General features: G+C 46.7%; 3 long non-coding RNA genes and 1 pseudogene across 3 annotated transcripts; 2 read left to right on the top strand and 2 right to left on the bottom strand.

Annotated features, from left to right (window-relative positions):
- Positions 1 to 13,876: 13,876 nt before the first annotated feature.
- On the bottom strand, positions 13,877 to 16,116 carry LOC123634528. The gene is made up of 3 exons (XR_006733949.1): positions 15,992 to 16,116; positions 14,279 to 14,370; positions 13,877 to 14,091 (listed from the first exon to the last, which is right to left on the bottom strand). It is a non-coding gene; the product is annotated as an uncharacterized LOC123634528 (long non-coding RNA).
- A 3,185-nt stretch (positions 16,117 to 19,301) lies between these two features.
- Positions 19,302 to 28,735, bottom strand: LOC123634527. The gene is made up of 3 exons (XR_006733948.1): positions 28,061 to 28,735; positions 22,868 to 23,006; positions 19,302 to 21,983 (listed from the first exon to the last, which is right to left on the bottom strand). It is a non-coding gene; the product is annotated as an uncharacterized LOC123634527 (long non-coding RNA).
- Positions 28,736 to 42,048: 13,313 nt separating this feature from the next.
- On the top strand, positions 42,049 to 50,752 carry LOC123634896 (annotated as a pseudogene).
- Positions 50,753 to 52,260: 1,508 nt separating this feature from the next.
- On the top strand, positions 52,261 to 57,304 carry LOC123634526. The gene is made up of 2 exons (XR_006733947.1): positions 52,261 to 52,734; positions 55,806 to 57,304. It is a non-coding gene; the product is annotated as an uncharacterized LOC123634526 (long non-coding RNA).
- Positions 57,305 to 71,796: the final 14,492 nt, after the last annotated feature.

Here is a 71,796-nt window from a genome sequence, read left to right as displayed (position 1 = left end):
TATGTGATGTTGTTTTTAAAAGATAGCATTTTTTTGTGCCCTGCTGGTGGTTTCTTCTTGCATCCTTTAGAGCACGCCATGGGGAAAGATAAGGGAGCGTGGCCTTCCCAGTCCAGCACTGGATTAGAAGACCTTATTTCCAGTGTCAGGCCTGACGATGACCTTGTAATATCCTAGGGTGGGTTACTTAATCTTTCTGAGCTTTAGTTTCCGCAGTGGAAAGATTAATTGTTAATTACACTATGGAATTATTATGTCAATTACTAACATGGTAATAACCTGATGGCCATAAAGTACTCTGAGTGTCTTTGAAACAGGCATGACAGAGAAGTGTGGTGGTGACAGCACTAGTATCGCTATTGGAAGAAAACACGTGTCATTTCAGCACCAAAAAAAAAAAAAAAGAGGCATGGACAGGAAAAGCCGTGGGCCACTGGGAGGAGATTGGTGGTGGGAAGTTGGAAAGAGATGAGTGGTGAGGAGAATGACATTTAATTTCAGGGCATTTTGATGGATGGGAACAGGATTTTGTAATGCTGTTTGTAAAAGTATGGACATGCTAGCAGGGTGAGGACAAGAGTGAGTGTGTGTTGGCGTCAGTCACTTGCTGGAGCCAGGATCTGGTGTCAGGACGTGTGTCTTCTTTCTGGCCTACTCGTGCCCAGTTGCCGCAGCCGACTCGAATACCTTATGTTTTTGCTCAAGCAGCTCGTTCAAAAGGCTAGGAAGGTTGACCTCTAACACATATGCCATGTATAATAGCAGGCATACTGAAATATGTGACAATTATTTTCCTTATTACACATTAATTTATCAAACAAAACTGTGAAGTGTCATATAACGGGGCACGACCTTGGATGAATGACAAGGTGAACCGTGACGGATCTTTCTGACGGACATGGGCCGCGCTGCAGGGGGCACTACAGGGCATCGGTCCACGGGGGCAGAGGTGCCTGTTGCTCCGCTAGGGCTTTCACTGCTTTGTTTATTCCTTCAACAGACAGTTTTTGATAATATACTGTGTTGGGTGCTGCAGGGTATGAAAGGATGAGTAAGACACAGTCCCTGTCACCAGGAAGTTTATAATCTAACAGGGAAATAACTATAAAATCAGGCAGTTTGTGATATGTGTCATGAGCAGTAACGAAAGTGTCGCAGAGGTCGGGGGGTGGGGGATCCCTTGCAGCTGGGAGGAGTGGGGTGCTTTGTGTCCGGGTGCTTTGCGGAGGCGCATTCACACTGAGGGAATAAGGACGCCAAGTGGCGGCTGGTGAGGCTCCCAGAGAGGCTGCTCATGCGCTGGGCCTTGGAGGCCAGGTCGTTCCCTGGGCACAGAGGAGGCACGAGCCAGCCCCGAAACCATAATGGGTGTGTACAGGGGCCAGCAGGTGGACCGCAGCACGGGAGTGCGGGAGAGAGTCCTGGGGACGGCGGTTCAGGCAGACGTTGTGCTTGAGTGTCACGCTGTGGAGTTTGTGGGCAGTGGGAAAGTGCTAAACACGTCTGAGCTGAGCCATGACATTTCCCAGGGGCATGTTAGGGACACAGACATGGCAGTGCTGCACAGGATGAACTGAAGGGCGCAGGAAACCAGAAACGCTGAGGCTCCCGAAATGGTGCCAGTGGGATGGCGGCGTGAGGAATAGCGAACACGCACGACTTGGGCTAGGAACTGGGAAAAGATACTCAGATATCAGCGAGTATCGAAGGGAAGGAAGAAGCAAGATTTCCCTCAAGGGTCGGGTCGGCAAAAGGCTGGAAAATGGAGACACCAGGGAGGTTCAGAGGTGCCATCTTGCCCTGGCCAACGGTTGCCGACTGGAACCACCAGCCCGGTGGAGGCCGGCTGGTGCCTGCTGTCTTCTGGGCACCTTGGACTGTTTGGGTGTGTGGCCCATCAATGGCAGCTGGGGTTTCTCAGCGCCTCATCGCTCAGAGCCATCCAGTCTCCACCAACAGCACCAGCTGTCTGGATCCTGCAGCTGGGCTGCGTCCCCACAGGTCGCCCATGTCAGCGTGCATGTGAGCGTCTGTGCAGCTCCGGTGGAGAATAAAGGTCGTGTACATACGTGCTCGTTGCTAAATGAGCTGTAATTATATTCGCAACTCGGAGCTCCATGAGTCACCTCTGCCCTCATTAACTCCACCCGATGATCTGCCTCTTGCCTTCAAACATGAAGTCACTTCATCCACTTTACTTTTTTAAACTCTTGGCAGCGTTTTAATGATGATTTTTTTTCTTTGAACGGGATCCAAAAATTTGGGTACCCAGCTCTCAGAAGAGCCATGAAGGACCCCTAGGGAGACACATCCACTCCCAAGCGCCAGGCGGGTCCGTGTTTCCCGCCGAGTCGCTCGAGCCCCTCCACATCACCACTGCTGGTGACCGGAGGGCAAAGTGTCTGCAGGTAGCAAATGTGTTTGACACATTGAACTTTACCAAAGAGCAAACAGCCCAGTGGAGATTTTGGTTTCTTAATCTCAGTTGATTTAAACACCCGGCTAGAGGGGAAAAGTAAAATAAATACGAACGTAACATCCTGCTTTCAGCTCTGCGCGCCGCGGTTCACAGGAAAAGGCCATAAATCAGAAGAGGCTGGGGCCCGTCCTGTGGTCAGCACAGCGACTTTTCCACAAGGGAAGGAGACAAGCGAAGGAGGCAGGAAAACACCGGAATCCCTTAAAATTCCTTGTTGTAGACACACGTCTCAACAAGTGTCTGTTGAGTATTTGCTATGGGTAGGAGATTGTTTTTAAGTGCAAAGAAGACGCAGTTTTCCTCTTTAGGATTTACATATGATAATTTCTAAGATACCTGGAGGGATTTGCAGGTGAGTAAAATATTTTTTTCCTCTGAATAATTGTAATTTAAAAAATATTTTTAACCATCAAATACTAGAAACATAAAATAATGATTCCCGGTGAATAAAGTCCCACACCAGCTAAACCTTTGTGGGGTCCCTGCAATACACCTTCCCACATTTTCCCTTATCTGGTGGCCACAACGACTTTGTGAGATAGTTTCATCCCCCTCAGTTGACAGAGGAGCAAACTGATACTCAGGGAAGTGGAATAACTGCCCCAACCCTATGTCAGGAACCGGCACAACAGGGATCAAAGCAGCAGGTCTTCTGGGTATAAGTTCTTGTTCCTCCACGCTGCCAAAGCTGCACACGAGGAAAAACCACCCCAAATTGACTCATCTCTGGGCCTGTGGAAAAAGCCTACCTATGCTCTGCAGGGAAGGGAACTGAAAATTCTCTTGCCAAGTAGACTTCAGAGCCGAGGGCCATCGGGTTGCAGCCTTCTTATCTGCGATTCCCATTTTGGGGTTTAATGTTCAACGAGGCTATCACAAGTAAATCTATCAAGCAAATCTTAGGAGATTTTCAGGTCAAATTGTACAATCCATAATGTTTATCTAGTCTAGATAAATTTTTATTGTTTATTTATACTTCAGTTTCCCAAGTCCTGATAGTAAAATTGCCCTTTCGTAAACATTAAAAAAATTCTCAGCACTCCAAATATTATTTTTATCTACCTTTACTATGTCTAAGCTTTCCGATTAAAACATATGTCATCTTTGCTACTACTGTCCTTCTGTTCCTTGTTCCCGGACCTGGACATAAGCCTAAGGTCGTTCTGAAGTTAATGATTGAAATCTTTGAGTGGACATTAGTCACCACTTCTTGGGAACATTCCTGGGTCAGCCACTAGTTGCCAGTTCTTAAACAGCATCACACAGGTGCTGTTCTCCAGCGAATCCCACCTACTGTTGGCGGTTTTTATATGACGAACCACCGTGTGGGACTACCGTTGGGCATCTTCCCCCCTCTGTATTGGCAGGCCCGGTGGTCAAGGCCACTTCGTCCTTTACCGGGTTCTTACTCATCTTCTTACAAGGATTCAAAACCACACAGATTTCTACTAAAAGAAATGTCTATATTTTTATCGAATGCCTGTTTCTAGTACATTTCTCTAAGCATAATTCTTTTTATCATGGAGATTCTGATGACTCATTTGAAAGAAATTTAGAGGCAAATCTGCCTTTTAAACACATTTTTCTAACAAACTGACCTATTTTAGTACCTCCATAAGGTTACTTCAGGCCGGTGAATAAGACCCTGTTAATCAACAGCAGAGGCTACATTGGACAATTCCTAAAAGACAAGCGAGATTTTTCGAGATTTTAAGTTTTTCTTCAGTGATTCATAATGAGTTTTGCAATCTGAGAGCAGTTTGTGAGTCATTCAGTTTATGAATCTGTTGTCACTTCCTTAGAAAAGGGCTCCCTTTCCTTATGGCTTTTAAAGTTTAAATCAGTTACCTGAAAGCTGTCATGTAACCTCATTTTTTCCTATTTCACGAAGAAAGAGGATATTCTATATCAACTTCATTTTTATCATCAGGTAAGAAGGCCTAGGAACTAGTGCTACAGATCGTGGGAGGCGTCACTGTCCTAGGCTTGTAAGTCACAGTAGAAGGGACAGTTGTTTAAAAACCTGCTATGAAGATTCCAGTCCTGTTTCCTGAGTTCTACATACGAATTCTCTGTTTTCAGTTATCTTGTTTCTGCCTCCCAGGGCAAGACGCTCTGGCCACCGGCAGGACTGCTGGTAGCCCGGCCTTTCACCAGGATGAAAGAGCAACTTTAATTGGGATTCGTTAAAACAGCACAAAACAAGACACCCTCAGCTATTCAAGGAGTAAACTTGGTAGACTGACGTTGACAAGGCCTTTGAGAAGAGAAAATAGGCCTCCTTTCAGGTCCAGACAGATCGTTTACAGTGTTTTCGGGTTTCTTTTTTGATCAGGAAATTAGATCAACATCCTTATAGGGGAAGGTTCATTTGGGGCACAGGTGGGGCTCTTTAGTTAAAGTGTCTACTTCTTAGTCCATATTAGGCAACAGGAACTGCCTGAAAGGCATTTATTTTTCATTCTGTGTCATTCAACCATAAATGACTCAGTTCTGATATTATTTACCAAGCTCCGGCTGAACTCATAGGAGAGGCAGCTGCGTGGCACTTGTAATGCTAATCTTCACACAGTCTCGGCAGGGTGCGCAGTGAGTAGTGAGAAGGGTCATTTTTCCTCAAGACTATATTAATTTAATAGCTGACTCATATCCCAGGGACTTGACTGAAGCCTCAAAATCCTTCATTTCTAAAACCATGTAGGCTTAATCTAAGTAATTTTACTGTTACCTGGTAAAGCTCATTAAAGTTTAAGGGGGATTTTAAAAAGACATACTTGAAACCATGTGGGATTAGCGAAACTAAGGTAATCTGGTAGCAGCAACAGACATTTAATTTTTAACATTTAAACGTTAATGAATCATTCTGAATGTCATGAGATCTTATTACTTTTTTTAATAGGCTTTATTTTTTAGAGCAGTTTTCAGTTCACAGCAAAATTGAATGGAGAAGTCCGTACACCCCCTTCCCCTCCACTGGTAGAGCCTCTCCCACAATCAACTTCCCGCACCACTGTGGTGTCTTCGTTACAATCAATGAACTTACACTGACACTTGAACTTACGCTGACACACCATTATCACCCAAAGTCCATAGTTTATATTAGGGTTCACTCTTGGTGTTGTACATTCTATGGGTTTTGACAGATGGATAATGGTAAAGTATCAAACAGAATAGTTTTACCATCCTAAAAATCCTCTGTGCTCTACCTATTCAGATATCTTATTTTTAGTTTCCAGTTTAATGATCTAAATATGAATTGAAATCCATAAGTTAAAAAAAAAGCACAAGAATCCAACTTAAAATTAATAGTTGTTAAAAATCATTAATATTAGTATTTTACTTAAAGTATATAATATTAAATTTCAACATTAAGATTAACATTTAATTAATTGAGACATATATCTGAAATTTACCTTTGCAGTAGCCATGAAAAAGATGCGTTGGCTAAACAAATTCAATAGTTTAAGTATCTGAGAAACTTTTGGCCAAGGGACAGCAGTAACTATTACCAATCCTCTGCTCTCTAGAAATTAGCTAAAATTGAGCAAATAAACAACAACAACAAATGACAGAAAAATATCTAAAAAAAATCCCTCACAATTAAGAAAATAAATAACACATTTCTAAACAACTCATGAGTCAAAGAAGAAAACACAATGGAAATTAGGAAATATTTTGAACTGAATGAAAACAAAACCAAAATTTACCAAAGTTTATCGAAATTTGTGACATGCAGCTAAAGCAGTGCTTAGAGGGAAGTTTATAGCTGCATTAAATACATATATTAGGAAAAAAAGAAGAGTCTAAAACTACCTTCTACCTTAAGAGACTAAAACAAAAGAAAAGCAAATTAAACCAAACCTAGGCAAAGTAAAGATAAGCGTGGAAGCTAATGAAATAGAAAATGGTAAGAAAAAGAAAAAAAGATCAACAGAATCAATAGCTGGTCCTTTGAAGAGATTAATAAAATTGATAACCCTCTAACCAGACCGATCAAGAAAAAAAGGAGAGAAAACACAAATTACCAGTATCAGGAATGAAAGAAGCATCACCATAGATCCTATAAATATTAAAAGAACCATAAAGGAATATTTTGAATAAATTGCTGCCAATAAATGTCACAACTTAAATGAAACGGACACATTCTTTGAAAGATACAAATTATTGAAAGTGACTGAGGAAGGAATAGAAAATCTTGATAGCTTGATACCTGTTAAAGAAATTCAATTTGTAATTTGAAAACTTCTGACAAAGATGACACCAGGCCCGGATGGCCTCATTGGAGAGGACTCAGCATATAGTTACACTCATGGCTAAGATTTATTACAGTGAGAGGATATATAGCAAAATCAGCAGGGTGAAAACACACATGGGGTGAAGTCTGGAGGAGACCAGCCATAAACTTCCCAAATTCCTCTCCCTGTGCCTAATTCCCCCAGCAATGCATTGTGGCAACATGTGTGAAATGGTGTCTACCAGGGAAGCTCGTGAAGACTCAGAGCCCAGGGTTCTTATTTGGGGCTGGTCACATAGGCAATCTCTGCATGGCACATGCCAGAATTCCTGACTCCCACAAAGAAAGCAGGGGTTTGGCGTAAACCACATGGTCTGTCCAAACAGTTTAGGTGCAGTGGGAATGTACTCACCAGATCTGGGAATGGTGGGAATAAAAGGAAAGGCAAGTCACAGACTGGGAGACAGTATTTGTAACACAAACGAGCACATGAAAAGATGCTCCATCTTATTAGACATTGAGGAAATGCAAACTAAAACCACACATACCCACTAGAACGGCTAAAATTTAAGAACATGAGAATATCAAGCGTTGGTTAGAATACGGAGCATCTTGAACTACCCAACATTGCTGGTAGTAATTTAACCCAACCACTCTGGCAAACAGCTTGACCATTGCTTATAAGGTTATACATACGGCTGTATTCCACTCCCAGGCATTTATCCAAAACAAGTGAAAACACAGGTCCACAAAAAGACTTGTGTATGAATGTTCATAGGACCTTTATTCATAGTAATTGTCAAAGAACTAGAAACAACCCGAAAGTCCATCCATAGGTGAATGAATAAATTGTGGCATATCTATGCAATGAAATATTATTTTGCAATACAAAGGAAGAAATTAATGATTTTTATGGATGAATTTTAAAACCTTGCTGAGTGCAAGCAGCCAGGTACCGCAGAGTGGCCACTGTGATTCCACTTGCAGGAAAGTCTGGGAGACAACTTGGATCTAGAAAGCAGCTCTGTGGCTGCCTTGGGCTGGGGTGCTTGGTCCAGAGTTACTGGAAAGGGACACAAGGGAACCTTTTTGGGTGATAGAAATGTTCCATCTTAATAGTGACGATGGTTACTTGGGTGTACATAGACGTTTGTCAAAACATATCAAATCGTACACTTAAAGTTTATAAATTTTATTTTGTGTAAATCTCACCTCAATAAAGTTGAGTTTACATCTCCAGAATTCTTTTCATCTTGCAAAAATGAAACTCTGTGCCTGTTAAACAACTCCCTGTTCTCCCCTCCCCCAGCCACCACTCTGCTATCCGTCTCTGTGGATCTGACTACTCCAGGGACCTCATACAAGTGGGATGTCTTTTTGCGACTGGCCTGTCTCACTTAGCACACTGTCCTCAGGGCTGATCCAGCCAAATGCACTTTCTGAAGGGCTGCGGTAGTGATTTCTGTAACGCAGGCAGCCTGCTCCTGGCCACGTTGCCCGTCTGTCCCTGCGTACCTCCCAGGGTCGGCACATCGCTCCTGCCCTTTCTCAATATCCTTGTCACCCTCAGGACTCTAACCATGCTGTCTGGCAATGAGGACGCCTCCCATTTGCCCAGGGTTTAAAACTGGCTGCAGGGTAGGCTGGGAAGGGCGTGGGGTGTTAGGTAAAGAGAATTCCCACTAGACAGAAAGAGGAAACAGAAGCCTTTCACTGGGGGACAAAAGAAAGACAAAGCTGGTGAGACTGGGATTCAGAAATTGCCTGGGGCCCTCCCGTAGACAGCGAGCCCTGCTTCCTGGGCCCCCTCGAACTACATTTTCAGACACACCTCAGCATGCCCGAAGTCATAGCTTGACAGGCAGCTGAGGCACGTGTTCCCAATCACCTAATTCCATGTTGTTATTCTCAGATGTCACAGCAGCGAGTAATCAGGGTTTGTATTGAACATACAGAGCTCTGTACAAAGGCAACGGCTTCATTAATTTTTTGAAGTCCGTGATTATCACGGATAGAATCTGTTATTATTTCAATGTTTATCAAGGACCTACAATGTGCTAAACACTATTTTGATCACCAAATAAAGGACCAGGCTGGAGAAACGATATGGCCATGGTTACTTGAAATCGTAAGGTCCTGAGGACCAGCTGCAAGGGAAGCGTGAGTGACTGGACCCATTATTAGGTGAGCATCATAGGGATAAGTACAGGGAAATACAAGGACGTTTAAGGAAATGTCATCTAAACTGTATTTAGGAGGAAGATGTGTCCGAGGCATTGATTATAACCCAGAAGGAAGATCTATAAATCATAGAAACCAAGTCAAACAGAGTTGGGGATCTCTGAAGGTACGTTGGAGATAAACAAATTATATTGTCAGAACATTAAGGGTGAGTGAATGAATGAATAAATGAACAAATTTAGCCAATCACTTGTCTTTCTGGCCCTGAAGACAAACACCGAAATGGTCTTTCTATTTAAAATATAAACCTTTTCTTTATTCCTGAACCAAGATTCTCAGGCCATAGAGTCTATCTCCTTAATTTTGGTTTCCTTTGATTGGAAGGACATTGTTGACTGGTAAGTGGTTATGGAGTCCAGGGATGATAACCTATTTTTCATGAGATCAAGTCAGGAAAAAGGAAAATTTTTTTAGGAACTTTTTTTCTCATTTAAAATCAAAACAGATTTGAGATCCGTGGGAAATATATAGACTTTAAAAATTTAACGTTACTCTATGTAATAAAATTATACTTATACCTCATAAATTTATACAAATAAAAAATTAGGTTATCTTCTTGATTCAGTAATAAAATGTCATTGAGAAAAATAGAACTGTATTGCTACTATCTGGGCAATGTTAGTATGTAGTATAATGAAAGATATATCTAATCTTTTATCCAGAAATTAGAGCTTGGCCTGTGTAGTGACAAGAATTGGTCTACACGTTGTACATCACTGATATGGCCCTAAGTGGCTTAAGTTATTGGCTCTGATGATCACAGGTGAGATGTGTCCCCTGTCTGCCCTCTCATGCCTTCTGCCCAAACAGCAGTGTCGCTTAAAATAAGACATTTAATGATTGGTACAAGATGTAATAATACTTTGGCCATATTGTATATAACACATATAACCATAATATATATAACCATAACATACACACAAGAATTGAAAACATGCTATAATCAGGAGGATCATTATACTGTTCATAATTAAATATTTGAGTTCATGCCATGTGCCAAGCGCGATGCAAGATTATGGGCAAAAAGCAGTGAGGACTGTAATAAAAGAGGCATAATAACAAGTGGTACTGGGGATGTGGAGAAACTGGAACCGTTGTGTGCTGCTGGTGGGATCATAAGAGGGTACAGCTGCTTTGCAAAACAGTCTGGCAAGTTCCTCGAAAAGTGAAACATGGTGTTTGTTACCATATGACCCAGCAACTCCACAACTAGGTGTATACTCAAGAGAAGTGAAAACATCTGTCCACAAAAAACTTGTATACAAATGTTCATAGCAGCATTATACCTAATAGCCCAAAGTGGAAACAACCCAAATGTCCATCAACTGATGGATGGATAAGTAAAATGTGCTATATCCATACAATGGAGTGTAATTAGGCAATAGAAAGGAACAAAGTATTGATACATGCTGTGCTATGCTAGGGACTGAATGTTTCTGTCCCTCCCAAAATTCATGTTGAAACCTAATCCCCAAGGCAATAGCAGTAAGAAGTAGGCATTCAGAGGGTGATCAGGTCATGAGGATGGAGCCCTCCTGAGTGGGATCCATGCTCTTATAAGAGACCCCAGAGACTCCCTCACCCCTTCCACCATGGAGGACACAGCAAGAATGAACCATCTATGAAGCAGAGAGAGAGCCCTCACATGACACCAGATCTGCTGCTGCCTTGATCTTGGACTTCCTAGCCTCTAGAATTATGAGAAATAAATTCCTGTTGTTTATAAGTCACCCAGTCTAAGGTATTTTGTTACAGCAGCCTGAATGGACTAGGACATGCTACTACATAGATAAACCTTGAAAGCATGCTAAGTGAAAGAAGCTAATCACAAAGACCACCTAATGTATGATTCCGTTTATAGGAAATATTCAGAGTAGGCAAATCTATAGAGATGGAAAGTAGATTTGTGGTTGCCTAGGGCTGGGGTGGCTGGCGGCACATGGGGAGTGACTGCTAACGGGTATGAGTTTCTTTTTGAGATGATGAAAAAAATGTTCTAAAATTGATTGTGGTGATGGTTGCACAACTCTGAATACACTAAAAGCCTTTGCATGAGACACTTTAAATAGGTGAATTGTGTTGGCATATGGATTATATCTTAACATACTTATGAAAAAAGTAAAAAAATGTTTTTTAAGAAAGAATAAATAAAACAGCCAAGATCCCTGCCCTACCAGAGCTAATTGGGACTAGCAACGGTAAAGCCAGAGAGTAGTGACACATTGTGATGCCTTTGGTATACTGACATGAAATCACTTCCACGTGGAATCGCATCTCTAGCGAAAGTGTCTTTCAGGAATGAGAGTAAAATAAAGGCCTTGGTCCGCAGAGTAGAGCTCAGCAAATTTCAAAGGATTGGTATCATGCAGTGCACTTTTCTGATCACAATATAATTCGTAATTAGTAACAAAATTGTACCTAAAATTCCCCATACTTTTAGAAATTAAAGAGTTTAATATAAAATGAAATATGATCATGGAAATCAAGAAGCATTTGAGAGTGAATGATAAAAAATGTTACATGTTAGACCTGGAGGAATGTTGCTAAAGCAGTAATTAGAGGGAAAATTTTAGCCATTAAGTATTTGCACTAAAGAAGAAATGCTTTTAATTAGTGAGCCACATGCAAAGAAAGTAAGAAGAAGGGCATCCTCAAAGTAAGAACAGAAATTAATGACATAGAGAACAAATAATACAAAGGATTAATGAAGACAAAAATTGGTTCTTTGAAAAGACCAGAAAAACAAGTAAACACACACTCGAGCAAAATTGATCAAGACAAGAGAGGGGGATGAAGTAAACAGTGCTAAGACTGAACGGAGAAGCAGAAATACAGACACAGCAGAGCTCAGGTTGATAAGAGGACGTTATGAACATCTTTACGACTATAAATTGATAAGTTGCTAGAGCAATATAACTATCGACACTGACTCAGGAAGAAATGACGAAACCGACTGGTTCTAAACCCATTAAAGGAATTGAAACAGCAGATAAAAATCTCTCCTCAAGGAAATACCAAGCCCAGACAATCCTACAGGTACGTTTTACCAATTGTTCAAGGAGGAAATAATTCCAATATTGCACAAACTCTTCCAAGGAATAGACAGGAAGGGAACACGCCTTAACCGATTTATGATAACTCAAACCAATTTGTACAAACATGATACCAAAAACAGGCGAGAAAGGTACAAGAAAGGAGAAATCCTGATCAATTTCACTCATGAATATAGCAGTAAAAATCCTAAGCAAAATATTAGCAAACAGAATCGAAGAATGCACAGGCATACCCATTCTTATTCCGTTTCACTTTATTGCGCTTTGCAGATGTGGTTTTACAAATGGAAGGTTTGTGGCAACCCTGAGTTGACCAAGTCTATCGGCACAATTTTTCCAACAGCATTTGCTCACTTTATGTCTCTGTGTCACATTTTAGTAATTCTTAGCAATATTTAAACTTTTCATTGTTATTATATCTGCTATGGTGATCTGTGATCGGTGATCTTTGATGTTACTATCGTAATTATTTTGAGGCAGCTCAAAGTGTGTGTGAGACAATGAACTTAATAGATAAATGCTGTGCGTGTTCTGACTACTCCACCAACTGGAGGGCGGTGAAGGGACTCCGTGTGATCCAGTAACAGAGGACTCGTCATTATACTTTTGTCCAAACCCCTAGAACGTACAGCACCCACAGTGAACCCTAATGCAAACTACGGCCTCTAGTCAATAATGATTATTGGTTCAGAAACTGTAACAAATATGCCACACTTATGTGAAGTGTTCATAAGAGGAGAAATCGGGGGGAGGTATGTGGAAACGCTATACTTTTTGCTCAGTTTTTCTTCTCAGAAAAAATAAAGTCTACTAATTAATTAAAAATTAAAACGGCACAGAACTAACATATCAGTATATATTTGGGGCCACTGCTGGGCACTGAAGATGCTTTGGGCTGCGTTTCTTCAGTCATCAGTGGATACACTGTCGCAGAGCTCGGCTGGGGAGAGTGGCCACCTGCGGGCGGGACGAGGCTGGAGGAACGAGGCTTACGGGAAGCAGAGACAGGGACTTGGGAGGCTGAGTTGGCTGGTGGGGCTGACACAGTCGATGTGTCTTAATTTTTTTCGTGTAACTCCAATGTTCAGAGCTGTGATGTCATACTTTCTCTACTGTTGGTATCACAGTCACCTTAGTGCCCACCTGCCTGACTGCAGGAAGCTTTGTGTGTCACTGGGTTCTTCTCCGCAAGGCCACTTGCCTGTCTGCAAGTCCATTTGAGCCAGCCCTCCTGCTAGGACTCCAGACTTCACCTCCTGGATCCCTGCAGAATGCCTCTGTCATTTTCCAGAACTTTTCTTCCATCCTTTCAGGATTAGCTGAGACCGGGCTGTTCCTTTCAATAAGACGTTGCTGCAAGCTTTGGTCCAGGAGAAGATATGACACCAGGGGTTGTATCCCTGGATGCCAGGGGCTCCTATTTGTACAGCCTCAGGCCCAAGCCCCTTTGGAGAGCTGGTGCCCTCCCGGGGCCTCTGGTCACACCATGGCCAGCCCCGTGAAGGATGACGCAGGTGACACGCGTGTGGTACGGCTAAAGCACAAGCTCTGGAGAGTCTTCAGACGTGAGATTTCAGAATAAGGACTCGAGAAGTCATCACGAGAAGGTCGGAACTTTATCGGTTCAGTGTCAGCTCACAACCTCTTACATTTTGGTTTTTGATATTGAAAACTTAGAGATTTCTGAGTTCTCTTAAAAAATGAGCAGGTGCTGTGCCCCTGGAGCATGGCACCGGTTGTCTGGAGGTGGCCAGGGCTGTCTTTCAGGCAGACGTGTCCTTTTGAGCTCATCATGGCCGCTCCCTGCCCTGTGGCCTTCCTGATGCCAGGCGGTTAATGCCATTTGCCACCAAAGCCTGAGTTTGAGACCCAGGGCCTACATAGCCTCCGTCACAAGCCACGGTCTTTCTAGTTGCATAACTCGAGGTTCTCCAAGGAACATCAGAGGCAAAAGTGAGGCCAAGTTCCCACCTTCTGCAACTGGAAGAACTTCAACTTGGGCTTTCCTTTCCCATAATAGTCAGTTTAACGCTCCTTCTCCAGTGTGGGGTGCAGGGAGGGAGTGGAAGATCTAGGAATCCCTTCTGGAGCAGAGGCCAGGGACAAATTTGGGACTTTAAATATTTTTTATACATAACATTCTGTCCTGATACTACTATCATGTTTTCATTTTTTAAGCACCACGTGAGGGGCATCGGGTATCCCCAGTTTACCAGGTCGCGCTGGTGGCCAGAGTATTCCTCAGTCCTAGGGGTGTTCCTGCGCACTCACCTTTCTCCGGGCCGAGCACAGCAGCCCCTGCCAGCTGATCACTCACTCTTCTTTTTGCCCCAGAGTTGCAGAATGTGAAATTCCTTTAATAGCTATAAAAATAGAAAGTTGAAACTTTTCAATATCCATAAAGTACACACAGCAGTAAAAAAAAAACAGGTGCCTTTTCTGTGTCTGTTTCAGAGTTGACTAAAACATACAAATTCTAATTCCGCGGAGAGCCGGCTGTGTTGAAATATTTACGAAGGTCCGAGGCCTCTCCTCCCGCCCGGAGCGCAGAAGCGAAGCCGTGGGCAGCCTCGGCCGGGCCGGCCTTTCGAGCAGTGTTTATTCTGGAAACAGCTCTGGAAAACGCCTCGTGCGGCTCCCCAGAGACCTGGAGGTGGGCTGCACAGTGCATGACAAACGAAAACAAACCGCTCCTTTGCAACATTTAGCAAAACTTATTAAAAAGGTCTTTTTAGAACTTCCAGACAGACCTGAGGGACTAGGAATCAATTTGAAGGCGTGAGGAAGGCAGAGTACAGTATGAGACCAAAAAAAATTGAACCCAGCTTTATAAGTGATTTAGACAGTGGAGATTTCATAAACGAACCCGGAGGTTAGAAGTGGACGCAAGACCCTGTTTGTGGTCATCAGTCCCCAGTTCGGGAATGAAGTCACTCCCTGGGGACGGGGTTAGCCTCTCCCTTCCCGGCACGGCCCTGACTCTCTAAACCCAGGGTGTGACTTTGCCCAGCACGCCTGGGCCCGGCGAGCCGCAAGCTCTCCTGGTTGCGGGGTGGACAAACATCTACATCTTGAGAGCCTCTCTGTGACTGATAAGAGATGGGTGTTCCAGAAAGGCTCTGTCCCCAGGACACCTAACATATGACATAGGCCATGGCTGTGACTTCAGGTGTTTCGTTCCTGGGCACCTGATCCATGCGAATGCAGGCCTGGTTCCCTCCAGGGGCAGTGGCTGTCACAGTGGACATCTAATGCTTCTCTCTGCCATTGGTCTGATAAATCTCACCCTCTGCCACCCTCCTCTGCCCCACGAACCAGTTCTAAGACCTGGTGTAGGATCTATGTGACCCAAAGTCCACCAATCAGAGTCTGTCCTCAAGATTTTTCAAGCTGGATCTGAGAGTGAAAAAAATCCACCTTTCTCCACACTCTTGGGATTGTAGGTCTGGAAACGTCTGGTAGCCAGGGCTCCCGCCATGCGGACAGAGGGTCTGCAGGAGGGTGACATCTTAGAAGCCTCCAACTCCAGCGGTCTGGCAGATGCTATTGCCCTGCCCATGAGGACACAGAGAGTCCCACGTGCCCCTGATGTGACTCTATCCCTGTCCTCCCTGCAGTGCACTTACCTGGCCCAGAACACAGCAATTCCTGCCTAAGTTGGTTTGAATTTTGAGCTGAAGGCACCTGAAAACAGTAGATGCAGAGGGTTTCTCCAACTGCCCTCACCTGCCTAAAGACAGGGCCTCCAGGGGACCTCGGTTGTTACGAATCCCCTTCCTGGCAGTTCCATCAACCCGGGAAGATCACTCTTACGCCCAGGCACGTGTCATCACCAGCCATCACATCTCCTGCCTGCGCTTCTCTCCCCTGGGTGGCCTACGTCCCCCTTCCTATTAAGAGGCTATTCACTTTTGGGGGAGTATTCATTCTTCCCCCCTATAGTGCCCCGTGCACATAACACTAAAAATTAATAAATTTGCATACCTTTCCTCCTGTCAATGTATTTCATAGACTCAGCTACCGAACCTAGGAGGGTCAAGTCTTTCCTCCCCTACACTATATTTCAAGCCAATGAAAAAAGTGTAAAATGCCCCCAAAGCTATTTTACTCCATGACTTGAATCTACATAGTAGGAGACTCCGACCCAGGGAGGTTCTGCTCTGATTTTCAGCGGCAGAGCTGGTGCTAGAATCCACACCTCTCGTTTCCATTCCAGCCGGACCCTTCCACGGAAGGATCTTCAAGTAAATACCAACTTCTCCTAGAAGCAGAAGCTGGGCTGGGGTCTGGTCCTGAAGAATGAATCTGGCCTCCTTCCCACTGTCACAGCTTGTGTCGCTTCCCTGTCTTGCCCTTGGCTAGTTAGGAATGGACCAACTAGAAAGATGGTCAGAATGCTCAGCCCCTCTCGCTAAGCATCCGTCCTGGAGACGCGGCAGAAGTAGGAGGAAGTCGACAAGGGCTCCTTCCGCTGAAACGTCTCACACGTTGCTGGAGAGCTTGGTTGAAACCCCAGGTTGTGATCTGGAGTCTTTAGCTAAGTACTAATTTCCTACCTGTCACCGTTTCCTTTTCGAGCAACTAGAAGAACAACCCTTCATGTTTAGTGTTGACCAGAGGGGAAGGGGGAATCAAAAATCCTTCCCTCCTCATTTCCTGTTAGATTGTGAAACAGAAAGGTAAACATTTAAGGGAATGTGGCGGCTCAGAACAATCGCCCCCATTGTGGCCTGAATGCTGGTTTCTCTTCCTCTTCACGCAAGCTCTCTCTGGAGGAGACGCTGGACCAGAGAAAAAGGCGGCCCTGCCTTGGGCTGTCCAGGCCGCGCCGCAGACTGGAAGAGGGAAGCACCGCAGAGCTCTGCTCCGGGGCAGTGTGGGGACATTTTTGAAGCCAAGGCTGAAATGTCCTTGGGTCCCTCAGAATCCTTTCATTAAAGGAAGTCATTGTTACAACTTCAGAAGCCCCGGGGTTCTTCTGTAGTTTGAGAAGGGATGAAGGATTTGCATAACTTCATAACCCTGTTTATGAAGCGTCTGGGACTTGGTGATTGGCCTGGTCCTTGACCCTTTGCTCGGCAGCCTTGGCAAGTGCTCTCATTTTCTTCCTTTTTAGGTTTCCCCACTGCGAGCCCTTCAGAGAACAATGTCGAGTTGATCCACGGCGGTGACTCACGCCAGGTCTGCCCAGGCCGCCGTGCAAAGGCTCAAGAGAGTCGTAGCAAAGCCCTGTGACAGTTCCCTGCAGGAGGGCAAAGAGCTCATCCGAATTGAGGGGCAGGCCGATCTGCAGCTGTACCTTGGTCTTGACCTTGTAGTGACTTGATTAGAAATATTCCAGGACTTCAGGAAAAGACTTCTTTGGGGTTAGGATGACCTGCTCTTTCCTTCATTCCGTGAATGCTTGTCCAGAAACCACTGTGTCCCTGGAGGTGTGTCCATCTCCAGGAACACAGCAGTGACCAAGTCAGACGATGTCTCCGATCTCATTGAACTGGTGAGTGAACAGCAGTTACAGTGAGTGTATCACACGTGCTGTGATGGGCAAAGTGGGCTCACGTGACAACACCTGAGAAGGGCTCCTGGCTGGAGCCCAGTGGCAGGACGGGCAGCGGGACAGGCTGTCTGGGCCAGAGGAGGCCTCCCCCCTCCGTCTGTCTCTGCCTGGACTGACTTCTCTGAGGTTGTGAACAAACCCCTCTAAGGCATATGTTTAAAAAAAAATATGATGCCTTATTTATTTAAATGTTTTAAATATTTTTACTCGCAACCACAAACCTGCAGGAAAGTTGCGAGTACAGTACAAACAACCTTTTTTTCCTGAGCCATTTAAGAGTCAGTTGCCAATCTGATGGCCCGTCCAGCCTGATCACAAACAGGGACATTCTCCTACGTCACTGCCACACAACCGCCGACGTCAGGAAGCAAGCAGAGACTCACTGCCGCCGCTGGACCCTCCAACCTTACTCAGGTTTTGCCAGTTGTCCCAGTAATGTCCTTCTAGGAGAAGGGACCCAGCTCATGGGCGCACGATGCGTTGAGTTTAGTCTTTAGTCGTGACTTTTGTGACCTTGCCACTTGGGAAGCTAACAGGACTGCTGCTTTGTCGCGTGTGCCTGGGTTCCCCTGTGTCAGACCTTTCCTCATGGCCAGAGCCCGGCCGTGTGTCCTCAGCGGGAGCAGCTCACGGGTGGCGTGCTGTTCTTGCCGCCACCCTGTGACGCGGGCCCAGGGTTTTGACCCTGTCTGTTCCTGACCACTTGGTAAAGCAGCATCTGCAGGGCCTTTTCGCCGCGAAGTCGCTCTTCCCCCTGGTACAGAACGTGCATCTTGAGGAGGCACTGAAAATGCCCCTTTCCTCCTGAAACATGGATCTTACCCAGTGTGGACTCATCGGTCTCTGTTTTATCCTGCAGGTTATAATCTGCTATCCTTGTTATTCTGAGGCTCGAATGGCCCCATATCTGGTGGACCCTTCAAGCTGACTTCTGCGTCCTTCTGATTCGTCTCAACCATTCTTTGACCTCTGCCTTCTTTCCTGACATGGACAGACGTCCTAGGCTCGTCTTGAGCGCTGCCTGTCCAGCCCTGGAATCAGCCATTTCTCAAAAGAGTGTTTGGTGGCGTGTGGTGTTTAGAAACTGAGACCTGGGCACGAGGAGTGCTCAGCGCTGTTGAGCGTCGCTGCTCCCAGGGCCTCTGGGCGGCCAGAGCCAGAGAGCAGCCACGCATGTCGAGACACACAGCTATTTCCGTATCTATTTTTACTGAAATCCTTGCGTTCGCACCAACACCTTCAGTTCCAGTCCAACGCCGCAGGATCGTTCCCATCTTCTCCCTTCCCGTATTCGTGTCTCCTTTCTCCAGCAGCGACAACCTGGCTCCCGTCGTGCCAAATATGCTGACTGACTCACTCAGTGCCCCACAGACAGTCAATCCCCACTCCGCCCCACGCCACATGGGGACACCTCCTCACCCTGCTTGAACTCTGACGCCCCTCAGGGCTCTTCCCCTTGCGAGGATGCCTTCCCCACCCCAGGCCAGAGCTCCCCTGCCTGTCCTCCTATCACTGGGGTCCTCGGCTTTACGCCCGGCCCAATGCTCCCTGCCCCCGCCTGGACGCTGGAGGCCAGGCCTCTCTCGTGCTTAGGTTCTGTGGTTGGGGCCTGTGAATTAAACTAACAAAAGGCAGATCAGCAGGAGAAAAGGCGCACAATTCTTATTAACATTTACATGCATGGAATTCCCAGGAAAAAAATGAAACTCAGAGACATGGTTAGACTCAGGGGTTTATATACTATTTTAACAAAAGCTTTTGCTTTTGAAACACTATGCAGTGTTTTCCTCTAGAGTTTGTTTCTCTGTCAGGTTAACATTGTTTCTGATTTACCAACGTTACACATTTTTATGAACACGGATAACTTGCTTTTTCCAGTACAACATATTTTCTTCTGTTTAATATCATCCATATAACATCTCTCTACTTTAAAAAACCTCTTACCCCCTTTAAAAAAAACAAGAACAAAAAAGAAGGGATTTGACTTAGAAGCCTCAAAAGCTGTGGCCACCAGCTGAGATCCTAAAATGACCCACACATAGAGCTGGGGCAGAATGAAATAAAATAAACCCCTTTCCAAAAAGTTTGGCCTTGGAGAAGAACATTTGTGAACAGAACTGTGGGCCTGTTGCCTCCCTCCGCCCTCCTGTTTGGGTTGGCCCAGGTCCCGCACTGCCACCTTCTCTCCTCACCGAAACAATGCCTGAGCTCACGCAGATTTTCACATTCTTCCTAAAAGGAAGTTTTACATCTCAACTAATATTTAAAGTTTCAATTTAGAAGGTATCTTTTGAAAAGCACATACTCAGGTCTGAAACCCTGTCCTCTGAATACCAGTTAAAAGAATCCAATAGCCGGGACAAATCTCAGAAGTCCAAGGTCACAGATTTTGTTTTTAGCCTTGTTTGTAAGAACAAGACCAGCTCACACATGTTCAAGCGTATTACTCCAGTTAAAAGTAATAGCAAGACTTCATTGCTTTTCTTTTTTCTCCTGCGATGTGTGTCTATTAATCAGCCTCTTGCACACTTAGTTTTTCCTCCCTCTCTTAACCCACATCCTCAAGAAGAATTGAAGAATTTTCCAGTTATGCAATTTTGCTTGTGACTTTGCCTAGCGCTAGTCTGGGACTGGCGGGGGCGGGGAGAGGGGTCTTCAGCTCTGTTCTGTTTCCTTAGCTCTCTCCACCCCTCATATTTTATCAGGAACATTTTTCCAAACATACCGGAAGCACGAAGCAAATAGAACAATGAGCCCGTCGTCCAACTTTAACGATCATTACCACTTTTCAATGTTGTTGCATTTATTCTCCACACTCCAACCTTTTTTTTGGATGTATTTTTAAGCAAACCCTAGACACGACATAATTTTACCCATAAATACTTCAGTATGTACCTACAGCAGACGAGGACTTGTTTTTCCTCACATAGATGCAACACCATTATGAACCTAATGCAACAAGCAAGGATCCTTTAATAGTAGCTGCTTGGGTCGGCGTGGCCCACAGCCAAGCATCTGGAGGTTGGCTCAGGGCTGCTGCTGGTTAGCAGTTGGTGGTCAGGGAGCAGGGCTGGATGGGGACGGGGCGAGGGAGGACACGCTGGAATTCACGGACACCTGCGTGTGTGTCCTGCATCGAATCATAACAACCTTCGAGAGTCTTGGCTGGCGCTTTACTCAGCCCCCACATCTCGCGAGAATTCCTCTCCCCCCAAACTGCACAGAGACAGGGATCTGGGGAAATCTAGCCCCAGCTTCGCCATGATGACACAATACAAGCCACCACAATCTCTTCAGACCCACATGTTCAAATTTCCCCCAGTTTCTCAATAATGGGTTTTTACCGTTGATTTGTTCAGATTGGGGTCCAAACAAGATCCACGAGTTGCTGGTGACTGTTCTGTCTCTTTTCATCTGTAACAGTCCCCTCCCCCTCTTTCCCCGTGACATTATTTGTTGAACCTGGGGTGTCTGCCCTGTAGAAATTCCCCACATCCTGAATTTGGCCAATGCTATCCTCCTGGTAGAAGGGCAGCGAGCTCTAGAGGCTTGATAAGGCTCCAGGTTTTGTGCTGTTCTTTGTGGGGCAATGATACCCGAGGTTCCTTAGCTTTCTACCTCCTTTTGGGCTCCTGAGTTGTCCCCACGTCTTTCACGGGCTCCGTGGCCTTCAGCGCAGCTCTCTACTTAATCACCGAGCGTGAGTGTCCCACAGAGGGAGACTGTGGGCAGATCCCCTGGTGTCACTGCTCTGATCCCCCCCAGCCACGTGCTACGGGCCAGTCTGTCTGCACCACAGTTCTAGTTAGTTCACTGCTGCTTCTTTTAGTTCGCTGAGTTTCTGCACGTAGTGGTGCCTGTCTCCGTTTGATACCAACTGCGGTACTTCAGCTGGATTAACGTCTGGTAGGAAGAGACCACGTACATCCCCTCACTAAGGTCAGGTTAGGCTCTCTGTTTAATGAAGGGCACAGAAACTTTATGGGAAGTGGGGTGTGCCTGCCCCGCACCCAGGAGGGAGCAGATGAAACATATCCAGTGTAGCTTCCCTTCCCAGGGACCAACTGCAGACACCCAGGGATTCCCTACTGGGTCAATCAACACTGCCTGTGTGTTTGCCACGCCTTTGAACTTTTGTCATCTGGGCTTATTGTCACAATTCAAGAAGAAGAACTTGCTTTAGCAATCCATGGCTTTTGCTCAAGAGAATTTTTCAACATCGGACTCTCCTGTTTCTTGAACCAAATTTACTCAGCAAGACCTCGTCCTCGTCAGGGATGCAGAACCGGAGTGGGGCCGGCTTTCCTGGACTCCATCTCTCCCTGGATGCCTGATGCTTTGGGACGTCCACTTCCCACTCTGCATCGATGACCTTTGCTACGAGTGTCTGCTGCAGAGTTTGGGTGGAGGACCATGATCCTGTCACAAGATGATTGTATTAATCCTTTCAAGATTTTCACTGAGAAGAAAACAATTAATTTTTTTTTGAAAAGACCTCATGGATTGGTGAGAATATGTCTACAGGCCAGAGCCCCACGATGTCTGATTTTGAAACCTGGTCTACAGATTCACATGTGTTTTGACAGAAGAGTGTATTTGAGACAAAACAGAGCTCTTCTCAGGAAGCCGGGCCTGAGCTGCTAGGGACGAGTGGGCTCCCTTGGACACACTGAGACCACCAGGTAGAGTCTAATGTAAGCAAAAGAGAAGTTACTGGAAGGATCTCAGGGACTCACAGAACAGATGCAGGCTGGAGGCACTGGGTTTGGAAAGGGGCTGGAAGCAGTGTGGTTCCAGAAAGCTCGCAGCGCCGGCCTTCTCCACACTTTCAGTGGGAGGCAGGTGCTTGGATCTGAGATTTCATCGGATCGCCACAAAGGGGAAGAACAGTTCCATAAAAGGATGGGAGAAGGGACCCGAGGCAGCCGAAGCCTGACACACCCCCACAGCGCGGGTGGCTCCGATGAGGTCCTTTCATTTATATAAAGTAGGAGGAGGACGGCCAGCTTCCTTTTAGGATGAAAAAGTTTACAGTTTCTGAGCTTATAAAAAAGAACAGGCCTAAAACCTTCAGCATAAAGGAATTCATTTTCTGAAGTTCAGTTCTGTAAACAATACCATCAAAGGCCAGAGGAAGGTTATCAGATGGGGCTGTTTGTGTTTAATTTATCAACTTATCACATTCCAAGAGCAGATTTATAGTCCCTGGTAGGGAATGTGTCAGAGAACACCCGGGGTCAGGGAAATGTGGTCATTTGCATTTTGAAACACAGAACTGTGTGTTTCCACAGCTGCGGACTTACCAGCTCTCCGGGGACCACGGCTGAGTTCATCTTGGCCAAGGGACAGTGTGACTGACTGATTTTCCCTGGTCGCAGAAATCACGGCTCTCCGTGTTGGGGACATCTGACCCGTGTTAGGTGTCGGGGAAGAGTCAGTCAGCTGTAAAAGATGCGGATCTAAGACATCAGCAAATGGATTTGGGAGGAGATGAAGTTTGCCCTGGTGGACCAGAGTGTCTGCTTCCATTTCTGATTTTTAGAAATGAAACAATTATTGGACCTCTTCTAACCTTCCACGTGGGGCAGTTTGAGAGCCACTGAGTGGCTTTTAGCCGAGGGTCCTCACGATTCTGTCCTCGGCTTTCGGATCTGCTGCGGACCCCTCCAGGCAGCCAATATGCACTTTAAACTCATTTTCATTTTAAAATGTGTACTCACAGTGAATGCCCGATTGAAGGAAACCGAGGGCACACTGATGAGGAAAATAAAGGCTAACGAGGAGAATAGAATAACATTTCTACAAATTGGCCCTAAACGCGAGTTTTCCCAGATTTCTTAGTCGTTTTCATCTGATCACAATTAAATTTTTCCACTGTTAAAAACCAAAAATATAATGACAGCAACGTCCAATTTTGCTTGTCGTTTGTTAAGGTTACCCACACCCATGTTTTATTGTTTGCTGACGAGTGTTTGCAGCTGGCAGTCTGAAATTGTCTTGTCATTTAGAAGCAAAATGTGACATATATATAGATATACACCACAGTTTATTAAGAACTCAATGTTTAAAAATTACAACAGGTGAAAATTTCAAACCGTTGACAAAACTTGTTTTTATCTTTTCTTGATGCCATACCACTTATTATGTAACTTTGGATCTACTTTTGTCACAAAATGTATCCCTTTAAAATTTTTTCAGAAATCCTACTTTTCCTAATGGAATTAAGTGAAAGTAAATTAAACAGCATGTGTCTCTCCTTAAATGTGATAAAGTTGAAATAAATATTTCTATGTAAATTGGGGTTTGGGGGTCACAGTAGAATGGCAACAATGAGGGGGAGTGCGGGGACAGGGCTTCAGCCGCTGACACGCCACACCCCGCCCTGGAAGTTTCATCAGCTGCCCTCCCCTCCCTGTCCCCAACGTCCGAACATGCCAGCCTTTTGCTGTGGTGCCAGCGTTTGCTGTCTCTTCCCCTCACTCTCCCCCAGAATGCTGCCCTTGACTTGCAAAATCTGGAGCTGCCACTAAAACCAACTAGGCCAATGAAGACACAAAGAATGTGTGTGGCAGCCACGGGGGAGCTGAAGGAACACAGAAACAGCAGAGTCATCAAGCCTCAGAGCAGCTCCAGGGGTCTGGGCAGCAGGAACTAACAGGCAGTCCCCTCAGAACTGCAAGTGCTCGTTTTCTCAAAGCTTTTGATACAAGTTGCCAAACTGCCTTCTAGAGCAATTTTGGAAGCCTTGGTCCATTGCCTCTTCTTTCTGTAGCTGCTGCAAGCTAGACTTCCCGATGGCCTCTTGTTCGTGGCTTCGGCCCCAGCCCAGGTCTACGTGTAGGGCCACCTAGAACCCCGACCTTCCTGTAGTGTCTGGCGTGGACACAGTCACCTAGTCCTGATTAACGGGCTTCTCCCACTGTCTCTTGTGACGGGTTAGTCCTGAGACCAGGCGTCCCTAGGAGTTACTGCATTTGCCCCTTGTGTGTGGCAGACACTGCTATTTGCCTACTTGGTCACCATTTTCTCCTTTTGCCTAATTTTCAGAACCAATTTTGTCCAGGGTGACACCATGCCCAGCTAAAATCTCCACCTTTCCCGAGGCCTTTGCAGCTAGGAGTGGCCAGGTGAGATGGTTCTGGGTTGTGTAGGAGGTTGGCCAGGGATTTCTGGAAATTCTTTGCTTTCGTGATATAGCACCATCTTCAACTGCTTCTCTTGGTCTTCATCTTCCTGCCTGGAATATGGATAGGAGGCTGGAGTCGGAGCAACCATCTTGAGACCATGAGGTGAAAAAACATGAAGCCAGAAGTCACATGCTAAGGATTGTCATGGAGATCAAACCTGGCCCTAACCTTTGGGGACCAGGGGCCAGAGTATGAATGGAGGCCCACAGAACATGTCTGATTTAAAAAATTATTAAGCAATCAGCTGGCTGTGGTGGCGTGCACACCAACACTCAGGAGACTGAGGCAGGAGGGTCGCTTGAGGCCAGGAATTGAGGATTGTAGTGAGCTATGATGGTATCACTGCACTCCAGCTTGGGCAACGGAGTGAGACCCAGTCTCTAAAACAAACAAACCAAAAAAATTATCAAGCAAGTGAACAAGCTGTTAAATAAAATACATTCTATCTTCCTACTTTGACAATATATTTCCTTATGACAGAGTGTTAAAAATATGTGCAAAGCTGTTGTTTTTAATGTGCCAGCAAAATATCAGAGTCAACCAAATATTCTAGCACACCGTTCCATGTTCCAGTGCAAATTAGTTCATCATGAATCATGACGCAGAGCTTTATTGTGCCGTAGAATCAGCATTGTGAGCTCTAATCATCACTGCAGGGGACGCAGACATGGGGACATTGGATGAGACCTATTTGAACAAACAGTCCAGCTAACCAGGACATAGCCTGGAAGTTGTTTTTTTGTTTTGTTTTGTTTTTGTTTTTTTTTAAGTAAACCTTGAATTTGGGCTTATTTCATGATTTGTGTTATTTTAAAGAAAAAATAAAACCCTTTTATTTTTGTTAGTTGGGAAGATAAATTTGGCCTCCTGATGCGAGCGGATGGTGCTTTTGCTCCATCCGAACGTCTTGTGCAGTGCCCGATGGAAACAGTTTCGTTAGACAAAGTTTAAAGAAGTTCTTTCTAAAGACACATGGTGGATGATAGCTTTCCCTTTCCTAAGTGGCAGTTGTGCAGGTCACGCAGGAGGCAAACTTAATAGGTAGCTATTATGTCAAACCACAAAGAACTCTGAATTCCTCAGTGGCAGATCTCTGACCTCACCACCAACATGCGGAGGCTTAAATCTCCCTGTGGTTTCAGATTCCGAAATGTAGTCTTTCCATAACCTCCCCCTATGAGTTGTCAAAGGAAAAATGCTTCCAGAATTATCGTTGTGGGGGCAACTATGCTTCAGCACAGTGGCTGAAAGCTGACAAGGGTTCAAACTACACCAAGAGTGTTAATGTGCATAGAGCAGATATTGGCGCTGTTAGGAGACAGTTCTTATTGATGTCCCAGACTCTAGAAAGCTCTACCAAGCCCGTGAGACCAGGCTGGCCTCAATCCATAGCCTTAATTCTGTGAGATCCAGTTTCTTTCTACTTCTCATCTGGACAAGGCTCAGTTGCAGGCGGCCCCTGAACACGCACCTCTTGCGTCTCGCGAGTGGCAGGGTTCTCTTCTTTCCTTGGAGACTTGTTCTCTTCTCCGGTTTTTACTGCACTAAAGTTGCTTTATCTTTCTCTAGTTGTCCTCTGCTTCCCTAATTCTGCATCCCCCTTGGCTCTAGAGTTACTACGTAGAAGCTCCCGGGCCCTGGTGATGCTCAAAACCAGAAGTGCAGCTGTGCAGATGCACAGAGGAGGCACTGGCCGACCCGCTCAGGGAGACGGAATCCACATGGGAGTGGGGGTGCATGGAATGGGTGGAATTGTGTCCTCCACCCCTCCAAAAAAATTCACAGATTATAGCCCTAATCCCCAATGCGATTGTATTTGGAGACAGGGCCTCTAAGGAGATAATTAAGGTTCAGTGAGGTTATATGGTAGGGTCCTATTTGTAATAGTGCTGGAGTCTGTAGAAGACGAGGAAGAGACACCAGGGGTGCTGGGGCGCAGGGAAAAGCTACCTGACGGCGCAGTGAGAAGGCGGCCGTCTGCCAGCCAGGAAGGGAGGCCTCACCAGAAGCCAGTCCTGGGAGCACCTCAACTTTGGATTTCCACCCTCCGGGACTGTGAGAAAATTAATTTCTGTTGCTGAAGCCACCCAGGCTGTGGTCAGCCCGAGCAGACTAACACAGCGGGGTTTACCCTGAGTTCGTTTCTTATTTAAATCTAGTGGTGCTTCCCTGCACTCCTCCTCGCCAGGGTATTTTATAAGAATTTAGCTGTACCCCTGGTTTAAAATGCAGGTTATTTCATGTTTGGCTTTATGGATTTCTCCTTACCCTGACAACTGTATTTGAATGTGAAAGTAAAATCACTTTTTGGGGGGACCGGGAGCGTGCGCTGGGGGAGCCGGCGAACGGCTGAGGCTGTTGTTGGGCTCGAAGGACAAAGGACGGGCGGATTACCCGATTACCGCAAGGGTGGCCCCTCCGCTAGCCCCTGCGTGTGGCAAAGGCCCACCGAGCGTGACCATGCTGCGCCCACACCAGCTCTCGGGGGCCCGCGGCCCAGACAACAGTGTGTCTGTCTTGACAGACAGTAAAACCGAGGCTGGAGCGGGGAGGTCCTTGGCTGGGGTCACGCAGCTGCGGGGGAGGGTCGGAATCAGGACCCCGCCCCACGGGGAAGATGCCAGCGGGTCCCCTGTGTGCGCTGTGGAAAGGGGGCATTTGGGGAAGTCACCGTAAGAAACTGAATTCGATCACGTACTTCACAGAGGGCAGGTGTCCACCCCCTGCCACGCTCCGTGTGAGCTGAAGGCCGTCCAGCAGGGACATGGCTCCTGGCTTGGGACTCTCATGACACTTTATCTGTCACTCTTTTTCACAGCAACAATATTTTCCTAGGAATAGAGCCTGTTGTTGTCTCCCTGGGTCATTTCTAAAAAGTTTAAGGAAAACTCTTGCTAAAAGAAGCCATGTGATTTGGCCTTGCTTAGGTTTGGTTTTGAGATGGCAGCGACTACCTGGTTCCCCCCACCCCATCGTTTCCTCTTGGAAATCGCCCTTAGGGGAAACACAGAGGCAATCCCAGGCAAAACCGGGAGAGAATTCCATAACCGAGGGGGACACGGAGGCGCGGAAGCAGCAGCTCTCCTGGGCGGGCTCAGGAACGGGAGGTGCCGGTGTCTGCAGAAGGCTGAGCCGGGGGCGGCCAACTGCAGGGTTTTGAGAAGAGCAATTAGACGCTGCCCGCTCACTTTTCCCGCTTAAGCCAGAGGCACAGCAGGATTCTTGCCTTCAGCTGCACTGGGTCACTTGAGGGGCTTTAAAAATGCTGATGGCCAGGCTACCCCCACCCCCAGCCAAGCTGTGACTTACCTGATGGTGGAGTTTGGGGAGAAGAAAGCGGCTCCACCCTCCACCCGTCCCCTCTGTTCTTTGGGCTCTGCCCGCCTTTGGAGAGCAGGTGTCCCGCCGGCTGTCGCCCACCTGGAGGGGCTGCCATGTTCCGGCCTGGCTGAGTGGGAGGGTTAATTCTCGGGGCGGTGGGAGGACGCGCCCTTGGCCGGCAGACAAGAAGCCTCCTTCTGCAAACGGCCTCAGCGGTCAGAAAGCTGATGTTTCATCTCGTCTCTCTGACTGCAGCACTCCCCGCTCAATTAGCTCCGCGCATTTTCTCAGGAAGCTGCTGGGAGATGTGGTCCCTCGGAATGAGGGAATGACCAGGAATAACCAAGAACAAGGAAGACAGGAAATTCCAGGAATGAGGGCCTCGGCAGTGAGCACTGGGAATTTCCAGGGCGATGGTGAAGGGAAGTCCAAGGACAAACCGAGGCAGCAGCTAAGGGGACAGGGAGCCAGGGCTCAGGAAAGACCCTCCTGGAAACATGGACGGACAGACTGAGATCAGACAGGTTGAGCCACGTGGAATGGGAGGCTGTTAGGGGGTGTGGGGAGACTGAGCACAGGCACAAATGAAACTAAGTGAATCCAAATGTAAGGCAACTATTAACTTTGGGGCAAACAAAAAGTTGTAAAAGAAAGGAAATAGGATCACAGTTTATTACCTGACTCAGCAGTGAACAATATTTACCTGTGCCTAATAGAATGAATATGGAAAATAGATCTAACCAGAAATGATGCTGTAACTACATTAGGAAGTTGGGACGGGGGCCAGAGCGTAAAATCCTCAGCTGCTGTGGCAGGAAGATAGTGGATGTGTCTGAAATGGATTCATGGGGACAGAGTGGTGTAACTATACTTAAAAATATGGGATAACTATCAGAAGAAGCTGCCAAGAGTAGAAAGTGTCCATAGGAATTGGGTGGGGAGGGGGCAGGTGATTGCTCTTTTGTTTTGTTTCTGCCTTGTATAAGCCTTTAACACTAGTTGACCCCCTCAATCAAAAACTTATGCTTCACTTCAATAAAAATTTAAAAAGTTTGGCCTTGTATTCAGTTCCCAACTCTTGCTCAGATCTCAAAGAAAGTAAGGTTAACCCATATGTGCCCCACAAAGATCCTCTGCCCTTTCTGTCTCTGGCGTATAACCAAGCTATTCACACTCGAAACCCATAATTAGAACATATTGTCAATAATAAAAGCGATTAGTTACATACTGGGAATTCTGTAGCATCCTTAATAGCAGAAGGTGCAATTCTGTCTACTAATTTCTGAGAAAAAGGAGTTTGAGCTTGATGCCAGATGGGATGAAAGAGAATTCTAGCTTCTATAATTTTTGTACATCTCGAGGGAAACCCCTGCTGAGTTCTTTACCTAACACAATACTTGATCCACATCATGTTCAGAAAGCACCAAGGGACACACTGTCCCTCAGATGTTTTCAGTTCTTTTAGCCAGATCTGTGGTAAACTTGACTCCAACTGGCAAGATTTAAAAAACAAAAACAAAAACTAATACTCTAAAACGTGAACCATCTTTTAGTCATATTGCAATACTAGTTATACTCCCATACACTTCCAAAAGGATTTTGAGGCAGTGTACAGTAGAATAATAATAATAATAATGAAAATCAGGAAAAATAGTAGTATTATTAGTAATCACAAAAAATTTAAAAGCAAGCAAGATGCTTTTCAGTAGGAGAATGGATAAGCAAACTGCAGCACATCCAGACAATGGTAGGACGCAATGAGCTATAAGCCACAGGAAGACATGGAGGAGCCTCAGACATATTGCTAAGTGAAAAAAGCTGGTCTGAAAAGGCTACATGCTGTATGATTCCAACTGTATGTTCCAGAAAAGGCCAAGCTATGGAGACAGCAAAAAATCAGTGGTTGCCAGGGGCTGGGGACCAGGGGCACAGGGCAGAGGTGACTAAGGTGGGGCACAAGGGAGTTTTGGGGCAGAGAAACTAGTGTCTGCAGGACACTGTAATGGTGGACACATGTCACCATACATGTGTCAAACCCACGGAGTGCCCAACGCCAAGAGTGAACCCCAATGTGAACCATGGGCTTAGTCAGTAGCATCGTGTCACTATTGTAATAAGTGATCCGCACTCACCACGTCAGTGATACTAAAATAGGAGAAACTGTATACGGGGAGGGGAGGTGGTATATGGGAACTCCGTATTTTCTGTTCAATTTTTCTGTAAACCTAAAACAGCTCAAATAAATGAATAGATTCATTAAAAAAACAAATCAGTACTTTACTAAAGCCAAAAACTGGTAAAATAGGAAGGAAGTGACAAGTACGGTTGGGCTCGGGAACGCAGGTAAAAGTACCCAGGTGAACACAGACCTCTGTTCTGAATCCTCTGACAAGCAGATCAAGGCAGAGCTGGGTTGTGCAGGGCGCATTGTCTACAAAAAGGATATAGACCTGTTTTTCAGGAGGGACAGGTCGACTCTGAGATGGATTTGTTCAGTTTTTACTCCTAAGAGGTAAACAGCATAAGGGGTGATGGGTTTGGTTGGACTTTCACGCGAAGTTCTACGTAGCACCATTTCGCCTCAACGTCTGATTTAAAAAACTCAGGAAGGCCCAGTGCTACACTGTGGCTGCTCAAGACAGAGCCGGGGGTGGGGAGCGTGGTGGAGTCGGGGCTGCAAAAGGCCAGCTCGGGGCCAGTGCTTATCATGATTTAACTCTGCAAATATCTGTTTGTCCCCCAACTTCAAACTTGAGCCTGGCTGGGCCGGACGTGTCCTGCATGTGTCTACTTCCTTACTCACCCCCCTTTTTTTTAAAGGGCTGCTTTCAAAATCAACATATAAGTAGTTTTAAAATATAATCATCTTTTTCCTTTTCTTATCTTAGCGAAGGAAAGCACCAAGCATGTTAGAAGACAGGGGATTTTGAAGGTCGGGGAGTCCCTGTCCTTTACAGGAGAAGAGGCCGGGACAAACGTAACCAGTTTGCTCATTGGCGCACAACTCCTTAACGCCAGAGCTGGGTCGATATCAGTTAAGTGATAGACCTGACCTTGCCACTAACACAAAATGACTGCCTGGGGTCCAGGCCTATTTGGGGGGCATTTGTCATTATGTCAGGGACACTACCCAGAAGGAGACCACGTGGCTGTCCCGCCTGTGAGGAAGACGTCTGCTGTTTGGGTTTGCAGGGTTCCATGCAGCCATGGAGAAAGCCCTGTGTCGTGTGACACCAGCTGACCTAGGAGCAGAGAGACGTGCTGAGGTTTAAATCAGTAGCTGAAAGCACTAGGGAATCCTGATCCCCCGGCCCTCCCAGCACCCTCCACCCCGCTGCCCAAGAGAACAACCACAAAAGCTTCCCTCAAGTCAGCCTAAAAGGAAAATCTTGTAACACTTGCCCTCGGCCGAAATGCTGAGCGTCCCCAGAGGACAGAGAGGAGCAGCCGCAGCTCTGTCAGCAGATTCCCGGCGCCAGGACACTGGCCTCCTACTCTGCCGCCTGCAGCGACATTCCTGGCGGGTGTGTTTATTCGCCTGGTTGAGGAGAGCATTCACGGGGGCATTGGTCTGATACTGGTTTGAAACATCTTTTTTGTAACTGAGGGATGGCCAGGATGACGCAGGTTAAGCTAACCTTAAGGCTCACGCGTCAAGCCTCCTGAAGAGCTGTCACTGTGCATCGCTGACATTGCCACTGTCTTACGCGGGGTGCAGACTCCGATGCCGAAACCCCTTTCCGACTGGTAGCTCTAGAGTCAACCAGCACCAGGACTTTCTTCATGCCCTGAGGACAAAGAACTTGTTCATGAGCATCTCCCGGCAGCCTGTGGTCTGAGCTGTCAGGAATGACGGATGAGTGGCTGGCTCTCCTGGGCCACCGCGGCGGCGAGCTCAGCGTTCGCGTGACTGTCTACCGCGTGCGCTCGGGTTCAGGGAATTGTCGCAGCTGATCGTTCTATCCTAAGACAGGCAGCCCACAGATACACGCAGATGACATCTTGTGAAAGCTAAATCCATGCGAAATATTAGATAACTTGGTTGTCAGAAGTGAGAAATATAACTTGTATTTTTATCTAAAAAAATGGATATGATGGTCTCTTTGCTCTTTGAGGTCTTCCATATTTCAAAAATCTTTTTTTTAAATGAGGAAGGAAGATATTTCTTTGTGCTATATCTTGGAAAAAGGATATATTTTCCTAAAAGGAAAGATGTAGGCTATATGCAGAGTCATTAAAAATTACATATTTATTGAAAACTAGAAATGTTTTGAAATAATAGTAAGTTTTTTAAAAAAGGAAAACAGTGAAAAAGAGAAAAGCAGTGAATTATGTAATACAGTAGTACTGGATTATTAGAAAGGGGGAACCATCACCTCTCTGACTCTAATCCTCAGCAGACAATGTTTGGAGACAGTTGCGTCCCAGGCGCTGAGGAGGAGCAAGGGGTCCTCACTGCCTGTTTACAGAGCCCACCCCGACATTCCCAGTGGGATTTACTGAGTTCTGGTGGTTTGAAAAATGTTTAAGACAGCGTGGATTTTACAATGAGATTTATGTGTAATTAACTCATGAGCAGTTTCTTTTGTGTTCCACTCTGCGTCTGCTTTGTGGTTCCTGGAAGTCCTTGAAGAACCGGAGCTGAAGGTACAAGGCCCACGTTTGCCCAATCCCGGCAGGAACAATTGGTTTCAGTCCCCGCCTCTCCGGGAATGCGGTTTGGTGGTGGAGGCGGGAAGCCGGGTGCAGCTCAGAGATGTAGTTTGGTTCTCCAAGGGCCAGAGCTGCTGCACACTCCTCTTCCTGGCCGCCCCAGCCAGGGTCCCTGCAGCCCTTAGAGTGCCCTCCCCTGGCCTTCCTCTTGGCTGGCGTTACTGCCTCAGTTTCCCCTAGCCCCAGTGTTTTATGCCCAGGCCCTCTGACCAGTACAGTTAATGTAGATTTATTTTGTTTTAAACACTGCGGGTTGAATAATGGAGGAATCTTGTCCAGAGGTCAGGTTTACCCTTAGTGGAGGGGACTTCTGTCTGTTATCCCAGCTTGATGACGCCTTCCCACAAGTCCTGTGCTGTTCTCAGATTAGCCAGGCAGCATCTGGGGGGATGAGCAGGTTGGGTTTCACTACTGGCATGAGAGGTGCTTGCTGACTGGTCAACACAAACTTTCAGGGTACTTGGTATGGTACATGGGAAATAGATATTTAGTCTTTGTCTCCTGTTCCTGGCACACAGCTCCTAGAGCCCTTGATGACTGATGGCAAGGCAAGGCAAGGCAAGGCAAGGCAAGGCAAGGCAAGGCGGGGTGGGGCGGGGGGGGGGGGCGCCTAGGTAGCTTTAGGATCGGGGCTGTTTGCCTGGAAGACCATGGCATGATTAGAGGTTTGGAGCTTTCTCCCCGCCTTGGGGAGGGGAAAGGGGCTAGAGATTGAGTTGATCACCAATGGCAATGAATTAATCAATCATGCCTATGTAAAGCCCCTTGGCTGGTGAACAGGTGGAGGTGCTGAGAGGTGGTACACCCAGAGAGGGCATGGGAGCTCTGGGACCCTCACCGCATACCTTGCCCTGCACAGCTCTTCCATTTGGCTGTTCCTGAGCTGTAGCCTTTATAATAAACCAGCAGTAGCAAGTAAAGGGCTTTCCTCAGTTCCGTGAGCCATTCTAACAAATTATCAAACCCAAGGGGCGAGCTGTGGGAACCCCCAATTTATAGCCAGTCCCTCAAAGTCCAGGCAATGGGTGTCTGAAGTGGGACAGTCTTGTGGGACTGAGCCCCTAACCCGTGGGGTCTGTGCTGACTCCAGCTGGTTACTGTCAGGATGGAACTGAGTCGCTGGACACCCAGTTGGTGTATGAGAAAAAATCCCACACTTTGGTGTCAGAGCTGACATGAGCAAAAATAGTTCACGTGGCTATTTTATTATTATATTTCCATTTTAGTAATTTGTAATTTGTTTTCTCTGAGGTATAGTAATATGAACCCATCTAGAAAAACAGTTTCTGAGTATACATTGACCATATCCTGGGACCTTTGAATTTTCACCATGATACTCTCCACGAGAGCCAGTCTGCGAGGGCCAAGCCCACCCGGCACCTGGTCCTACTGCTGCAGAAACCAAGGTACTTACCCTGAACCACTAGGGAATGGTAGAACCGAGATAAAAACCCAGGAGTTGATTGCTGATTCTATGTTCTTTGCACACATTGCTTCTCAGAACACTGGGCCAGAGGGAGAGCTGGGGTTTTGGGGAGATAAGAATTTTCTGATGATGCCTCTTATCATCTGCTGTTCCAGACACAGTGTAGACTGGCATGCCCAACCCTAACACACCTTCCCCGACCCTGCACCCTCCTGGCCCTGGAGATCAGGGGCTTTGCAGAGAAGCTCCTGGAGCAACGATTATGGAAATTGTTAGTGTGTGTGGGCTCGAGGGAGCCCCACAGAGCCCTGCACACCCCGTGTGGTTGGCAGGAGATGGACAAGAGGTCCCAACACCTGGAGAGGAACATGCAAGCGACTGCAGGGACCCGAAGAAGCCTCAGATTTGGTCAGCAAGGATGAGGAACATAAGAGCTGACAAGCAGAGGCCCTGAGGGACTCTCAGAAATTGTCACTAGAGCCACAGGGATGGAGGGCAATGCCCAGAACCTGGTGGGGCAGGTCCACCTGTAGGAGGCTGGACAGGACAGAGGATCACGGACCAGTGTGCACATCTCTGCCTGTGACACCAAGACACTGACTGAGCCTCCCCTGAATCCAGATCCCACCTAGGATGAGGAGAGAAGGGGAGGTGGGCTCGGAGAGAACCCCAAAGTGAACAGAGAACCTGGTTACACAAAGTAAACTGAATTTAAATGAGTCAGCCACCTGATTTTGGATGGTCATATTAGGTTTTCTGTTACCAAATGGCTAATGGTAACAGAGTTATGAGTCCAACTATGAATATAAACAAATAGACAGCACTACTGTATCAGTCAGCATTTGCCAGAGAAACAGAACCAATAGCACAGATTTACTAGGAGATGTATTGTAAGAAATTGGCTCAGGTGATTGTAGGGGCTGGAAATTCTGAAGTCTGTAGGCAAGGAGATTCAGGTAGGAATTGATGCAGTTTTTGGTTCTGTTTGTTCTGTTTTTAATTGCGGTTGTCATAATCAATTTGGGCTGCTATAACAAAATACCATAAACTGGGTTGCTATAAACAAGAGGAGTTTATTCCTCTCAGCTCTGGAGGCTGGGAAGTCCGAGATCAAGGCAGATCCGGTGTCTGGCGAGGGCCTGCTTTCTGGTTCATAGATGGCACCTTCTAGCTGTGTCCTCACGGGGTGGGAGGGCAGAGGGGATCATAGGGGAATCCCATTCCTGAGGGCTCTGCCTCACGACCTAATCACCTCCCAAAGGCCCCGCCTCCTAGTACCATCCCCTTGGGGAGGAAGATTTCTTGTTTGTTTTTAATTTTTATTTCTTTTAATGATGTTATGAACAAAGTCAACTATGGGATTTTTTTTTAATTTATGTGTTTATTATTATTATTATTATTATTTTGAGACAGAGTCTTGCTCTGTTGCCCAGGCTAGAGTGCTGTGGTGTCAGCCTAGCTCACAGCAACCTCAAACTCCCAGGCTCAAGCCATCCTCCTGCCTCAGCCTCCCGAGTAGCTGGGACTATAGGCATGCACCACCATGCCCGGCTAATTTTTTTTCTTTCTATTTTTGGCAGAGACGGGGTCTCACTCTTTCTCAGTCTGATCCCAAACTCCTGAGCTCAAGCGAACCTCCCGCCTCAGTCTCCCAGAGTGCTAGGATTACAGGCATGAGCTACCATGCCCAGCCTAAGGGGGAGGATTTCAACATATGACTTTTGCAGGGAACACAAACATGCAGACCACAGGCAGTGATAAAATATAGATAACATAAAATTTACGATTTTAACCATTTTTGAGTGTGCTGTTTGGTGGCATTAAGCACATTCACATTGTTGTGCTGCCATCAGCACATCTCCAGCACTTTCTCATCTCCCCAGACTGAAACCCCGTCCCCAGTAAACACAGACTCCCTGTCCTCCCTCCGCCCAGCCCTTGGTACCCACGGATGCTGCAGTCAGGAGGCGGAATTTCTTCTCTGGGAAACTCAGGTTTTGGTCTTAAGTCTTCTGAACTCATTGGATGAGGCCCTCCCACACTGTCCGGGGGCATCTCTTTTATTTAAAGCCAACTAACTGTAGATGTGAAACTCACCCACCAAATACTCGATTCGTGTTTAAATAACTGGATACCACGGCTGGCCACACTAACACGTAAAACTCACCATCGCAAAGACATGTTTTTGCACATCCAAGTTTGGGATTCTGTTAAAGTTCACACCTGATGCAGATGTGTGTCTGATCATGCATTCCGACCCCTCTACCTTGAATCCCAGGTGGAGGCGCCTGGGCTCCTGCCTCAGGGGAAGCCCCCGTCCCACCCCTCCCGCTTCTTTTGGGCCTCAAGTTTTCTGTCCACAGGCAGGAGAAAGAGCAGGTGCCTCGGACAGCCAGACCCTGGGCAATGAACGCCCTACACCTCCGGTCTTGGACTCCTTCTCCTCTCTTAGAAACAGGGTTGCTTCCATTGGGTCGTCTTCAGCAGTGTTAAAGCTCACTCCTTTCCCCCTCTCAGCCTCCTGGGGGCTCAGGGTTGTCCCCACCACACTGTGAAGACACCTCTGTCAGGCTTGGGGCTGCCTCTGACCCCCTCCTGCTTGGCCTCCCCATAACAGTCGACACCCCCCCTTTATGAACCCCCTGCCCCGGGTTGCCTCCTGGCTCTCTGACGGTGCCACTGCCTCCTGCCCTTACTTCTTTTCCCTTTCCTTGCCCCTTAGGGGTGATGTTCCCAAGGTTCCCACCTGTAGCCCTGCTGCTGCCTGCTGTCCCTGGGCCGGCCCACAACTGTGCTTCACCCACACGCTGATCGCTCTCCAATCTGTTTCTCCAGCCCCATCTCTCTCCTCTGGGCCCCCACATGACTCCCCGCCGCTTCGCCTGGGTGTCTGTCCTCCAGGAGCATCGAGTCGCTCTGTCCCGAGAGGAGCTCTCGTTGTCCTTGTCCTCGCAGAAGCCCACTCCTTCCCCTGGGTTCCGGGATTCAGCCGTAGTGAGCGCCTGGTCGCTAATCTAGAAACCACAGCTTTCCGCGCCTTCTCTCCTTCCCTCACGCTCACGACTAACCGACTAACCGGCTCCGGGTGGCCCCCGTCCCTCCCTCCCCTGGCGTCCAAGTCTGGGCGTCAGCGCCCACCTGTGTGTTGCGACAGCCTTTTTTGACAACATTTCTGATGATGCTCCTTTCCTGCTTAGACCTTTTTAAGCATAACATTAATAATAAACTATATAATACTCTTCATCATAAATTCCTTTTTAACATAAAAAGTAAAAGTTTTTGGGAAATGTGTCTCTGCTTTCATGGGTAGACTTCTGATGGCTCCTCCCAAGTCTGAGTCCCTCGGCACCCCCCCCAGCCCCGGAACCTTCTGCGGCTCTGCCAGGGCTTGGCAAACTATGGCTTTGTCCTATTTAAAAAAAAATACTCAAACATTTTAAAAATTGAGACATAATTCACATTTTTATTTTATTTTTTTTCATAAACTTAAAGCATATAATTCAGTAGCTTTTAGTGTATTCCCAGAGCTGTGCAACCATCATTACTACCTCGTTCCAGAACATTTTCATCACCCCAAATAGAAACCCTGCACCTATTAACAGTCACTCTGCACCCCCCAACACCCCTAGCCCAGAGCAACCACAGGTCTGCTTTCTGCCTCTGTGGGTTTGCCCGTTTTGGACATTTCACATAAATGGAACCATGCAATTTGTGGGGTTTTTGTGTCTGGTTTCTTTCACTCAGGATAATGTTTTCAGGATTCATCTACGTTGTAGCATGTATCTGAACTTCCTGTCTTTTTATGGATGAATAATATTCCACTGTATGAATAGACCACATTTTACTTATCCATGTGTTAAACATTTGGATTGTTTCCACCTTTTGGCTGTTATGAATAACACGGCTGGGAACATTCATGCACAAATTTTTGTGTGGACACAGTTTTCAGTCCTCTGGAATGGATGCATCCGTAGGAGTGGGGTTGCTGGCCCACGCGGTAACGCTGTGTTTAACTGTCTGGGGACCTGCCGGACTGCTCTGCACGGCGCTGCACCATTTTACATCCCACCGGCAACGTGTGAGGCTCCCGTTTCTCCACATCCTCCCCAAGGCCTGTGATTATCTGTCTTTTTGATTAGAGCCACCCCAGAGGGAGAGCCTTCGCTTGGTTTTGTTTTTGTATGGCCTGCATGCTAAGAATGGTTTTTACATTTTAAAAGGGTTGTCACACACACACACACACACACACACACACGCACGCACACACATACACACACGTGACAGAGATCAGATGTGGTCACACACCTCAAGTATTTACTATCTGGCTCTTTAAATGTGGCCACCCCTGTACCCATCAGTCCAGGGGGAAAAATCACTTCCACTCTGTATTTTCTCACCTCGTGTCTGCAGTGTGAACGCCTGGCTTTCCTTTTTCTATTAGCTGCTTCCTCCTTGAGCCCAGATAAAATTTCATTTCCTTGGGGAAAACTTTCCTGGTTCCCTCAATGCCCAATTGCATTTCCATGTGTTTGGCGAACACTTCTCTTACCTAGGATTATGGTGTTCACCACATTGTTTATGTTGTTGCTCCTAGAGTCTCTGTCTGAGACCCTCGGGGACAGAGACTGAGTTTATTATCTTTCTCATCTTCCTGGGCCAAGGCTAGTGCTGAGCACGGCAGGTGCTTACTGAACTCGTGGGCGCAGAGGGCAAGGCAGACTCCTCGCCCTCAGAAAGCTTGAAATACGGCTGGAGAGACACAGCTGACATCAGGAGACTGCGGGGAGCCGTGGAGGCTGTTCATTGTCCAGGCATCGTTCCTTGACCCCCTGCTTACGCTCAGCTGTGAACAAGAAAGAAGCTGTCGCGCTCTTGGGGAAAGGAACATGCCCCTGCAGCCTCAGGCATCCCTTTGAAACATCATCGATTCAGCTGTTCTCTGGCCAAGCAGGCCTCCCCTTCCTCCAGCCTGGTGAGCTCCCAGGTGACGGCATTTGGATGCTGCGGTCCCTGCACGTGCACCATGCATGCTGGCATGGACCCCGTGGTAGGCATTAGAGTTCTTCAACGGATTTTCATGGCTTTTCTCTTTCTAAGCTCTCCATGGGACCATACTTCTCCACCCCCTTTGTGGTCGGGGTGGCCGTTAGACTTGCTTTGACCAATGCAATATGAGCGGAAGTGATGTGTGTCACTTTGGGTGGAAACTCTACGGGCCAATGTGCATTTCGTCCTGTTTTCTTCCCCATGCTGCAGTGGCCATGGGGTGTATAACGTATATAGCCTCCCTCGGCTCTGACCACCAGACCCTCCCGGATGGGGTTGGACAGATAGATCACGTAGGATTTGGTGGTTCTACAGGACCGTGGCCTGATCTAGCCTTTCTAACCGATGGTCCTGTGGGAATTCACTCAGGACAGGATCTGGAGTGGCCGCTGCAGGGGGCAGGGTTGACCCAGGCCCTGAGGCTGGGTGGGGCAGGGGTAGGCAGAAGAGAGGGCCAGAAAGAGCTGGAGTAGGATACATGCTGCCCCCGAAAACTTTAACAGAGATGGCTACTTGCAAAGACCACTTTCCCCCTCTGTTTTTCTTCCAGGGGTAAAACTGCTGCAAGAGTAACCACTACTCAATCTACGTCCCTAGGAAGAGACCCTATCATTAAGCATTTATTATAATTCTTGGGTGAAGACGCATGGACTGCTCACTCCATATCTTATTTTCCTTTGAAGTGGATCCAGAGGTACAATACTGCCGCTGTCTCTGGAGCACACAATCGTCTAATTCTGGTACACGTGAGCACAGCCCAACTCCAGTAGAACCGTGGTCAGGGCCTCTCAAAGTGAATTATTTTCTTGTCCAAAGAGCCACCTTTAAAAGGGGGTGACAGCGTCGTCCTATCTATTTATGCATGAAAACCAAGTGCTTACCCAGGAAGCCGGACTGGAGTTTGGGAAGTACTCTCTGTCCCCTTCTTGCTGCAGATCATGCTGTTTCCTGTAACTTTCATTAGCCTCATTATTTGGAAATAAGGCCAAGAATTGTTTTAGCACCAGTATGAGTTAATTTACCAAAATGCTTTCAGCACGGAGGTGTCCACTGAATTTCAGGAAAACACTGTGATTATTAGCAGGGCTCATCACTATTTCACTGGAGGCTAAAAGATAAATCAGAGAAATGCACATCCCAGCAAGGGCCCCCTGCAGGCCGTCCAGGCAGGCGGTCCAGGTCCACCGAACCTGACACAGGGGGAGGAGGAACAATGGTTCCACTTTACTCACGAAGTGTCACGTAACATTCTGCGGGCCAAGGAGCCCAGGTGCAGATGTTTTCTCTGCAGGGAGTGTGCTGAGCTGGGTTTTATGGGCTGCAAACTTCTATCAGAAGTTGATAAGAGGGTTCTGGGCCATTGGTTCTTTGCTGATTGGAGACGAATTTCATAAGCCCCAAGTGTGAAACACCTAACGATGAGTCATCCGCATGGGCCAGTTCCCCACACAAAAATGTATCTGTTGGCGTAAACACCGCGTGCACGCACACACACACAGGACGTGCATGCACCCAAACCTTAAGCCTTGTAATCAGGGCCCCGGGGAAGTGAGAGCATCAGAGAGATGACGTGTGGGCCACCCCCTCCCAGTCACAACCAGAAAGTGAAATCTGGTGGGAGAGAAGGAAGAGACACTCGTGGGGGGTCCTTGCTGCCCGTCCAGGGCGGCCAGTGCCCGCCTTGCTGAGATGGCACGTGTGTGAGCAGCCCGGGTCTCCCGTGCCGTGGGTTGAGTCACCCCCTTGTACCTGCCCACAGCCTCCTCTGTGGCTCCAGCCACCTGTCCCTTCAGACAGGCACTCCCAGGACAGACTCCTCTCCTGCCGTGGCTTGTCACCTTATTCGTCATGCAGAGACTAAGGAATGGCTTCTCAGCGCTGAGCTACAAAGCAAGTGTCTGAGGAGGTGCTGGAGTTCTGGAATGTTTGTTCATCTTCTGCCACGTGAACACCAGGCTCCTTCCTGGAGCTCAGCCGCGTGTCCCGTGCCTGTCTGCACCCGCTTCCCTCCTGCGGGCGGGAGACGGGGTCCCTGAGCCACGGGGTTCTCCTCCAGAGGAGGAGCCCAGTCTTCGTTGACATAAATAACACTTAAGGCTCTTAAAAAACGCCCAGGACACCACACTCTTCAGGGATTTAATCTAATTATGGTGTGAAATGAGTCAATGAGCATAGATTTTACAGGTGAAGAAAATGAGTCCTAACACTCAGTGGCAAAGTCTGCTGCCGGGGCCTCCCTCCCGGGAAGTTCCCCTGCTGGTCTGAACTGTGGCCGCTACTGGCTCTGGTCTCCAGGCGCCTCGCCGAAGTCGGGCTAAAATCCTGCGACAGAAATGGGGTGAATAAGCACCATAAACAGTGAACACAAATTTTGCCAACATGTTTGGGGTTAGCAGCCAATCTTCAAATGGGTGAGAAAGAGAGAGAGGGAGAGAGGGCGGGAGGGGAGAAAACAGAGAGAGAGAAAGGGAAAGAAGGAGAGAGACTTTCTGGCGCCCGTCCTAAGCATTTCACCCGCAAACTGGTTTAGGCCAGTGAGACAGGATGTTCCGCAGAGCAAGGATCATGTGACCACGCAGTGTGAACAAACAGATGGTGTATCATTAACAAACTGCAAGGCTGCATTTCCTAGTCTCTCCAGGGTGTCGGCAACCCAGCAATTTAATTAAAAACAGTTTAAAAAGAGACAAAGGCCAAAGTGTCATCCTATTCAAACTCAGCCTCACCAAGAATGTGAAGGGGCTGCTCCTTCAATGACAGGTCCACATGTCGGGCCCTCGGGTCAGTGTGCATGGATATAGCCCCATTTGTGGGTCATCTCGCCATCATCCCTCTGGTCAGCGTGCAGGGACATCGACACGTGGCAGAGCAGGGGCAGCTCCAGGACAGAGACCGCCCAAGGACAGTATCCGACACATTGCAGGTGCCCTGTAGTGCTGGTGAACGCTGGTGCTGTCCTGAAGCTGGAGCTTTGCAGCAAGGAATTGACTTGACGAGATGTATGTTTTTAGAGACTCCTTTGTCAGCCACGGGGAGGCCTAGAAACTGGCTGGAGCCTGTAGTGCATAATGGTCGTGCCTGTGAATGGTCACTGCACTCCACCTGGCAGCCAGACCCCTGTCTCTTTAAAATATGTGTGTGTGTGTGTGTGTGTGTGTGTGTGTGTATGTGTGTGTATATGTCTATCTATCTATATATATATGTATGTATGGGGGAGAGAGAGAGAGTTTCATCTCAAATGCATGACAGTTTATTACTTAATTTTGGTTTTTTTGCCTATAGAAATGGGCATCACATTTACCTAATTTTCTGGGTCATTTTCCCCCACTTAGCATTTGGTGGATTAATCTATGTCATTACATGTAACTCATGCTTTAATGTAGCTCTTATAGGCAGTCATCTTGCTAAATTATCTTACTATTTTAAATAATATATGTTTTCATATATAATATAATATATATTATATAATATATATTTTTATATATAATATAATATATATAATATATTATATTATATAATATATATTATTATATATAATATATTATATTATATAATATATATTATATTATATAATATATAAAAAATATATATATTTTAAATATAATATGTTCTTTGGGGTTTTATGTATAGAAAATCATATCATCTGCAGAGGATAACTGTCTTGCTTCTTCCTTTCTAGTCCTTATACTTTGAATTTATTTTTCTTGTTATTGCATTATATAGAACGCCAGCACATTCTGGGGAAAAGCAGCCATAGTGTTAGTGTTCTCTTACTCCTAATCTTAAAGGGAAAACTTTGGACATTTTTACATTTATACTATTTGTTTATGTGTATTCTCTTTATCAGATGAAGACATTTTCTTCTAGTCTACTAAAGATCTTTTGGCTTGGGTTTTTCTCTTTTAGTTGAAATGAGTGGAAATTTTAGAAATGTTTTCTCTGCATGCACTGGGAATGTCAAGTGGCTTTTCTCATTCGGTCTGTTGCTGTGGTGAAGGACTTGCCCGAGGGAAGCTAAATCTGAGGTTAAGGGCACAGCCCTCCAGACGACCAAGTCTGCCCAAGACTTCTGACACCAGTTCAGGGGTCCCCAGGGCCGCCGTCAATCCAGTTGGCTTTATATTCTGGCGTCTGAACTCCCTTAGGTTCACTGGAATGACTCACAGAACACAGGAAAGTATACTACTATACTTACCATTATAGTTTTATTAGAGCAAAAGGATACAAGCACAACCAACCAACAAAAGAGACTCAAAGGGCAGAACCTGGACTGGGAAGGGTCTCAAACACAAAGCTTCTGTGTCCCCAGGGATGCAGCACGGTCCTCGCACCAGTGTGTGGCAAGGAGCACAGCACTGCCCACCCAGGAAGCCCACCTAAACTCTGGTGTCCAGAATCTTATCTTGTTATATGGGCAAGATTGATTGAGCTAAATATTGCTCACAAGGTTGACTTCGATCTCCAGCAATGCACACACACTTCTCATCACCCAGATCTGGCCTCTAGTCACATGGTCGATCTTTCCGGCATGGCCAGCCTCGCTCTGAACCATTCATTAGCATAAATATATGGTGTGGTCCAAAGAGAACACTGAGTCATCTCATTAGCATAAACTATCAGGTGTGGTTAAAAAAAAAAAGCCCACTGTGAATAACAAAGATACGCTTATTACTTAGGAAATTTCAAAGGTTTAAAGGTTACCTCTCATGTGAGGAGTCAAAGACCAGACCTCTTTTTGGGTAAAGTGAATTCTTCATTACACCATGACATACATAGATTTTATGATGTCAGTCTATCCTTGCATTCCTGGAATAATGTACCTTTATCTTTTTCAAACATGGCTAGACCCATTTTGCAATTTTAAAAAGGATTTTACATCTTTATGTTTATGAATGAGATTGGCTTATAGTTTTCCTTTCTCTTACTGACTTTGCCTGATTTTTTAATTACAATTATATTGAGCTCGTAGGATGAGTTGGAGAGTGTGCTCTTTCTTTGTGTGTCCTGGAAGAACTTTTTTCAGATTGGAATATCAGTCTCATGAAATTTCTGAGGAACTCACCTATAATATTATCTGAGCCTGTTTCTCATTGTGGCAAGACTTGTAACACTATTTCAATATCTTTAATAATTTAGGACTATTCAAATTTTCTAGTTCTTCTTGAGTCAGAATTAATAAATTATATTTTTCTAGAAATTTGTCTACTTCATCTAATCTTCAAATATATCAGCATAAAACTGTTTATTATATTCTCTTATCATTTTAATCCCTGCTGCAGTTGTAAATACCTTTTGCTGGGTTTGTAGTTAAATACTTGTGCCTTTTCTTTTTTCTTGATCAGTAGTAGGTCTTGATCAGAGGTAGGTCTAGTTTATTCGTCTTTTCAAGGGGCAGCATTTGGCTTTGTTGATTCTGTCTACTGTATGATTGTGTTCTCCCTACCCACCCATCTGCTCTTCTTACTATCTTCTCCTTTCTCTTTCTTTGGATTTTCGTTTTTCCCTCATAACTTTTTTAGTTGAAGTCAGCTTATTAATCTTCAGGCTTTATTCTGTGCAAATATATGTGTTTAAAACTATCCATTCCCTCGAGTGCAGCTTTCACTATAATATGCTAGTTCTTTATGATATTTTAAAAACTATTGTTCTGAGTATTTCTCAATGTTCATTATTTGAGCAATGAGTTACTTAGAATTCTGTTTTTAAATTCCAACGTGTGAAAACTTCTCAACTGATCTTTTTGCTATGGACCTCTACTTGATCACATTTTGTTCAAAGAACACGATGGGTGTGATACTGATTTTTTTGAAATTTGTTGAGATGACTTTGTGACCTAATGTCTGATTCATTTTGTCACTGTTCCATGTGTGCTTAAAGAAAGTGGGTACTCTCTTCCAGGGTTCTACATGCATCCATTATGTCAGGTTGTTATCAAATTGTTCAAATATACTTATGGATTATTTTTGCTGTTTGATCTACCGGTTACTGAGAGAAAAATGTTGGTGGGTTTGTCAATTTCTATTAATTTTGGATTAATATGGTGTGAGGCATTTTTATTAAGTGGATATACATTTAGAATTCTTATGTCTTCCTGGCAAATTGAAAATTTTTATCATTGTATAGTAACCTTTTCTGTCTTAGAGTCTTCTTGTGTGTGTGTGTGTGTGTGTGATATTGATTTAGTTATGCCTGTTCTCTTTTGGTTAATATTCTTTTGTCATCTTTCCCCATTCTTTTGCTCTCAACTTTTCCAGGTCTTTTTGCTTTAGCTATCTCCCAAATAGGGTTTCTCTCAGTGTGATAATGTTGGCCTTTTAATTTATGGGTTTAACCCATTTGTATTTGAGTGGACCGTGAATATTGTGATATGTAAGTTTCCACTGTCCTAATGAAGGGCCCTGAAGTGTGAGTAGCAAGATCATGTGTCTCTGCCAGTAAGCAAAGCGCGAGATCTGGCAACCCAGGCATGTTAATGGTCTTTGAGCCTTCCTCAATAGGTCTCTATTAACAGTCTCAAATCTCAAGAGAATGTTAATTTCTGGGTAGGTGTAGGGATGAAACCAAATCTTTGGGATATTAATGAATCCACGTACTTTCTCAAAGATTTTCTCAGGAAACTCCAAGAGGCAGCACAGTGGGGAGAAAGCATGGGCTTTAGTGACATCTCTGCCCTGCCACTTTCTAGCTGTATTATTTGGGATAAATTCCTTAATCTCTCTAACTGTGTTTCATTATTTTGAGATGAGAATAATGTCACCTTCCTCCTGGAGATTGTTACCACCTAAATGCAAGTGCTTGGCACACAGCAGGTGTTCAATGAATGCTCATGCCTGATCTTCTGCTCTTTTTTCTTTCCAGGGCCATGGCTTCCACAATGTCAAGAGCATTTCGTAAATATGACAGGTAAGATGTGGCATCGTGATTATTACTTGCATTCTAGCCTTTGTGTCTTGCCTTAGGTGATTCATTGCAACCAAAAGAAAGATTTGCATTGCTCTGGCTGACAAAAACCTGGAAAAACCATGAATGCTTCTTTTCATCAGCCTGTCTTGTGTTGGCTTGATGTCAGTCTACACTGGCATTGATTTCAGGTGACAGCAAGCGTGGGAGCTTTCTGAAGCTTTTTGTTTACATATTTGTCTTACGGTAGGTAGATGTGACTTAGGTAATACGATGGCATTCTCAGGAATTCACAGAGATCAAAACATAAAACACAGATGCGGAATAATGATCAGTGCCAGAAAGACTAAGAAGTTCCCGCTGTGTGAGAGTAGAAAAGCCTGGGAAAGCGGAAACATTCAATGTCTGCATCTTGTACAGATGAGGAGCTTCAAAGTCTCCTCTTTTCTGGGCTTTTTTTGACCAGTGAGATGCTGATAAAATGGGGTCTTGCTCCTTGTCCTTCATTTTCGTCATCATCGAGTATTTGGAGCGTCTACAGGTGTAGTGGTAAATGGTTGTGCTGTGACCGGTCATTTGTCCAGAAGGTATTTGAGCCTCACTCTGTGCTCAGCATTGTGTTGTGTTCACGCTCTCAGCAGTTTGGGACCCAGTGTGGAGTCTCAGAAGGAAAGATGGGATAGAGGAGGTGTGAGAAATCACATGCAGCCTGGAAAACCAGGCCAGGAATTTGAGTCTTTTTAATGCATGTTATGGTTTACCTAAATCAGAAACATGGGATAATTCGGAAAGGTTTATTAGAGAGGCTCAAGTGCCCAGAACCTCATTCCAGAGACAACTGCCACCATCCAGCTGTGTGATCTTAGAAAAACTGCTTCACTTCTCTGTGCCTCGATTTCCTCCAACGTGGATAGAGGGTATAGTGTGCCTTCCTCACAGAATAGTTGTAAGGATTGAGTGAGTCGGAACATAGAAGTGCTTTGCACAGCCTAGGGCTTGCCAGCCAGCACGCAGGGTGACAGAGGTATGGGTCCCAGGCACCTGGCTATGAGCACCCCATCTCCTTACCCCGGTGCACTGTCTACCTTAAGACACTGCATTTTCTACGAGGGCCATGATACAACAAAACTTGGAGGGTGCTGAGTGGCCTGAGTCTCTGGGCTTGAGGGTGTGGCCATCCCGGCAGGTGAACGCCTTGGTACAGCAAGATGAGGCCACAGTTAAGAGTGTGAATTTGGTCTATTGACCTCAGAGGTTTTTGAGCTTTTATTTGATCTGTTGGCAGCACAAGTATTTGATACTCGTGAGCACAGCTAAGACCAAAAGCTACTGAAGTGATTTGTACTTCTTCTAGTACCGTGAGTTGAAATACAATTTGAATTAAAAGTTTGAAAAACTTATTTTGCACATTCATACTAGGGGCTAAATTCCTACTCCCTTTGTCTATCTCTCAGATAAATTAAAAGCTGCCACACTTTGCGCAGTGTGATTTTGTGGAACGGCTGACTCTGTGCTACCAGCGACTGCCGGGGCGTGGACCGCCTGTGCTCGGGTAAGTGGGAAGGCAGAATGCTGGGCCCTGTGGCAGGCGGGTGCACGCTGTGCGCCTCACGCTAATCCCTCTACCTGTATGCATGTTTGACAATTTCCATAATTTAAAGTTTTTAAAAATTTGCTAGAATAATTAAAAGACTCATATAGGATAAAGAATGATATAGAATTATGATTAACTCTGTTATTTATATTCTTAAGAAATTTTCTAAATAATCCAGAAGGTCTGTGTGCTCCAGTAACTTGTTTCTTGTAGGCTGACTGCTTTCCTTTCTGTCGTTTGGAGCCTGGAGTTCCTTAAAAGCAGTAAGTCGTAAGTTAAGGTTCACTGGTACCAAATTAATAATAATACTAATAACAGCAGCATCAGGGAATACTTACACACTTGTACGTACTATAAGATGGGTATAATTTTAAACACTTGGTAAATATTATCACATAGAATTCTGGCCATAATCCAGTGTTGTAGGTGTTTTATTACCCCATTTTATGTATGAGGACACTGAGGCACAAGGTCACACAGAAAGTAAGTGGCAGAACCAGGATTCAAATCAAGGCCCTCTGGCCCCATAGTCCACGCTCATTGGCTATATACAGTTGCTTAACCAAAGCTAAGCTTTGTCCCTCGTATTAGGCTAAAATTTGCTGTTTGGCTTTGGCTTTGGGAAGGGAACCAAGTGCCTGCCTCAACCCCATGTCTGGCTGCTTTGAACTTGTGTGTGTGCAATTGCAAAGGCTGTCACCATCACTGATCAGCTTAGTGTCAGGATTATAAACAAGAATATAATTAGGACATTGTGTTAACATAGGTATATTTCCTTTCAAAGTGTAGGTAAGTATCTTAATACTCCTTGGAGAAAATATATTCTATGTGCACTTATCATAAAGTTCTGTCAGTCAGCTGGAGAACAAACAAAACCTTTAAGAATTATATTGAATTTACAGTTAAACTGTGCTGGCTTTGGGAGCACATATACTAATTTATAGTTAAATCCATTTAGGTTATCAGTCTTTCAAGTAAAAGCCCTCAGGTGTTGCAGGCCAAATTAAAAGCAGAACATCAAAATTTCACAAAGAGAAAAAGTCTCAAACTCATGTGTAATATACTAATGACAAACTATCTTCTATGCAGACATTGTGAAGAATATAAAGCGTGAGGAAATGAAGAAAGTGTTAGAGAAGAGCGAGAAATATTAAAACTATTTTGCTCTTCCGTCACCAACTGAAAGTAAACATTCATTAATGTTGTAGCTGGGCCTACAGGATTGAGACAGGAGTCAGCAACTCTGAAAAAGTGGTGTTTTCCACACTGTGATGTTAAACCTTTAAAGTATGATGACAAAACTTTAAAAGTTCTGATGCTTAAATATTTAAAATAAAATTTCATGTGGTTTATTATATCCCAGAAGTTTATTGTATGAGAACTATTTACCTTAAGTCAAATATTGGCTTTAATAGTTGGACATTTAACATTTGGCCAAAGGGAAGGTTTGGAGCCTTTGTAAATTGATGAACCCAGAGATATGTAGCGAGTTCAGATTGTTTCTCAGGCACTGAGCTGGGCACTAGGAATGAATGGCAAGTGACGTTACCCCTCGTCAGAGCCAGAGGGGACTCCCACCCCAGGAGTTGGCATCCCAGGGGCCTTGGGCTCAGGCATACCAAAATACCAAAGACCTGAAAAATTATATTGGCTACTTAATAAAGAAAAAAAAGGCTACCCAAAAAGTCAAACAACCTGACTCTCCAGGCAAGATGGCGGGGCCAAGGCTGGAGTAACCCTGGGCATCTTTCTCAACAGGATTTCGCCACCTTGGATGTTACCAAACTGACTCCATTTTTACACAAAGTTATCAGCAGACAAGCCCTCATTAATATAGAACCAATTGGTTATGGTCATGGAAAATCCACAGTTGTAAAAGCTATTCCTGGAGTTCACACAGTCAGGTTCAAAATGAGCTGAAAGGACACATTACAATCAAGCTTGGATAGGCTAATGCCAACGTTCATAAAGGTGGTGACTCAAGTTGTCCTTGGCCAGAGTGTTATAGATCCTGTGGAAGGAGCACACCTGATACACTTCCTACAGACATTCCAGGCACCAAAGGGAACTGCAAACTAGTCAGACGTGTTTCCTTTGTTGACTGTCTTGGCCGCGACACTTTGTGGCCACTGTGCGGAACAGGGCAGCATTGATGGATGCGGCTCTGCTGTTGACAGCTGGGAAGGAATCGTGTCCTCAACCTCCGACTTCTGAACACCTGGCTGCCATAGACAGGAGGCTGAAACGTACTTTGATTCTACAAAATAAAACCGATTTGGTAAGAGAAAGTCAGGCTAAAGAACAGTATGAATAGATCCTCACATCTGTACAAGGTACGCTAGCAGAAGGAGCTCCTCTTATTTCAATTTCTGCTCAGATGAAATATGGAAATTGTCTCTGAACATATAGAAAAAAAAATTCTAGTGCCTCCAAGATACTACTTTGGAACCCCAATTTATTGTGGTTAGGTCTTTTGACATCAACAAACCTGCCGTGAGGTTGATGACTTTAAGAGGGGTGTCGCCGGTGGTGGTATTTTCACAGGCTATTAAAGGTGGGCCAGGACCTGGAAGTCAGATCTGGCGTTGTTTCAAAAACTCATGTGTGACCCGATCCTTTCCAAAATTATATCACTTCCTGCAGAACACGGTGGGCTTCAGTATGTGCTCCAGGGGGTCTTACTGGAGTTGCAACAAAAATAGACCCAACATTGTGCCGAGCTGATAGAATGGTGGGGCAGGTGCTTGGTACGGTTGGTGCTTTAACTGAGAGCTTCACAGACTGGAAATTTCCTATTTCCTACATAGATGGCATCCTGGTGTAAATACAGAAGGAGACAAAAAGGCAGAAAAGGAATAAATCTAAGAATGAAGTCCTCATGTTGAATGTAGGATCTCTACCTACAGGAGAAAGAGTTAGTACAGTCAAGGCTGGGCTGGGCACAGTGGCTCACACCTGTAATCCCAGCACTTTGGGAGGCTGATTAGGAGGATTGCTTGAGGCCGGGAGTTCAAAACTACCCTGGGCAATATAGGGAGACTCCATCTCTACAAAAAATAAAAAAATTAGCCAGGTGTGTTGGCACGTGCTTGTAGTCCCAGCTACTCAGGAGGCTGAGGTGGGAGGATCACTTGAGCCCAGGAGTTCGAGGCTGCTGTGAGCTGTGATCGTGCCACTACATTCCAGCCTGGACAACAGAGTAAGACTCTGTCTCTTAAAAAAAAAAAAAAAAAAAATACAGTCAAGGCTGATTTGGGTAAAATAGCTCTCACTAATCCTTTGTACATAGAAGTAGAAGAAAATATTGCTTTTAGCGGAACAGTTGAGAAACGCTGGCATTTAATTGGTTGGTGTCAGGAGAAGAGGAGTGACCATCAAGCCAACAGCAGATAATGACTGAAGAATCCCAGTTAAATAAGACATTGGGATGAAGTCAGAATTTCCCTTAGGAACTTAGGGATATATTTTCAAAGAGATATTGGGGAAGACATTTCACAGCTCATTACCATAATAGAAGCTGTCAGGTGTTCTCATTTTCTGTGACAAAAATTTAAACTCTACACTTCAATAGTAAGGTCTACAATAAATGTAAAAATTGGTATATTGGTATATTGATGGACTTAATCTACATTTTAGCAGAAATTGATCATTGCTAAACATTTTCAGGTTTGTACGTCAATGCAGGTTTGAAGTGAAACTGCCTGCTTCCCCCGGCCTTTGCTGGAGCACACGCCCCACTGCACCTGTTTGAAATAAAGTTTTTCTTCTTATTAAAAAACCTGAAAAATAAAATTCATGTTTAAATGTCTATGACGTACATGTAACATTATGTCAACATTTTTAGTTTATAACTCATAATTCATAAAAATGTCATCACATTGGGAAGCTCTCCATAGGTGACAAACTTTCCTCTTGCACAAATTCCCAAGTTTGCATGGAGATTGGTGAGAAAGCCAAAGCCAATCATAAACGAGTTGTTTGTAGCCTAATAATTTTGAAAGCAAAATTATAAAAGAAGTTTCATGTATTTCCATGGGAAAAAAATACAGTTCATGTGGAGTTTAGGTGCATTTTTATATGTTTGCTACGATGTGGGGTGGGGCCCACGCCTGTAAGAGTCCTTGGACCCAAGGGTTTTAAAAACAGCCCTGGAACAGATAAGAGGTTTGTTTTATTTCCCTGATTATATAACTGCACAATCTTTGCATACTTCAGAAGATACTAGAAGGCACACAAATGGAAATTTAAGGTAATCCCACACTTAAAGAGACAACCACTATTAACATTTTGATTAAAGCTACTTTCCAAGGCTTTTTCTATGTCTCAATACACATACGTAGATTTTTTTAACAGCTTTATTGACAATGCCACACAACTCGTCCATTTAAAGTATGCGAATCAATGGCTTTTCGTGTGTTCATAGAGTTATGCAGCCATCACCACACTCAATTTTAGAACATTTTTATCCCTCCAAAAAGAAATCTCTTACCCATTAGCAGTCACTTCCTATTATATTTCCTCTCCTCCTCCTCGCCCTAGGCAACCACTAATCTACTTTCTGTTTCTATGGATTTGCCTGTTTTGGACATTACATGTAAATGGGATTGGACAATATGTGGTCTTTTGTTTCTGGCTGCTTTCACTAAGCACAGTGTTTTCAAAATTTGTCCATGTCATTGCGTATATGAGTGCTTCATTTCTTCTTATGGCCAAATAATGCTTCATCATGGGGCTACATTGTGTTTTACTTATCCACTCATCAGTTGGCGGCCATTTGAGTTGTTTCCACTTTGGGGCTGTTGCAAATGATGCTTCTGTGACATCCATGCACAAGTTTTCATGTGGACGTATGTTTTCAGTTTTCTTGGGTTTATATCTAGGAATGGGATTGCTGGGTCTTTTGGTGACTCTACAATCAACCTTTCAAGAACTGCCAGACTGTTTTCCAAAGCCATGGCACCATTTTACATTCCCACCAGCAAGGTATGAGAATTTCAATTTTTCCACATCCTCACCAACCCTTATTATTTGTCATCATAGCCATCCTAGTGGGTACTAAGTGGTGGCACATAGATTTTTTAAGAAGGAAGAGGAGGAGAAAAGATGAGATCATTCACTATGCATTGTTTTGTTCATTATTTTTTCACATAACATTTTATAGTAGATATCACTCCATGTCAACAAATATAAATTTTGTACCATAACTTTAAATGCCTGCATGATCTATTGAAAAGAAATCCAGCAGGGTGCAGTGGCGCAGGCCTGTAGTCCCAGCTACTCGGGAGGCTGAGGCAGGAGGATTGCTTGAGCCCAGGCATTCTGGCTGTAGTCTGCTATGACGATCGGATGTCCACACTAAGTTCAGTATCAATATGGTGACCTCCCGGGAGCAGGGGACCACCAGGTGGCCTAAGGAGGGGTGAACTGGCCAGGTTGGAAACAGAGCAGGTCAGAACTCCCTTGGTGATCAGTAGTGGATCCCTGTGAAGAGCCCCTGCACTCCAGGCTGGACAACATAGGGAGACTCTGTCTCTTAAAAAATAAATTAATTAATTAAAGAAAGGAAGTCCAATGATTTATGTGATTGACCGCTACTGTTGGACACTGCTCGTGCTTTTCGTTTTTGCTATTGTATACAGCACAGCAGTGGCCAACCTTATACTTCTGGGTGTATCTTCGGGCATTTGTGTCTTTATTTCTGCTGTATGTTAAAATGCAGAACTTGCAAAGATTATTGATAGATATTACCAAATATGTTTCCAGAAAGATTCCCATCAATGTGTTTCTCCTCCTATATCTTTGTCCATAATGGTTCTTATATTAAAATTTTCTAAATGTAATAATCTAAAAAAATCTTTTTAATCCAACCGTCTTTGGTTACTTAATGTGATGAAACATTTTGTAGCTTATCAGCCATTGAAAAGAATTGCCTAGTCACTGTCTTTGTCTACTTTTCTGTTGAAGAACTCATCTTTTCTTGTTGATTTGTAAGAGCTATTTATATACTTTAACCTGTGATTTATATGTTTGCAGAAAATGTTTTTCATCAGTCTTTTAACTCTGATATGGTATTTTGGCATTCAGAAGCATAAATACTTATGTATTCAAGTGTCAGGATTTTTAAAATTATGGTTTCTTGATCTGGTATAGAAAGTTCTTCCTCATCTCTACATTATGACAATATTTACTTATGTTTTCATCAAATACTTTAACGTATTTGTTAAATATTAACTCTTTAATCCATTTAAAATTTATTTTTGTATAAGATGTGAGGTAGGGATTAGCTATTTTCTTTTTCTTTTTTCCAAATTATGAGTCAGCCATCCTTAAACTATTTGTTAAATAATCTTTCTAAGATGATTCATCATGTATCTTTTGTCCTATACTCAGTTCCCATGTGTATTGGATATGTTTCTGAACTTACTATTCTTTGTTACTGTTATTTTAGTTAGTGTAGCTTAGTAATTGATTTTATAACTTTGGCAAATTCCCCCTCAACACTAATTTTCTCCCCCAAATTTTAGCTCTTCTTCATACATTTCTTCCAAACACAATTTTGCAATAACTTGGTCAATTTCTTTCTTTTTTTTTCTTTTTTCTTTTTTCTTTTCTTTTCTCTTCTTTTTTTTTTTTTTTTCTTTTTTTGAGACAAAGTCTTGCTCTATCACCCCAAATGGAGTACAGTGGCATCATCATAGCTCACTGCAACCTCAAACTCCTGGGCTCAAGCAATCCTCCTGGCTCAGCTCCCCAAGTAGCTGGGACTACAGGCATGCCCCACCACACCTGGCTAAGTTTTCCATTTTTTATTGCTCAGGCTGGTCTCGAACTCCTGGCCTCAAGTGATTCTCCCACCTTGGCCTCCCAGAGTGCTAAGATTATAGTTGTGAGCCACCAGGCTTGGCTTACTTAGTCAATTTCTAAAAACAAAAGAAAACAAAACAAAATTCTAATGAGATTGAATTGTGTTACATTTATAGATTAATTTGGGGAAGAATCAATAGCTGTATTATTCCAGTTTCCTGCAGAAAATAGGCAGCTCATTCAAACTGGGTAATTTCAGCTGAATTTATTTTCAAAGTTCTGGGGCAGGGTGGGATGGAGGGTGGCTGCAGCCCATCCACCCCGGAAGGGACCCGGGCATCCTGAGTGAGAGAATAGCTGTGTGGAGAGGACACCTGGCAGGAGCTGGCCTGGATCACTCCTCTCCTGGCCTGTTCCCTGCTGGGCCACCTGCTGGTCAAACCCAACCTGGAACCAGAGGGCAGAGCTCTCAGGGTGGGTGGGCAAGGACGGAGAGTGAACTAAGGGGAAGATGCCAGGTGACCAGCAGAGCAGGGTGTTAAGTCGTTTGAACATAATGCATGTAAAATTGAAGTGAGAAAGTTTAAAAGAAAAAAAGGACGTATACATTGTGAGAGAGATTTATTCCCAGGGACCCCTTCCCCCAGTTTTATTAAATCCTCAATTAGCTTTGGGCTGGGGCCCTTCCTAGGTGCTCTGAGAGCCCTTTTTTCTCTGCAGTCATGTCTTTCTTCTCTACTTACGGGTGCCAGATTTAGCAAATGAAAATACAGGACACGGAGTTACATAAGAATTTCAGATAAAGTATGCCCAGAGTTTTAGTATAAGTGTGTGCCAGACAATATTTTTTCTGGCCACCCTAGTTCTTCTACACTGGGCTCACAAGAGCAAGGACCATGTCCCTATTCCTAGTCCAGAATCCAGCACTATTGGGCCCTCAACTGAACAGAATCACTAATCGACTTTGAGAGCTCCTAGGGTGGCTCACTGACCATTTATTTAGACCCAATCAAAAGCTGGAAAACCAGATATGTGGCTCGCGCCTGTGGTCCCAGCACTCGGGAGGCTGAGGCAGGAGGATCACTTGAGCCCAGGAGTTGGAGGTTGCTGTGAGCCACTGCACTCTAGCCCGGGCAACTGAGTGAGACCCTGTCTAAAAAAAAAAAAAAAAAAAGTCATTTTTTAAAAAGCTGGAGAGGGAGGAGCATTTTAAATGTAGTTTACTTTGCGTTTTAATTTTTCTTTGGCAGACCAGACAAACCATGGGAGAAGGAGAGGAGGTGCAAGGACAGGAGCAATTGCTCCAGGAAACCTGAAACCGCCTGGGACCCACCCTGTTTCCAGGCAGCCACACTGGACCCTGTCTGCGATCTGCCATGTCCCTGCCTGACTCCCTGGTGGGGACCTTCTCCTCGAGTGACCTGCACCTCGCACAGCTTCGATTCCAGGGGTCTCTAGAACTGGGTGGAGGTTTAGAGCAGCCTGGAATTGTCCCGGTTCCGTTTGCTGGGTGCTTCGGCAGATAGTCAGGAGGAGGAGGGAGGCAAATACGTGGATTTCATTCCAGAGGTGGCCTTGCACCTGTCTCCATACAGACTGTACCGTGGGTGTTTGGGCTTCCACGGAAGCCCAGGTGGGAGAAGTCTGGATCCGAGAATTTTCGAGATTTTTTTCCTCTTACGTGATTATTGGGTCCTGTGAAGGGTGTAACACGAGGCTCCTTAAGTCAGGTGCTTGGAGTATAGTGTCTGATGAGCCTAAAATCACAGTTTGAACAGCCCTCTATGGCCAAGACATGTTTCCCCTGTCTGGGTGCATGAATAGCCGATAGATACTCTGATTTCAGAAGAGACCAGAGAAGAACTCGTGAATTAGCAAAAAAGATGCATTGCACCTGGACAAACACTCAGAGCGGATGGCCCATGGAAGGGTCGGCACGCTGTGTTCCTATAGAAAGGCTAAAACGTCCTTCGGGGGATCACGGTGAACCGTGTACTGGGTCCCCTGAGCACGGGACGAGAGGAAACTGGTTAAAACCGCAACAGGAAGTTTACATTAGAGTTAAGAAAAAGTCCACTCACAGCAAGTGGTCCTTGATCGTGTTATTGTAGTTCTGGGAGGATATAAATGTTTTAGGGCCACCCCCCAGTGAGCGGTATGGGGACTCCAGCATGCACAGCGTGTGTGGGCTCGCACAGCGCTTTGAAGTGCAAAACTTCAAATGGATCCACTAGGTAGATCAAAACCTCTACGAAACCTGTGTAGGAACCCGCGTCTCAGAAGAAAACTTAAACAATGACAGGTACCTGAGTGTTTGCCTAAGCAAAGGTGGCCTCATGGCCTCGGCGTCCTGCCCATGTTTGGTGTCGCGTCTCCAAAAGGCTCCTTTGGCATTTGTCAGGCATTACATCATCCTCTCCCTCTGAGCTCAAGTCTCAGGAGAGGGAATTAAGGAGATGGGACTGGGGGTTGTGAGGCGTTCGGCTACGATGACCTTGCTCCAGAAGATGACATAGGGAGGCTTAGTCACCCAGCCCTTCCTTGTTTGGACAGTGACTCGGCCGTGAGAGCTGTTTTTGAAGCAACTGGAAATAGAATCAATTGCTGTTTGCTCTGATATAAAAAATGCGCGTCTTGGGCTGGGAAACACAGAACAAACACCACGGCACAGCCAACCACGGGCGAGTGTGTTTTAAACCGGGCTCAGTCTGGGAACATCTACAGAAATAAATGTGCATTCTGAAAGCAGTGTCGTATGTTTTAGAGCCCTTTTTTTGAGAAGCGTTAAAAATGCAGGGCTGCCCAGAACCGGCCTCCCCTTCCTCTGCACCTGCTTCCAAAGAGCCCCGTGGGCACACCTGGGAGGAACCCTAAACAGCCCTGGGGGCCCATCTTGTCCTTTTATTGTCATCTAATGTCGGTGTAAGGTGAATATGGGAATTCAGGTGTAACTGAATGACTCAGAAATAAGGAAAGAGTGTTAATTGATTAGGTATCAGTTAAACTCCGGGTGCTGTGTATCCAACCTCGCGCCAGGCACCAAGGAGGACACAAAAGGGACCAAAATAGGGTTAGTGGCCGCTTCCAGGGACTTTTGATAAAGCTGGGAAGACCGACGCTTGTGAACAAAATCAGAGACAAGGGAGCAGTGAATCGGAGCATGTTCCCGAGTCACAGGATGGCCGGACGTCACGGGACAATCAGGCCGTGACAGTCAGTGAGCGGAAGGAGAGCGGTCGGGGTCACATTGCCCCGGCAGAAACCCCTGGACTAGAAAAGGAAAGGAAAAGAGCAAGTCACAGGAATAAAGGAAAAGACACGGTGACCAATGGGACACGCAGAGAACAAAAGGACAGGGAAGAGTTGTGAAACCTCTCAAGTTTCTAGAGGTTTCTGGGAGCCTGGAGGAGGGTGAGGGTGTGGGCAAGGTAGGCTTGGCGGGGAAGGGAGAGGAAGGGCACGTTTGGGTCACCGCATCGCAGTTAACAGGAGGGTATCGGGGATGTGCCCGCTGCCCAGTAATTCTAGATTCAGGATTGGGTGCGAGGCCCAGCTGCGGGTGAGGGGCAGGAGTCGCCATTGCCGCAGTGGATGAGTGCACCCCAGTGCGAGTTCTAGAAGGACCCAGACGTCCCTCCTCCCTCCTTTCCTTCCTTCCTTCTGTTCCTCCTCCCCTCCCCTCCCTGCTACCCCTTCCCCTTCTCTCTCTCCTATTTCTTTCTTTCAAATTAGTGTCCGCTGTATTTTTTAAAAATTCTTTTGTCTCTCCCTTTCTCACTTCCTCCCTCTCACGGTCAATCACTCCTACATATTTGATGGGTTTTTATACGGTCTTGCAATTTGTGTGCTGCTGTTCAAGTGCAGATATTTTTGGTAACTTTTTCTTTTGATATAATTTCAGATTTACTGAGAAGTTGCAAGAGTAGTACAAGGAAGGCTGGGCGCGGTGGCTCACGCCTGTAATCCTAGCACCCTGGGAGGATCGCTTGAGGTCAGGAGTTCGAGACCAGCCTGAGCAAGAGTGAGATCCCGTCTCTACTAAAAATAGAAAAATTAGCCAGGCATGGTGGTGTGCACCTGTAGTCCCTGCTGCTTGGGAGGCTGAGGCAAGGGATAGCTTGCACCCTGGAGTTTGAGGTTGCAGTGAGCTATGATGATGCCACTGTACTCCAGCCCAGGCGACAGAGGGAGACTTTGTCTCAAAACAAAAAAAAAGGATAGTACAAGGAAGGCCCATCTACCCTGTACCCAGATTCACTCGTCGTTTACACTTGGCCCTGTTTGCTGTATCCTTGTCCCTCTCTCTAACTCATACGCTCACCTGTGCGCACACACACAAACACACACATACATGTTAGTAGTTTCTGTCCTGCATCCTTTGAGAGCAAGTAGGAAGCATCGTGGCCCTAAATACTTCAGTGTGCAGTTCCTAAGAACTAAGATGCTCTCGTACACAACCACAGCACAATGATCAAAATCAGGACCCTTGACATAAACAGAATGCCGTTACCCAGCCCACAGTCCACATTTGAATTTCATCAGCTGTCCCAATACTTTCCCTTGTAGCTTTTCTCCTGGGCCTGGGCCCCAACCCAGGATGACAGAGGGTTTAGTCACACACTCCTCACCCGAAGCCCTTCCACCCACACCTTGGACCACTGGCCTTCGCACCTCCCGGGTCTGAGTGTGACCGTCACCTCTCTGACTGCTCACCCCAGGTGACCTGAGCCTTCCTCCCAGCACTTTGTTCTGAAAGGTCAAGGCAGGCGCCAGGCCCCGCCCCATCCACAGCCTGGGCTGTTGTGCTCTCTCCACTAAAAGTGATCTCTGGGGACAGGAGGTGTGTCCTCATCGCCACTGCAGGGGCTTGGAGTCCAGGCCAGGGACCCTCACGAGCTGTGTGACCTCAGGCAACTTAGGTCATTTGTTCAGCTGTGAACCAGGGACGGTTACTGTGCCCTCCCTGGAGTTTTCTGGATAGAAAATGGATCTGTTACAAGAATCAAATGAGTCCGTGTATGCAAAGCACTCAGGACCGTGCCGGGCACACGGCCAGCGCTCAGCAAATGAGCAGCCCCTCTCCCCTCCCCCTCCTCCCCTTCCTCCTCCTCCTTCATCTTCATCATCACCATCACCCAGCGTAGCACCTGGCACATAGTGGATATTTAACAACATTTGTTGGATGACTGAGTTTAGGCCGCAGAGTGTCTGGCAACATCTCGGGCACAGGGAGGAGAATGAAGAACCCTCACGGGGCCCTGAGAGCTGGACTGACGATCTTGTCAAGCCCTGTCACTCTGCACGTCATGAGCAAGGAGGAGACAGCCAGGAAACAGGGGATCTGTGGACACCACACCTGAGGAGGTGGTGGCGCTTTAACTTGGTTTCATGTGTGTAAAGATGTTGGCGTACAGGCCATGTAACAGGGTCATTGCTGTGTGTGTGTGCGTGTGTATGTGCACACGCCTGCACACGCCGTGTCCCTGGGGGAGAGGGGAGACCGGCTTTGGTCCACGGGTTGTCAGGGGCAGGTTCTTCACCACCACCAGGAACCAAGCACTCGCTCTGCATGCAGCCTGGTGTCACGCGCTTCGCGTTATTATTTCCATCCCTACTATAGGATGTCCCCTGTGCAGAAGAGGAACCTGCGACTGGGAAAGATTAAGTCTCCACAGGAGACACTGAGATGAAGCAAAGGGCAGGTGGGGGCCCCTGGCACTGGCAGCAGGAGAGACGTGGAGCAGCAGCCGCTTGTTGAGGCGGACAGAGTAGGGCTCAGAGCCACGCTGGGCTCAGCCTCCCTGTCCTATGTGTGGGGGACAGAGGTAGCAGAGACCAAGTAAAAGACCCCCTGCGGTAGGAGCTGGGGATTTTCCTGGGGAGGAAGTGAGAGGTGAATAAAGAGACTGACCAGCGTGAGCAGCGTGAGCCTGTGATGGCGGGAAGCCGCCGGTGACCTGGGAGCAGGGATGGAGAAGGCGGCTGGGGAGGGACCAGGAGGAGCTTGGTGAGCATGCACCTGGGACGGTGTGGGTGGAGAGGGGGCTCTGGGTGCCGGGGACGGCCTCCCACACAGTGAGTCAGTGTCCCTTGTTGGTTCAGGAGGGAGTTCATGCGCTCGGTAAACAGGAGCGGTTACGACCCAGGGTGGGAGGTTCAAGGCCAGAACCCTGGACGTGTCCAGGTGCAGGGAGGAGAGAGAAGGGCAGCAGTGAGGGTCCAGGGAGGAAGTGGCCAGGGGGGCAGGAGGGTGAACCAGATCCTGCTGTGCCCCAGAGGCCTCGGGATGCCGGCCCAGGGAGGGGGTCCCCAGAGTCACACAGGGGCCCCCAGGGGACAGGCCAGGCCGCCCTGGTGGGGCAGGATGTGGGGAACTCCAGTCGTTTCGGTTGTCCGATGTCAAGGGATGAAGGATGTGGCGTGGGCACTAACATTAAAGCACAGAAACACAAAATGTGTCTGAGTCAAAACCGATGTTTTCTTTCTGAGCTGTAAAAAGCCCAGGCCGACCTGTCACCGCACATGGTTACAGGGGTGGGGGGTGAGGGGCCTGGCTGGACCCCGGGGTGGCTGACTTCATGGGGTCCCCTTGATGCTGTGGAACCCACCTGCCTAGAAGTTATGTCGTGTAATCCCGGTTGTCACTGGGCCCCAAAGATGGAATAAGGACATGGACTTCTGGGCATCTTGGCTGTCTCCACTAACTTGAAGGAAACTCGGTCACCAGGTGAGGCTTAAGGAGAAGCCCTGACCAGGGTCTGGGGCATTTGTTTGCTCGTTTGCTGTGGTCCTGCCCTGGCCAGGCACCCGCAAGGCGCAGAGTGGTCCCTTTCCCGCCCCTCCCCCTTCCTGCCTCCCCGGGCTGATTTTGTAAGATCTGAGCTGCTTATGTATGCATACCCCAGGGCACTGACTTTAGGCTGGGGGCGGGAGACGAATTGGACTGTCCCCTGGTGAGGGAGGGGGCTCACCCAAGGTGACAGGGGCAGCTGCACTGGGAGGGGACTGAGGGCCCTGTGGCACACAGCACCGTGTGGGCAAGGGCAGGAGCTGCAGATTCCCCCAAGCGCTTGATCATGGAAGGGGCATCCAGGCTCTCTGGGAACAAGTCCCTGGAGAGGCTCTCGGACCCACAGGGCCACGACCACACCAGAGCTCAGAGAAGCCAGGGATGCAGAGGCCCCTTCCTCTGCCCCAGACTCTTGGACGAGCAGTCGGAGGGACAAAGGCGCCCTGATAGGAACTGGCGCTGCTGCCCGCCTTGCCCTGCAGGAGTTCAAAGCCAGGTTACCCTTGATTTAGAAACATAATGCGACAGTCCTCGCATCCCCAGAGTGCCATCGAACACATTCGCTCCTGCCTGGCCCTAAGCAGCTGACACGGCCGCCCTGTTTTAATTGACTTACACTTGAAATGTTGGGAGAGCTGTTGAGCCATCGAGTCTATCTAGAAAAAGATGTGTGCATTCTTCTTACGTCACAGAACACGCGCCGGCGTCAAACGGCCGTGCCAGAGAGGCAGGGAAGGGACGCGCGGTCGTGATTTTACACCTGACGCCAGAGAGGCTCTGCAAACGGGAGCGGGGCGCACTCCCGGTGCACAGAGGTTACAGGCTGGACGGCACGTAGGGAGGGAGGTGAGATCATCACTCCGCAGCCCTTGTGACTGTCACCTGTGCACACATGGAGTGACTGGTCTCATAGCAGCAAGCTGTGGTCTGAGAAGAACGCAGACAGCAGTGGTTCTATGCATTTCTACAGGAAGCAGAGAAGAAGAAGAGCATTTGCCGTGTTTCAAGTTTAACGGAAAGGGCTTTGACTTTAGTCTGCGCTCTGCTCCAGAACGGCCGCTGCAGGGGAGGCTGTAATTCCTCAACCCGATTCTGTCATTATTATTTACATTCTACGTCTTCTCTTTCAAGACTATTTTTTTGACATTTGCCTTCTGGCAGGGCTGGGGCCAGTGAGTGGGAGGCGGATTTTGGCGGAACACGAGGAAGAATTCTCTTAGTCAGAGCAGTCCAAAAATGGAAAGACCTGACTCAGAAGACAGCGTGTCCCCAGCCTGGATAAGGTCCTTGCGAGGTCCCTTCGGGGCAGCTCTGCCCGGTGCTGTGAGGGATGTGTGTGGGCATTAAGGATCAGGATCCATTTTTGAGCACCTACTGTGTGCCAGGTGCTGTTTTAGGTACTTTTATGTGAACTAACTCATTTCGTCTTCCAACCCTATAAGACGGGAGCTATTATGGCCTATTATCACCTCCTTTTACAGATGAGGAAACTGAGGTACGGAGAAGTTTAGGAACCTGCCCAAGTCGACTGGGCTGGCCACGTGAGGCGGAGCCTGACCTCCCTGCCTGCGCCTCTGTGTCCTGCGAAGCAGATCTGCTCAGCAGGTGTCGGGGTGACGTGGCCGGGCCAGTGACCAGCTGCTCTGCACTAAAAGGAGTTTAAAAGGCATTGACTCAGCACAAAGCACTGGGTTAGAAGTCAGGAGGACTGCTGGGTTCCGGAGGCCAGGCAACATCAGTCAATCAGTAACAGAGGCTGGGGTCGAACTCTCAGAACGGAAGCCCGGGGACGCCTGGCACATTTCCTGCCACAAGCACAGGACGGTGGGTGGGTGGAATGGGGGCATCCGTGGCTCTGGGCTCAGCACCCAGTTATCCCTGCCCCGCCCCTGCACCCCAGGGCGACCAGCCAGCCATTTGCCTTTGCCTGGCTCCTTCAAGAGAGAACTTGGGCTCATCCTCCAGCTTAGGAATCCGTCCCAGACTTTTCCCTGAGGCCAAGCCCTTGTCTTGGTCATCTGCCCAGACCACGACTTCTCTGATACCGCCTTAGCGGGGAGGGGCAAGCACTCGAGCCCTGGCATCTGGGCTTGAAGCCTGGGTCTACCACCCGCTGGAGAAGTTGCTCACACTCCCCCTCTGCACATTCCTTGGTTGTGGATGGGAACAACATGACACTCCCATACAACTGTGCTGATGGTGACAATGTGGGAAATTGTGGCACATGTGGCCAGACCCTACTGACCGGGGTTGACTTCCCACTCTTGCCCACCTTTGCCACAGCCTGAGGGTCCCATCCTGAACTCGGCCCATACTGACTGCTAGCCAGCTGGTGCCTTCTACAAAAAGACACAGTCCAACAGTGTCCTGAGATGCTCTCGCGTCCTAGCCTTCCCTGCAGTGGAAACAGGGCACAGGGGCTGTCAGCGGGTCGAGGGCTGTAGCTCGGTGGCACTAAGCCACTCCTTTGAACCAGGGTCTGAGTCAGTAAACTCGGCCACCACTTGGCTCCAGGACCTGCTCTGTCTGTAAAATGAGAAACAACTAAAACATCCCTAAAACTCCTCCTAGCTATAAAATGTTCTGAATCACGATCAAGGGCAGGAGGAAAACGTGTATGCTGCTGTGGTGGGCTGAGGAGGACAGAAGGACTTGGCTTCCCAATTCAGCCCCACCCTGTAGAAAGTTCTGGCTCTGGCTTGAAGACACACTGATCTGGTTTCCTTAAGCTCTTAGTTCACAAAGGCCCCTAAATGTGACATTTACTAGTGCCCTGCTGATGGAGTCCAATCAGGTGAACTGGCCCGCAGGCTGTAACTTCATACACCTGGCTTCCCCGGAGCCAGCAATCCGAAGCATTTATGTGACGATTAGCTAAGAGTAAAGTACCTCTCAATCATCCCCGTGGTTGTGTTTTCCTCGGAATCGTTCTATGAAACAGATTAAAATAACGTTTTACGATTCTGCACTTGGGAAAGCTGATGTACAGGAAGGTTCAGTCATTTTCCCAGAGTGTGTCAATACAGGGAAGGTGGGAGAAGCTTTGATCCAGGAATTGGCTGGATCATCCCAACTAAGCAGACCCTGAGGGCTTTCACTCATCACATCTTTGAAGAGAAGAAAGTTGCTTCCTTCTCCCCACCAGATTCCTGCACCTGCTGTCAAATCAGAGGTTTCTGAGGGCCGAAGAGAGCTGGAGTCGAAGCCTCTGTCTTCTGTCTTCCTTTCACGATACCTTGGACCTGCAGCCAAACCTCCACTCACAGTAAAGGCGGAAACACGTTCGCTGCGAATTTCGCCATCTCTGGAAACAGTCTGGACCAGAAGCAGTGACGGTACATGTGCCCTTAGCCGCCGCGAGCACCTGCGGTGATGACGCAACCTTGAAAGCCCTTTGCTAATCCCCTCACCACTCTGGCTTCCTTATTGTCTTTCCCACAGCCACCTGGCCCTCTTCCTGGGCCAGCCCGATGATGGGAAATAACAGAGTTTCTGAAATCCCATCCCCAAAGACAATTTTGCTTCCTGGGACCCCCAGTGAGTTGAGAACTTCGGGCTCTGGTGTGAAACAAGGCAAAGGAGCCTCTGTGACACTATTATAAGGAAGGATGATGTATCAAGTTGGAAGGACACCGGATAGAAATGGCATCCCCAATTCATCAAGAGCCTTTTCCAAAGACGGAAATCAAAAGTCTTCAACGGAGGAAATATTTGTCATGACACTGAAACCTCAGAAGTAAGCATTGCAGGTCCTGTGTCTTCACTAACCTAATATCCCCAAATTTAAAACTATTGACACATTTAATGAAGTAATAATACTGTTTCCTGGAATCAACGTCTAGTTTTAGGGAAAAATAAAACTTAAGTTTAGGAAATTTTGAATATGGGTGGAAAACTGTTATAGATTTGGGATGAGGAAAAAGTCTTGGACATTATACGTGGGTCGTATGCCCCAGATTCCGTGGGTTGGTTTGAAGGGCCATGGAGCTCATTTTCAGCTCAGAAAAGGATTTGCGTGGATGCCAGAGGACTGCAGTGTCATCTGGAGAGCTCCTTGCTGGGAATTTTCACAACGACCAGGACAGAGATGTTCCTTTCTGTGCCTCTGGGTCTCTCGGTTTGACTCTGGTCTCCCTGCTCTCTGCTGGACTCAGCGGGTGTTGAACGCTCAGTTTTGGTGGAGCCCACAGATTTAACCCTTAGAGCACCATGGGGCAAAACTCACAGCCACGAAGCCACAAGACAGTGAACCCCACCTCTGAAAGCACCGCCTGGTGGTGACCTTCCCCCGGGGAGGGAGCCTTGGCATTTAGTCACTTGTCAAGAATCATGATGCACCGGGCACCATTCTAGGCACGTCACGAAAATACGTGGTTGTTTTGTCCAGATCACAACCCTACGAGACAGGTGCTGTTATCAATCCTGGTCTTCAGACGCAGGGCGTGAAGCCCCGGGAGACGGCACAACACGCCCCGACTCTCGTCACTCCAGGAAATGGAGCGCTGGGGGAGCCCTGCGCCTCGGGCTCTCCACGCCCACCCGGCCTCCAGGTCACACCCGGGGGCTTCACTCCCCGCCACCCAGACAAAAGGCATTGAGTCGTGGAGCAGAGACAGTTTCAGTGAAAGCGAGTTTGGGGGGGGGGGGGTGCCGAGATGGACCCTCAGCAGGACATGGGGCTCGCCAGCCTCCTGCGGGGTCCTCCACGCAAACTCATTTTCCTTTGGTGAGAATCTCAGGGATCCTTTAGAGCTGGAGTCGCACTCCCTGACCTTGGTGGATGTGAGGTTCTCATTAGCAGCCTTGGGAAACAGGAGTTTTGTTTCTTCCAGGTGAGTCAACCCGTGTTTGGAAACAAAGCCTGAGGGTGCGCACAGCTCGACATTGCTTTGGGCTACAGCCCGAAACAGTATCCACCAGGGCGGGCGGGGATCCTCCCCGGGCTGCGCGGGCCTGTGGCCGAGAGGGGGCCGCGGAGAAGCCGGGGCCCCGGGGCGAGCACCTGGAGGTGGGTGGAAAGGAACAGGTGGCCGCTCTCTGGAACATCATAAAACCCCTGCAAAGCTGATGCTTCATTTTTCAAGGACAGTTGCCAAATTCTTGCCCTTGAAAGAATTTTCCAGGTCTTTCTACTAGGAAAAGGTTTGATTTGGAGAATGAGGGAGGCAATGTGAAGACCTGGCAGGAACAGCTGGGTTACATCAAAGCTCCAAGGTCTCTGAAAAGAAGAGAGAAGTGCTATTACAAGAACCTGTTCCAAGGACAGAGGTTCTCACTTGTGCAAAGTAAATAATCTGAAACGTGGCTAGAAAATTCACAGAGTTGGGCAGCCAACACCCCCTCATTTCCTCCGCTAAACATCCCTCTACAGGCATCTAGAGAGCTAAGCATCCACATGAACACAGCATGGACCCACAGCCCCCTATTCCAGCTCGGAGAAAACCACCCTGTGCTGACTCGGTTTGGCTCCGCACCCCAAACAGCAGCCCCTGGGCGGGGGGGCAGCGTCCTGGCACCCTGTGCCCACTGGACTTCCCTCGGCCTGTCCTTGTTAGTTCTGCCCAGGCTGAGCCGTGGATCTGTCGAAAGCCAGGGGAACACTGAGTCATCCGCCTCCTTTTCAACCGCGACATATTTCTGGGAATGTGAAGCACATTTGGGCGACGTGACATTCCTTACCTCATGGCAGCAAGTCAACTGCCCACTTCCTTTCTAGTCATGTTGCATCATCTTTCAGAACAGGACTAAACAAATTCACTTGAAATCTGCATGCCTGCAGGAGACGAAGGCAGGGTGTGCACGTCTGAGCCCCACCCCTGCCTTACGGTGGAGCCCGGTTATCCTGCCCCGGGGGCAGAGTGGGCAAGCACAGCTGCAGTTCTGCTGCCTTTCCCCGGGGAAGAAAGATGTATACACATTCCATGCCCGTCTCACAAGGATGAAAAGTGGTCACATGATGTTCACGACACGCTTGTTACATGGCACATGCGTGCGAGGCATCTGTGGGTTCTAGTGATAGGCATTGCGGCTCTTGAAATTCTTTGTCCTTGTCATCTCAGAATAAGTCATGGGAAAGGGAACTGATCTCCGTAAAACCTTTGGCCTGTGGGTAAACTTCTGCACGTCTGACTCCCAGAAAAATGTTATTTATTAACAGGACGGTGAACAAACCAACAGGTACGGAAGCAGAGGATGCAAAGGTGGACAGAAAAGGCATCTGCTGTCAGAAGGGCGCAAAGTCGTGGGGGTGACTGAGCCCTGGAGCAGGACTGTGGGCAGTGGGGGCTCAGAGGAGGGGAGTTGAATGCCACCTGGAGGGGACCAGGAAGGCAAGCTCCAGGAGGGATGTCTGAGCAGGTGGGGGCTGCTGGGATACTGAGAAACAGTCTCCATCCAGGTGGGGCGATTCAAAGTGGGGCGGGAAAGCACAGAGAAGAACCGAGAGCCTCGAGGTTGCAGGAAAGCTGGCAGAGCCGGAAGGAGGGGTGGGGTGGGTGCAGGCAACTGAGCGACCAGGCTGGAAACAGACCCTGGAGCCGGACTCACAGAGCCGGCGGAAACTGGGGAAACAGTGCTGGGATAACGTCAGGCTTTAGCTTGTAGGTGGCTGCGAGACATCTAGAGTCTTGAGCAGAGAGTGACATGCTCCAGACGTGCCATGGAAATGTCACCCTGGCAGTACACTGAAATTTGGAGAGGGTTGGAGGTGGGGACCAGTTAGGAGGCCATGTCAGTGCTGCAGGTTGGCAGTAACAATGGCAATGGCGCTAACCCCAGTCGCCCTTGTGGCGAGCTGACCTTGTGCCACACACCTACACAAGCGATCTCATTTCACCGTCAGAGCCACAGCTCTAAGCGGCAGGCCTGCTATCACCCCATCTTACAGATGAGGAAACTGAGGCCCAGAGAAGGGAGGCAACTGCTCGCGGTCATGCAGCGTGTAAGCAGCATGGCGGGGCTGTCTCCAGCCTCACCCTGTCTGCTGTGATGACAGAATTGCTCGAGACCCTGTTACCATGGAGGGGAGGAGGTGTCCCGATGGTTTCTGCCTGGGGTGTGGGAGGACAGAGGATGTGACTAAGATGAGGCCAGGCAAGTGGGGGAGGAGGAACTTGTAACTAGGCTGGGTGGGACCAGATGAGAATTTGACACCAGCAAAACACTGTTGGTGGCATTGACAGTCTGTGACTGGAGCCGTGGGCTGGAGGATTCATGTAAAAGACTCAGGCTAGGAGTGTCCCGAGTGTTGACTTTGTACGAAGGGAAGATGTTTGTAGCAATCACTGGGGAAAGAATGCAAGGTGCAAACAGCATCATAGGAGCTGCCTGAGAGTTTGTCATGTGCCAGACACTGGCTAAATCCTTGCCGTGCATCCTTGTGACAACCTGTGCCAAGGCACTACTGGCATCTTCAGTAACAGACATTGAGTAACTTGCCCAAGGCCACAGAGCCAGTAAGTGGTAAATCCTGGACTCAAGCTCAAGTCCAACTCCCAAGTGCATCTGCACAGACAAAATATGGGAAGAATTCACCCAGCGGGGGTTACAGAGCTATTTGCTGGAACTGCAGGTGCCTCACATGTCCTTTGTTTGCTTATCTCTGTTCTCTGACCGTCGATAGTTAGTACGCAGTATTTTGGTAATAGGAAAAACAGTTTGAATAAAGCAAAAAGGTGAGAGTGTAAACTGATGGACACTTTGGAAGACAATTTGCTAACCTCTATGAAAAGTTGCAAATTTGGCATATTCTTCAATCCAGCAATTCCAATGTTAGAAGACAATCAAATAGTCAGAGACTTATATATACACATATATACATACATATATATGTGTATATATGTGTGTGTATATATATATATATATAGAGAGAGAGAGAGAGAGAGAGACAGTCTCACTCTGTTGCCCAGGCAAGAGTGCTGTGGCATCAGCCTATAGCTCACAGCAACCTCAAACTCCTGGGCTCAGTTGATCCTCCTGCCTCAGCCTTCCGAGTAGCTGGGACTATAGGCATGCACAGACCTGCTCACCACTACGTCCAGCTAATTTTTTCTATTTTTAGTAGAGACGGGGGTCTCGCTCTTGCTCAGGCTGGTCTCGAACTCCTGACCTCAAGTGATCCTCCTGACTCGAGTGTTAGGATTACAGGCGTGAGCCACCACACCTGGCCAAGACTTATATGTTAAAATGTCTTAAGCAGTAGGTTAAAGAAAACTTGGAAATACCTTCAATTTCCAATGATAAGGAATTGAAATAAATTTTGGCTCAGCCATACAGTTGAATGCAATTACTAGATAGCACCAAAAAGGAGCCATATATATTGTCATGGGGATATAAAGATTGTTCACTACACACACACACACACACACACACACACACACACACACGCCAATTGATCTCATTTTGGCAAAAAAAAATAAAAAAGCATTTCCATGAATACATTCATGAAACTATTCAGCTTTTTAGAGAAGTAACAACGCAAATAACCATTTCATTTTGATTGTAATAAGTATTGATTGGAAGAAGCTGCGTCGAGCGTGTGTAATTGGGAGGAAACCCAAGCTAGTTAGTAGTTGGCATTTGCAGGGGACGAGAAGAGTTGAAAGGATATATACTGAAATGCTTTGCAACTTTATCTTTTCTTTTTCATTATCTGTATTTTTTCTAGTTTTTTTTCCCTATAGTAAAATGGATTACTTGGGGAGAAATATTTGCTTTTAAATAATTTTTAAAGCAAGAAAAAAAAAAGACACGTGGAGGTAAAAAAAGGTGAAGAATGTGTGAGCTCAAGGACTCAAGAGTCTGCAGGATCAGCTGCCTCTGAAAGACCCAGCTGGATGAAGCCCACGGTGAGCAAAGGAGGGAGTCACCGATGACCTACCTTTCTTAAGGGAAACATTTATTTATTGTTGTTTATCTCCAGCCACCTTGCTCTGCCAGCCCGGGCCCATGTTTTCCTTGGCCTCTGCATGGGTCCTGTCATCACCTGGATGTTCGCGCCCCACACAGAGCTGCCTACTCTCTCCTCCCTTCGCTCTGGCCCTAGTCAGACAGGCAGACCCCGGCTCGCTCACCGGGATTCCCCATCTTATTTGGTTGCACTAGTATCCTCCCAAACTGAGTGTCATTCTAGATTCTTCCCTCCCCTTCCCTATGCATGTTGCAATGATCCTTTAAATATCACTTTAATCTTTCCTCTCTGACCTTCAGCCCACTGCTTTCCTCAAGCATTCCCCCACCCTACCTGCAGTCCTCCCCCCCCAGCCCACCCACACCTGCACCTCCATTTGACTATTTGATTCACATGCTACCACCATACCCGGCAGAATAAAGTATCACTCTGTAAAATATTGCAAATGATGATGCAATAGCATCAGTGCACATATAACTTGGTGTTTTTTTGTTTGTTTTTTTTTTTCATTCGATTATTTCCTTAGGATAAAGCCCCAGGAACAGAATTCTAGGGTTGAAGGGTGGGGGATATCTTTACGCATGAATGCTTCCACTCTTCTGAAATTCAGCACGAATGCACTGCTCCCTCCACATTCTTCTCCAGTATAAATGTTTTTAGGGAATGTAGAAAAGAAATCTTAATTTTTGTGCCCTGACTCTGCCTGTGTTTTTTAAAATCTCTTTTAAGTTAGGTCCAAGTTGTCTTTGAATCAAGAAAAATGATTTTCATTTTAAAACATTATGTATTTAAGCAACTTTATTCAATCTAGTCTTCTGGTGTTTTGTTTTGCATCGACACACACATCACTTCAGGTTATAGAAACTTTATTCTAATTGGCAGGCAAACACTGCACAAGTTTTGCAATGTGGTAATTTCTCCCCAGTGAACTCTATCAAAAAGCAGAGCAGGGGTGGGCGGGGGTTGGGCTTCCTTCCTTCCAGGTGCTCCAAGTCAATAGTAAAAAGAAAAAAAAAAGAAATTGGAAGGGTTTTCATCTGTATTCATTCTCATTAGCATAATGAACCATTCTCTTTCTTTAATAAAGGCAAAAATTTAGTAGGTGAGGGTTCCTGGGTGTAGAGATATAGAAGATGTCCTTTGCACAGACTTTCAGAAGTTTTTGGCAAACTTTGACTGCCCTGGAGCTTTCACTAGGATAAAATGGTAACTGACCAAGTGATTGGAACATTCCTCCTCTGGGACATTTCTTCTCTCTCTCTCTCTGTGGAATTATTCAGGAATCCTATCCAAGGGTGTCAGTGCCATGAGTGTTTATAAATCCTAGACTGATTTTATGTGCTCTCTTTTGGGCTAAGTGGAGAGACTTCAGAAGAAATTGGATCTTCAATATAGACCACCAGCTTTACATAAAATTTATCATCTCTAGGCCAAATACACATTTTCAGCTACATAGCTTTCCCCTAAACGAGGACCAGTCTGGGGAATGCTTTTCCAAAATGCCTTCATCAAACTCTGTCCATCAGACTGCTGTCTGGACCCA

Source organism: Lemur catta, chromosome 3, assembly GCF_020740605.2.
Source record: "Lemur catta isolate mLemCat1 chromosome 3, mLemCat1.pri, whole genome shotgun sequence".
Lineage (NCBI taxonomy): Eukaryota > Metazoa > Chordata > Mammalia > Primates > Lemuridae > Lemur > Lemur catta.
Note: the sequence above shows the minus strand (reverse complement) of the source record. Positions and strands in the feature narration are given on the sequence as shown.